The sequence below is a fragment of the Lactuca serriola genome, chromosome 9 (genome assembly GCF_051521515.1).
Source record: "Lactuca serriola cultivar US96UC23 chromosome 9, Lser_US96UC23_V15, whole genome shotgun sequence".
NCBI classification, from domain to species: Eukaryota; Viridiplantae; Streptophyta; class Magnoliopsida; order Asterales; family Asteraceae; genus Lactuca; species Lactuca serriola.
In genome coordinates, this window is record NC_136416.1 from 92,349,360 (window position 1) to 92,421,448 (window position 72,089).

The 72,089-nt window shown below is 38.6% G+C and overlaps 1 protein-coding gene across 1 annotated transcript; it reads left to right on the forward strand.

Annotated features, from left to right (window-relative positions):
- Positions 1-24,025: 24,025 nt before the first annotated feature.
- LOC145074254 (uncharacterized) lies at positions 24,026-30,359 on the forward strand. The gene is made up of 3 exons (XM_079020664.1): positions 24,026-25,003; positions 28,605-29,141; positions 29,998-30,359. The coding sequence occupies exons 1-3, from the start codon at positions 24,164-24,166 to the stop codon at positions 30,094-30,096; spliced, it is 1,476 nt and encodes a 491-aa protein (XP_078876790.1). The 5' UTR covers positions 24,026-24,163; the 3' UTR covers positions 30,097-30,359.
- The last annotated feature ends 41,730 nt before the right edge of the window (positions 30,360-72,089 follow it).

Genomic DNA, 72,089 nt, shown 5'->3' on the forward strand with positions numbered 1-72,089 from the left:
AACTTCATCTTACACATAGATATGAAGTATTTCTATAAATTACGTGCTGTGTGTGCTTATTATCTGTATACTTGCTATCTATGCTGGATGAACAATTTTATACACGTTTTAAATAATTTAAACTGTATACGGATTTTATATCTACAAAATGTGTTGGGTAGAACATGGGTAGATGTAAGAGTTGTTGTGTGATAAAATAAAATAATGAGAGGCCTCGTTATAGATGTCATTGATGATCCAGTCATCTAGCAGAGTATAGATGACGACCACAGACTATTCTAGACAGTCCAGTGGAACACTAGAAGGCTCGCAACCTGTAGGTGTTTATTTGAACTGTGTTTATTTGAACTGTGTGCTCACCAGGTGTACTCCATCCCCCACATGGTTGCCTTAAGGACATTTATTGCCTAGGAATCCCCTTATCAGTAGTGTACATCCCGATGATACTCCTTAGACTAGGTCCCTTGTGTTAGATGTATTAGGGACGTAAAGTGAGGATAACGGGAACGGGTAATCGGGTTTGTTTGGTTTGATAAAGCTAATAAACTTATTTATTGTGCTTTGAAAACCCTATGTGCTCACGAGGCTCCCAAGCCTTACCCACTCAGTTTCTGGTATTACAGGTAGTGGCGCATGAGCATAGATGTGATGTCTTGGGATGAGAGATTAAGGGATTTTAGGCCTGTAAATACAGAATAATGTAGTAAGGCCTATGATGTATTGTTTATGCTTATGATCTGTATCGAACATGACATCCCGAGTCTTTTTAATGAAATATATTTCTATGGAAATGCTTTTGATAAATCTTTATCATATTTTGTTTTGGGACAAATTCCGCAACACTTTTATTTAAAATGTTACTCTGATTTTTAAACAAAGCATAAACAAAATCGGTCTTTTCTGGCCATGAAAACGGGGATATCACATTATAGTAGCGAAGGTTTCCTCATAGTCTATTCCTTCCTCTTGGAAATATCCTTTTACTACCAACCGAGCCTTGTTTCTAATAGCATTCCCCTCTTTGTCCAATTTATTCCTGAAGACCCATTTCAAGCCAACCACTGAAGCATCCTTTGGTGTGGGAATCATTTTCCTAACTCGATTGCGTTAGAACTCATGGAGCTCATCTTGCATTGCTTGAACCCAATCAGAATGATCAGGTGCAACATTAACCGTTTTCGGCTCGACCTTGGAGTTAAACGAATTAAACATACAGAATTCAACTTTAGAGAATAATGCAGTTTGTTTCGCTTTCAACTGAGAACGAGTAAGAACTTTCTTACATGTTTCTCCAATAATTTGAGCTATGGGATGATCCTTGGTCCATGTCACTAAAGGAGGATAATTTGGGTCATAGGTTGGATCCAACTCTGCGTTTACTTCCTCTTCAAGTTCTGATTGATCACCTTCGTCAGTTGCATTCTCTTTCTCCCCCTCGACTGGCGAAGTGTAACCTTTGTCAAAATCAGATTTTTCATCCTCAGTGGGAGTCGGATCCTCCCCCTTGATTGGACTACTATTGGGTGGGTTTGGAGCTGTATGTTCCCCCTCTCCTGGACCTTTATGAGTTGGGGACGGAATTGGATTCTCCCCCTTGAAAGATATTTTAGTTGTCTTTGGTGCTGATAAAATCTCCCCCTTGAACAATGATTCGTTGTTTGGAGAGTCAGTGGAGGGTTGACCACCTGTCGGTTTAGGAGGTTTAATTTCTATTTCTTTGGCAGCTTCATCTATAATCTTTTTGAGATTATCGATTTTGTTGTCTATCGCTTTCGCTTCTGAGTGTTCTCCTTTCTCTAGTTCATCAAATAACCGAATGTACTCTTCAAACAAGTTGGGTATGGGAACCGAGATTTGTCCTGATGTAGGAAAAATTTCCCCCAAGTCATTTTAGCTCCTTTGAACTTTCTTCATGTAATTATCGTCAAAGGTTACATAATATGTTTCTTCAATTCGTTTGGAACGTTTGTTCAACACTCTGTATACTTTTGATGTTAGCGAGTAACCCAAAAAGATTCCCTCATCGGCTTTGATGTCAAACTTGTTTCGGTTCTCTTTAGAATTGAAAATAAAGCACCTTGAACCGAATATGTGGAAAAATTTGACATTGGGCTTTCGATTGTTTAAGATCTCATATGGAGTGATTGAGAATCTTTTGTTGAGCAAGGATCGATTCTGAGTGTAGCACGCGGTTGCAACAACATCAGCCCAGAAGTATAACGGAAGGGAAGCGAAGCATAACATGGTTCTGGCTGCCTCACATAAAGAACAGTTTCGTCTTTCAACAATCCCATTCTATTGTGGTGTATAAGGGGCTAAAAAGTTATGAGTTGTCCCCTTGTCAGCTAGAAAGTCCTCAAATTCTTTATTTTTGAATTCCAGCCCATTTTCGCTTCTAATATTTCTCACCGTCTTTCTCAGCTGCACTTCAACTTGTTTGATAAACACCTTCAACTTGGGAGTAGCATCTGATTTCTGTTTAAGAAAGAAAACCCAGGTGAAGTGTGAAAAATCATCTACAATGACAAGAATAAAGTTACTACCACCGATGCTTTCGATAGTCGAAGGTCCACATAAGTCAATGTGCAGAAGTTTGAGAGCTTCAACAATCTTTGTATTGATTCGTGTAGGATGGCTCTTTCTGCTCTATTTTCCCATCTCACATGCTGCACATAAATGTTCCTTATCAAACTTGAGAAGAGGAAGGCCTCGAACATGATCACCAAGCACCAACTTATTAACGTCTTTGAAGTTCAGGTGCGATAGGCGTCGATGCCATAACCAACTTTCATCAGTATTTGCCTTTGATAGCATACATATTGCTAGTTTACCTCGAATTGGGTTGAGATTTAAAGGATACATCTCTCCCTTGCATTCAGACTTCAACAAAACTTTTTTAGATTGTTTCTCAATTATCTCAGAGCCCTCATCATCAAATGAAACCTTCAAACCTGTGCCCACAACTAATTGTGACACACTAATGAGATTATGCTGCAATCCTTCCACATACGCAACTTTTCGGATTGAGAAGTCTCTATTGGTTATCATCCCATATCCTTTGATTGTTCCATACGAGTTATTGCCATACTTCACAGATCCACCATCCTTTAGGGACCGAAAGTCCCTCAGCTCTTCCTTCCTTCCTGTCATGTCACGCGAGCATCCACTGTCTATATACCATTCATCATCGAACTGCTCGTCACGTATCACCTGCAAAGTCAAGCAGATTTAGAAACCAAAAGTTTCTTGGGCCCTGGTGAGTTTTTCACAGAAAAAGGAATTGCAGTAGAAATATCAACCAAGTATGTTCGTTTTACTAGAGTGGATTGATCTTTTCTTTTGATGGTATACACCTTTATTTTAGTTTTATCTTGTTTAATCTTTGGTGTATTAGTTGGTGTGATGTTTAATGGTTTTGGTGTTTTCTTTTGAGCCCTAGCGTTAGCTGACTTTTTCTTATTATGAAACTCAGAATTGAGCTTTCCCTTTCCTTTGATATCATTTACTAATTTTGATTTGCTGGAATGACCGAAACTAGACTTGGGACCGAAGCTTAACTTTCGGTTCTGAGAGCCGGTTTGGGGACTGAAGCTTGACTTTCGGTTCTAAGAGCCGATGTGGGGACCGAAACTTGACTTTCGGTTCTGAGAACCAGTTTGGGGACCGAAACTTGACTTTCGGTTTGGTATGCAAGTTTTGGAACCGAAAGTAGATGTTCGGTTCTGAGATTTGGAATAATAGGAATTTGGGCTGAAATTTTCTTTCCTTTCAGTTTTTCCTTTTCTTTATCACTTGATTCTTTCTTTGGAGGAACATAGTTGGGATTTTGAGATTGCCAATGACGTTTTCGCTCATTCAGATTCTTCATGTATCTTTGATTTCTTAAGCATTTCTGTTCAGCTAACTCCTTCTGCGATTTGTGGATATTGAAGCTAGCCTTTGGCTTCTCCTTTTGAGTTTCGGTTGTCTTAGTTGGAACTCTCGGTTCTTTCATTGGTTCTTCAGGGATTTGTTTGGTTCCACTTGTGCTTGGTTTGTCGAAACTTGAGGGTTTGTTGATGGGTTCAGCAACGTATCTTCCTTTAACCCTCCATGAAGTTTGCTCAGATAAGCCTACAGTTTCGTTTGTGTTGTCAATAGGAGTTGACCAGAAGTAATCGTCACATCCTTCAGCGTTGTCTTTGTCGACCAGGATTTTTAACTCTGCCGTTTGTTTTGAAGTGACACCAGTAACTACATAGACCTGATTCGGCACTGTTTGAACCTTTTGATAGACCATAGCTTTTTCTTTGAGTTTCTGTGGCTTTTCTTTTGACAAGCGAGTGAATTCAACTGAATTTTTAGATATGAGAGGTTTCTCATTTTCGGTTTCACTCTTCATAAACTCAGAGCAATCGACTAAGTCTTCCACTGAGATTTCACTCATCTCACTTTCCTCATCAAATTCAGATGTATTATCTAAGTTCATTTTATTTTCTGAAATTAATTTGGCGTTTGACGTGTCAAAAGATTGAATAGTTTCAGACTTAATTTTTAACCTATCATTTTCATCCAAAAGATTTTTGAGCAAACATTTATGTTCCTTATAATCGATGAAGGTTTTTGTCTTGTCCAGTCCAATTTTCTAAGACATGGATGTCTCTTCTGACGACACTATTGATTCACACTCATCAATGACCTCATCCTCCTTAAATTCAAGGAAGGGTAAGATCATCTTATGAATCTTCTTCCGTATCTCACAACTTAAATGCAATTGAGCAATATTAGTATATAAGCGCTTAGCAATTAAACAAAAAACATTCCTTTGTTTTAAAAACTTTAAATTGTCTCTTTGCAAATAAATACTTTCATCCCTAGCTTTATTTAATTCCGCCTCCTTCAGCTCAATCCACATCCTTCTCTCCTCACTTTTTGAAGACACCCTGCTGAGTTGGTCAATTACGTTAGAATTCACTAAGCAGGTTTGCATTAGACTACCACTTAAGTTAGAAAATTTGAATTTTAATTCTTTTAATTCTTCTTCATAATCTGTTACTGGAACTTTAAGTGATTCAAGGATGGATTGTACCTTTTTGATCAGCCGATCACAGTCGTTGATCTTCTCACTCACAGGCTTGGATGCAAAACACTTGTCCTCAGTCAGGTTCGGTTCCTCACTTGCACTTTCGGTTGATGAACCAGCTGTGACCATTAAACACCTTCCAGCCGAACCTACTTCCTTTGCCACATAAGCCCTTCTGTGAGTGGGCTTTCTCACCTCTTCATCTTCAGAGTCAGTTGACCAAACTTCAATGCCACCGAACTCATCTTCATTTGCATTCTCCTGCACAATCAAGGCATTCATAGAACTGTTAGTCGCTTTCTTTTTCTTGATCTCTTCCAACTTGCGCATATAGTATGCCTCATCATCTTCACCATCTCTTTTCTCAACCATTTTCCTTAGCATGCAATCTTTGGCAAAGTGATTCTTGTCATGACAGTAACTGCAGTCAAACCCAGAGTCTCCCGCAAGCTTGCTCTCATCCTTGTCTTCATCCTTTTGAGAAGAATTTTTCACTTCATCCTTCACCTTCTCAGAGCTGTAACTTCCCTGCCAGTTTCGGTTCTTGTTGAAAGGAAATTTTCTTCATGAAAACTTCTTTGGATTGGTAACCATCAAAGCATACTCCTCGCTTGTAAGGTCACATTCAGACATATCAGACTCTTCCTCTTCTTCTGCAATGCTTTTTCCTTTTGAGACAAGGGCCAGCGATCCCATACCTGAAACTACCTTTGCTTCTTTGGTCACTACACTTTCATGGGACTTAAGTATTCCCACAAGTTTTGCTAGTGAGTAAAATTTAAACTGTTCACGTGCTTTCATGGTTGAGACCCCGACCATCCATTCTGGTCTGAGACCGTTCATGAAGGTCACCTTCTGCTCGATCAACTTTCTTTCTATTCCATGCTTGATCATCTTACTTAGGAGATGACTGAACCGATCAAAAGTTTGTATGAGTTTTTCTTCTGGTTTCTGTTCGAAAACTCCAAATTCTGACAGTAACAAGGTTTGAATGGAGTGTTCTAGATCTTCTACGGATGAATAAAGTTCTTTCAACCTATCCCAAATTTCTTTGGCTGTCGTGCATGAACCAACCAACCGAAAAGTGTCAGATTGCAAGGCGAATCTGATCATTCTCATGTCCTTCACATTACACAACAACTTGTCTTTCTCGTCCTGTGGCGTCTTCTCTACATCCGCCACTAGATCGTTATATTCCTTTTGGGACTTAACTGTTGTGTTCGTTCCTGAGTGAACAAACGGCCCAAGCGTGATAGCTTCCCAGATGAGATAGTCATTGTCTTCAGATTTAACCACGTAATCTTCAAAGTGATGCGCCCACACTTCATAGTCTTGAGTGTAAAGAATGGGAATTCTGGTAGTGGATCCAATGCTGTTTGAGATGTTGATGGGATTTGTTTGCGAATCTTCGTGAGACATGGTGAGCTGCTAGAAACAAACCTGTAAACTTGAGATTAGGGTTTTATCAGAAACAGAGTTACCGTCGACATGAAGAAGACGACTTCTATTTATACAATAAAAGCGGAAACCCTAAATATTTCTGAATACAGAAGGAATGTGTTTTGATCACACAGTCTCCTGCTCTGATACCAATTGTTGAAACAAAGTTCAATCAGGATCGTTAGATTCTATGTAGACAAAAAATTAAGAATGTAATTATGAACACGAGAATGACTTTGAATGTGTCGTATGATTAATGCTTCAACACCTCAGAAGAGCTCGATTAAGAACTTCGACTGTAGAGGTGTTTAGGGTTACAAAACAATAAACATAATAACCTCTACTCCGTCTAATGCATATATGCATGCATATTATTGTATAACCCTACTAGATAATCATGGATGGACAGGCCCAATCCGGATACAAAATACAAGCCCATGACGCAACACAATTAAACTCTACACAATTAATTAAATTAAGTTAAATCTCGTGTGGATTAAATAATTATTTACTATTAACTATTAATGAAATCATTTAAATTTAATCCTAATCCAACCCCTACTAAATTTTCGAAAATTAAGGGTACTGGGTTTATCCAGTTTTAATTATTATATTTTAACTAATTAAAACAATAATTATCAAATAAGGAAACCTAACTTGCCGTCTAAGTAATCGAAAATAAGGAGGAGGCTAGGATTTCTAAAACCGTTGTAAAAATAAAAAAAGCTAAGGGTGGAGGCTAGGGTTTCAAGAACCCTAACAATTTTCGAAAATGCCTTAATTAGGGTTTAGTTTCAATAAACCCTAATTTTGATCTATTCAACTTTGTGAAATATCAATGAGAACAATGTCTCTGATACCACTGATGGGTTTTTTATGTTACAAAAAATCTATTTTTGGCGGAAAAACATAAACCCTAAGTTCACATGCACCCTAAAGGATCTATGTTCTCACTATGATTTGCAAACAATTATTGAATATCAAGAACCCTGGAATTACATTGCTATTTTTGAAATTACTAAATGGTTATTAGAAAATATTTACCTTAGTTTATTATTGCAAATAAACTAATAATCCTTCCTCGTTGGTCTTCAGAAAGTGACCACCAGAAGTCTCGTGCTTCTAATAGCTCACACCCAAACCCTAGCAAGTTGGAGGCTAAATATGAGATGAGGAGAGGAGGAAGGCTTTACACTTCTACCTCTTGTAGAAGGGCCGAATGAAATTGTGAACCCTTAGGAGGGTTTCTATAGGTAATAAGGAGGCCAAGGATAAGACAGTTTCCTTAGATAAGCCTTATCCATTTTTACTTTCCCCCTAAGGTATCCGAGTTTCCTTGGAGCCCAAGAAAACTTCTAGAAAACCCTATAACCAACTAGAATTTCGTCCCTCCTCCTAGGGAGTATCTAGAATTGGTCAATGTTCACCTTTAGTCATTCCATTTTTAATTAATCCAAATAACCCCACAATTAATTCCAATTAATTTCTGATTAATTCTTAATTAAGCAATACTATTTCTAATTAATATATTATTCTCATAATATATTAATAAATCATTTATTTTGAATTGTAATTGATTTATTAACTATATAATAAATTAATAGTTCAGTCTTTCTCTCTCTCTCTCTCTCTCTCTCTCTCTTTCTCTCTCTCTCCAAATAACACTCTAGTCAATTACTAGGTTTGAGAGAAACCCAAAAGGACTTTGCTAATAATTCAAGATTATACTAATTTAGTTATTAGCTTAGACACCTAATCCAACACTAAAGAATTGGGCGAGTAAGAGAAGATTGAATGGAAGTCAAGGTTGAATTTTTGAAGGTCTTTGGCTCCATTTGTAATGTTGCTCCACACGCCAGTAACGGATTTTCTAGAAAGATGATCAACAGGTTTGCCATAAGTCTATGTATTCTAGCAATCACCTTGGCCCATAGAGAATCTCGGTGCAACTTTAACCACCACCACCATTTCACAATGAGCCCAATATTGAGAGCATATATCGATCCCACCCAAAGCCCACCTTTATCCTTTGGAGCGATAACATTATCCTAGGAAACCTAATTGAAAAATCCCAAAAATATAGTCCAAACATTTTGTTTTGAAAATAATTATAAAACCATAAAGCATCCATAATTATAAAGAAAACCATGTACCATGTATCTCAAAACACCATATCAAATACTGTAACAGAAACATATGATAAAAATATCAAAGTAATCTCCCAGGCCAAAAAGACTGTGGTGTGTGCCATGCTAGAGGAAGTACCTGAAACCAAATCTGAAAAGCCAGTGGGGCCCACCCGTGCTATGACCCTAAAGAGGCCGATGTACATGAGGCCCAGCTTGCCCCGCATCCGAAACTAGATAACACCCTTCCAGAGTGATACTTTCAGGAGGACCATGTCACTCACCTGAAACTCCAAATCTGAACGTCGTCTGTCGACGTAACTCATCTACCGACTATGAGCAGTCTGAAGCCTGCTCCGGACCTGCTCGATCTGCTCCGTGGTCTTGAGTACTACCTTCGTACTCCCCATGACCCTCTAACCGACCTCACCTCAATAGATTGGGGTCCTACACTTCCTCCCGTAAAGCATCTCAAAGGGAGGCCGATCTATTCTAGAGTGGTAATTGTTGTTATACGAAAATTACGCTAACAGAAGATACGTATCCCTACTGACACCGAAATCTAACACGCATGCCCGAAGCATGTCCTCGAGAGTCTAAATCGTCCTCTCTCTTTGTCCGTCCGTCTAAGGGTGGAAAGTGGTGCTAAAAAGGAGACGAGTACCCATCTCGTCGTGAAACTGCTTCCAAAATCTGGAAGTATAATGGACATCTCAGTCTGACACTATTGAGACAAGACTCCATATCGTGCCACCACCTCTCATACGTAGATCTCGGCCAACTTCTCGGCCGAGATGCTCTCCTGGATCGATATGAAGTGGTCGCTCTTGGTCAAACGATCGACGATAACCCATATCGAATCGACCCCACGTGCAGTCCTGGGAAGCTTAGTGATAAAATCCAAAGTAATGTCCTCCCACTTCCACATAGGGATGTCTAAAGGCTGCATCTTTCCATGCGGCCTATGGTGCTCTACCTTGACCTTCCTGCAGGTCAGGCATCTCTCTACGTACCAAGCAATATCCCGCTTCATGCAGGGTCACCAGTAATCGGATCGAAGATCTATGTAGATCTTCGCCGCCCCTGGATGGATGGAGAACCTAAACTTGTGGGCCTCTTCCATCAATATTTGTCGTACCCTACACTAGTACGGTACCCAGACCCTCCCATGCAGGGTCAACAATCCACGTTTGTCATAGTCAAAAGAGGCCACCAGGCCTATGATCCGCTCACACTTCTGGCGCTCCTCCTTCAGACCCTCAACCTGCGCCTCACAGATCTGCTCCAACAATGGAGTAATCACTGTTATTCTCAGGCAGATGTCTCAGATCGGTGTCGCTACCGCCTTGTGGCTCAGGGCATCAGCCACTACATTGGCCTTGCCCGGGTGGTAAAGGATCTCAAAATCGTAGTCCTTCACCACATCTAACCACCGACGTTGCCTCATATTTAGATTCAGCTGATCCATGAGATACCTCAAACTCCAGGGTTCGGTATGATACCAACTAGAAACATCCCAAAAATGCAGTCCAAAAATTTTGTTTTGGAAATTATTATAAAACCATAAACCATCCATATTTATAAATAAAACCATGTATCATGTATCTCAAAACACCATATCAAATATTGTAACAAAAACATATGATAAAAACATCAAAGTAATCTCCCAGGCCAAAAAGACTGTGGTGTGTGCCATGCTATCATCCCGAGCCCTTCCCTTTGCTAAAGGAAGTACCTGAAACCAAAACTGAAAACTGTAAGCACAAAGCTTAGTGAGTCTCCCCAAGCTACCACATATTATACACATAATCACATTTTGTACACATAATCATATACTGGGCCTAGCCTACTGCATCGGGCCCTGCTAGGTATCGGACGAATCTGACATCGGCCCCGCCCGACATCAGACCGAGGTCTGACATAACTTGGGCCTCGCCTCTTCATCGGGCCCCACCCGGTATCAGACCGAAGTCCAGTATACATATCCTGGCATAATATAATCATAAACATAGACATAAGCATAACAAGAAAGCTGACATTCCTCGGGATTGCCCCTGCATCGGACCAAAGTCCGGAGCACATAATCATACACATGCAAGAATTACGAAGACATCAAGCATACTAACTGCATCGGGCCCCGCCAGACATCAGACTGAATTCCAGAACATAAAACCTACATTGGGCTAACCCTGGCATATACAATCACACATAAACGGGCCGACCTTGGTGCCTTAGACCCGTTCCTATAGGAGAATACTCACCTCTGAAAACGAAATGTTGAACTCGGGTGTGAGGAATCTCTGCTAGTTGCTCCCACGACTCTCCGACTACTATGACCAAATACACACTTGGTCAAAAACTGAGAATCCTTCTAAGGGTAAAATAACTGTTTTACCCGTTTTTATATAATTTGGGCCATGTCCTAGGCCGAATCCTTTCTAGTCCTTTCAAACTCATTAAAGCCCAATAAGTCCTCAAATGGCCTAATTTTCCAAATTGGGCCCAACTCCTCAAATGAGCTTTCCTCTCAAGCCCAACTAGTCTTTAGGCCCTTGACTGACTTCTGAAGGCCCATCACGACCCAACTTCTGCTATGTCCAAATCTTGGCCCAAACCAAGGCCTAATAACATAAAGCCCACTGAGCGTACCTTTCTGTACGCTGTGCGTACTACTTAAATGGCTTGTACATTGCGCATACTGACGTATACGCCCAATGTACTCTCTTGTTAAGCCTTTTCTTCCAAAGCTGTTTAATCCCTTAAGACACAACATCTAAACTACAGATCTGAGTCCAATACTTCGTCATAACCCATAAAGACGATCACTTGGTGGCTTGAAACCCACCAAATGAGCCCAACACTTAAAATAACAATAAACTTTCATGGAAATGGCTAGATCTCTTACATGGCTGCATAAAGGCCTCAAAGCTTGCAACTTTACTGCTAAAGGAATACTTTGAGCTTCAAGGGTGGCAACTGTGACAACCTGAAATTTCAAGCCAATGTAACGAATTCCAGTCAAACCTTGTAACCTATTTTAAGTTAATAAAATATCTTCAAAAATAAAATGTTCGAAAAGTTTCAATTGCGTTGTCTAAATGATAGATATCGTTTCAAGGGTTTCAGAAATATAAAGAGCACTAAAAACCAAGTTATAACGAAGAAGTTATGACCAATCTAAGATTCACGGCAAAAAAACGGCAATGCTAGTAAACGTAAAATGCAAAGTTTCAATACAATAATTATTAGCCTTATGTGTCTAAACGAAAGTTGTAGATTACGTTAAACCGTGAACATGCATAAAAAGAACGCCCAAATCTGACTTCGTATTAGGAAGTTATGATTTTTCTAAATTCCGAAGTGGCGGTAGACAGCTAAAAACTCGAAACAGTGATCGAGTGATTTGTGGCCGACACAACCTAAAAAATAATCGAAGATCTCGTCAACGGTAGTACAATGGTAAAAAGTCTGACAGAAACGGACATCGGATGAAGAAGTTATGGATTTTAAACAGACTTTTCGTGTCCCGGCCTATTAAAAATATATAATTAAAAATAAACTCAAAATTTGCCAACGAAGTCTAAACGAGAGTTGTAGAGTACATTCTCACCTACGCGTGCATATAAAAAACTTCAAAAACGGAGCTCGTATGCGAAAGTTACGGATTTTACAAGTTCGAGGCACACACACCAAGACGATTTACGCCCAGCGTACCCTCGTACGCCCAACGTACTCGGGTGCTAGGCCTCGGTTCGTCCACGTCGCTCCAATGATCCGTTCGAGGATGCGGGTAAGCCATGATGCATGCGAATGCCCAGCGTAACGAGTACGCCCACCGTACTCCAAAATTACGCCCAGCGTAATCCCTCTTTCAGCACCCTATAAATATCATGCGAGGCTGCCCGGGTTTATTTGCTTCCTTACTCATTTCTTTCACCTTGGAACCCTTCTAAAGCCCCTCTAAACCACCCGAAATTCCCGGTACACCCCTAAGTACACGACGCAAGGCCCGACACCCCGAAGTTCCCGAGAAATAAATCAGCTTTTCTAGTCGAACTTTTGCTCGGTTTTCGTCTCACCTTGTTAAATCTATCAAGTGAGTTCATACCCCTACAAACACACTTTAAATACATTTTAAATGCTTTTTAAATACTTTTAAGGGGGGAATACAAGTAAAACCCGATTATTATCGTGTGAAAATATCTATCCCTTGCTATGTATTCTATATTGTTATTTAATCAACCTTATGTGATTTATAACTAGCATAGAAATGGATTTACTACACGTTTAGCTGTTTCACCAAACATATTACTTCAAAGGACTTTCTCAAAAGTTTTTACATGTTAAAACTCTTTATCAAACTGTCTTACATACTTTATGTTTCCTTTCACACCCTGTTACAATCATGTTTCAAACAAAGGTTTTCTTATACTTAAAACTGTTCTTATCAAACAAACTGATTTCAAATCATCATTTCTTAGTTATTAAACTTTTCAAAGGTTTTACCAAAATTTCTTCTATACTTTTATATTGTCAAATGCATTCCTATTTATGTATAGTTATATAAGTAATGTTTAAAGGACTTAGGACGACTAGCTCGCTTTATTTCCTTTTCCTCGTTGGGATGTGGCCTTAGGGCATCGGTTATTCGTCTGAATGTCGTCTAAATATTTAAATATCATGTATACATATATAGACATAAAAGTTCCATCAGTTGGTTCAGTACCTTTGGGTAGCAAAGGCATACTTCGGCTATACACGTACATTACTAGTAACTATAATAGGTATAGTTAGGAGATACTACTTACTATTCCAAGTACAAGGAATCATACAAGAGTCGGTTCATTCATGAGTCTATACTACTACATTACATACTATATGAAGAGATACGATTACATACAATTACAAGACATACAACTACATGGCATACAATTACAAGACATACAATTACAAGATATGCGATTACATAGATATGATTACATAAATACGATTACATAGATACGTTTACATAGATACCATTACATAGACTCTATTACATGCGTTTTGGGACTTACCATTCCACACCCAAGGCTGTTAGCTACAGTAGGGAAAATGCACATCGACAGGTGTCTACGGTTGTACTGTTCGGCGAATTACTACGCCGTGAATATCCTAGTGCAAAAGGACACAATTTTAGTTATTATATTATTTTTCCTTCTTACCTTTACGATGTGATACATACACATAAACGATGAGGTAGACGATAGTTTTATAATAGTAATAGTTATACAAGGGAAAAACCGTCACATTTACAGTAATGCATACTTTCAAAACAGGCGGGCCTTGGTAGAAGGCTACTTTTTATACTAGTAGGAAATATGGGATTTTCTAGGGTTTTCAAACGTTTACAATTACTTACAAACATGTTCATTGATACAAATTTTTCTCTAAACATTTACAGGTCATTCTTTACAGTTTTACAAATTAAAGTCACATAAATACTTATGAATTCACCATCTTTATTGCTGATACTCGCTTTCAAAATAACTTGTTTTCTCAGATTACAAATAGACATGTACGGCGACCAGCTTTTGTGAAGACGGAGCCGTCAAGACTCGTCTTTTATTTTGAATATTCATTACGTTGATTTACACTATGAAATAAGTCCCATGTAATTAAAACTATTCTATTAATGCAATGGATGATGTTGTTGCTTGTTTACTACCTTGCATTGTTATCATACATTACATGATGTCCTCCGCCCCAGAACGTTTCCGTCGTTCTCGGTTTTGGGGTGTGACAGCAACCCTAAGCTCAAAAACAAAGTTGCATGAACAAGATCCATTCTTTGGACCTAAAAAGGTCCAAATCTTGAAAACCCTATATCTAAACTTCTAAGAGGAAAGGTAGGATCTTTATACCTCCTTTGGGTGCCAAAAGATGAACTAGTTCCAGATCCTTAAGCTCAAGATACTAAAGTGCTTCTTCCTCCAACTTCTCTTCACTTCTTCCAAGCCTTTCTTCACCAAAATGGACTTAAAAAGGTCAATCACACAAAACAATGGAGTATGAGATGAACTAGGGTTTTCTGAGGGTGAAGGACTGGTGAGGAGGCCAAAGGGGAGGCTATAATGGGGTATTTATATGTCTTAAACCCTAAAAATTAGGATTTGACATATGCCCGCGTACGCTAGGCGCACCTCTTGGTATGCTGCACGTACACCCCCGAGTCCCTCGAATCCATTGTGGCCACTACGCCCCACGTACGCCAGGTTACACCCAGCGTACGGCTTATGGGCAGACCAACTTCTTGGCCCAATTTGCTAAGGTCCACTCCAAAGGGTCCATTGTCCAAAACCAATATTAATTTACATAATTTAAATAATACATCGAGAGACGGATGTTACACTAATGAATTCTTATTCTTCTCCTCAACACCTCCCCAAAGGAACTTTTTTCTAATTTTAACTAGAGAATCGATCACACCAATAGGAGATTTAAAAAGGGAGAGATAATAAGTAGGAGGGCTGCCCAAAATAGCCTTGAAAAGCAGGGGCAAATCCAATGTAGAGCCGGGTGTAGCCCGCGATGCGCCTAAATTTTTTTTAGTAGTGTTATTTTTTTCGAAAAACTTCGTTTTAAATGTAAAAATTATAAAAAAATTGAAGAAGTACATATAAAGGTGCAACCACGGTCGTATTTCCTTCGTTTGTTGTATGTGAATATGTGATTAGTGATACTATATCGAATGGGATCTCTTCGTCATTTGTTTTGTGTAGTCTGATGTATGCTTGACCATGTACTACTACAAAAAGGCACATAGGACCCGATATATAGGACCCGGTTTTTGAAAAAACGGGTTTTATGAAGGGAAGGATAATAAGGCTCGGTTTAAATTAAGAAACTGGGACATATGTTCAAATTAAATAGCCCAACTTTTTTGATATAAGCGGGTCTTTTTTTGGAAAGTTATATAAGTCGGTTTTCTAATTGTAACCGTGTTTTATGACATAAGGATGTGAATTTGAGATGGTTGTAGAACTTGATTTTTAACCAACGATTTTGAGAAATGAGTTATGGGAAGAGTGTATTGATATTTGAGGGTTGAGGCATTGAGTAATGACATTTTGATGGTTAGTTATGAGTACAAAAAAAACAGCCGAATTAATACACATAATATGTATTTGACCAGTTGCTGAATATTTACATATTTCCAAAGTAAAAAATGCAAGTGATGAGGGTTTTATTTGGGATTGTAAAACCCTCCAAACATGGAATTGTTTTAAACTGAATGTTTCTTTATTTATTTATTTACTCATTTAAACTACAACATTCTGGGAAAATTTGAAGGCCCTAATTTGTGAAACTTCATCAATTTCGAGATGGAATAAGAACATGAACAAAATTAATTACATTAACAAAATCAAAATACAAAGGGAATGAACTTGATAATAAGTTGATGATTTCAAGCTGGAATGGACGTATTTGAGAGGAGTCGTCCTATTGCTTGAGTCTGTGACCATGTAAGAGTTGTGAAACTAATTTCTAATTTTTTGGGATTAGCATGAATCGAAGTGAAGAGATGTGATTCAATGCTTGTGTATATATCGATTACCATAACTTTTGGCGGGAACTTAAAGCATGTATCCCGCCTTCCCTGAAAAAGTCAAAAGTAAATGGTATACTAGTATGTATATATTTATTAAATAACATGTTATCTAATATTTTATTAGTTTAAGGTTGTTGCTTCTTCTTAATATTTGCCTTAGTTATACATAATAAAACAAAATTTACTTACCATTACTAGTTATATTATGATATAGTTTGACTACATTTTTCGTTTGTATATTACAAGATTGTTTGTTGAAATCGATTCAATGAAAAAATACATAGCTCATTTTGAACGCTACTACAAAACATGTATTTTTATCGCCTTCAAGAACTCAATAATTTTTTTTTGTAAGGTTAATTTAGGTGTGTTTGGTTGGTAGGAAAGGAGTGAAATTCGAGAAAAAATGGTTCTAATTCCCTCAAATTCATGTGTTTGGTTGGATTTATGGAGAAAGGGGTCATAGCGGGTTAGAGGACAAAAATGATGTACGGGATGAAAGCGAGAGAGAAAGAGAGGGGTTTAGCAATTTGAGGAACCCGTTGGGGAGACAACTCAAATAAGGAAAGTTGGAGAAGATGGGGTCGGCGGTTTTGAGGTTGGACGGGTTCGATACCCTGCAATACCCTCCCTCCAACATCAGTACCACCACCACCACAACCATCGCTACTGCTACCACTGTCGAGATTTTGATTTTGTATAATTTATATAATCTGTCTTTACATATAAGTTACAAAATAAAGTAATATTAAGCAAAACAGACAAAAATGTAATTTTGTCATTTACATGGATTTCAATTCCATTTCATGCTAACCAAATAGAACCTGGAATCAATTCTAGTTCTATTTACTGTCATCCAAACATGATGTGGAATATGATTCAAATTCTTGACTAGTTCCTTTTCCAATTCTAATTCCAATTCATTCATAAACATTCTACGAATCAAATAGCACCTCAGTATTAGGTACACTTCATATGAGTTTCTATGCATTTGTTGTCCTGCATGCATGCTATGTAACGCCCCAATTCTCAGGTATTATTTTAAATTAAAACTTCTTGGTTTTGGCCCTACTCGATGAGTCGGTAGCCCTACTCGTCAAGTAGCAGCGGGTGGGATCGCGAATTAAGTGAGCTACTCGGCGAGTCCTTTGTGGGACTCGGAGAGTAGGAGCTGGAAAGGAGAACCCTAATTTCAGGGGTTTGCACCCCTATTTAAAGAAGCTCAAGCCTCTTTCAGTTCCTTGGCAGCCCCCTTTGCATCTCTAACTCATGTGTGTGCCTTTGTGTGTTGAAGCTTTGGGAGAAGATTTTGGTATAGGAGTTTGGGGAAAACAAGTGATTGAGGCAAGGAGCTGGGAGGAGATCCAAATTCTTTTGTTGTGGACATCTGTTGGGAAGGTATGAAACCATTAACCTCAGCTATTTCAGTCTAGACCTTATCTTTGAATGAATTTAGGGGTTCTATGAGGGTATCAAGTTGATATGACAATCTATGGGCTAGATCTGAAGTTGTAACTTAAGATCTGGACCCTCCTTGGAGCATACAAGCATAAAGTTCCAACTTTAGTCAAGATTAAGGTTCCCTTGGTCCATGAACACCCATTAAAAGTATGGTTTTGGCATTAGGAGCTTGTGAAGCAATGCATGGACGTAAAGTTTGCAACTTTACGTGATAAGCAGGCCTAAGGGGGTTGGATCTGCAATTTGGGGCCTTGCCATGGATTAAAGACGTCTGTATGTCTAAATGACTGAAACGACTCGGCTAGTCGCGAAGCCGACTCGGCGGGTCATTTGAAGATGTGCATCGAACTCGACGAGTTGGATAAACAACTCAGCGATCCAGATGAAGGAAGTCATGAACTCGACGAGTTGTTTGAACAACTCGGCGAGTTAGTTGAAGATGGCCATGAAACTCGACGAGTTGAAGAACAACTCGACGAGTTGGATGAGTTTAACCAATGTTATGGTTGCGTGTATACCCATCGAGTTGCAAGGAGGAAACTCGACGGGTGGCCTTAAGGATTGATCGGGATTCGAAGGAACTCGACGAGTCACTCCGATGACTCAGTGAGTTGGAATGTGCTCCATGGACTCGGCGAGTTGAGCTTAAAATGGACTGTTGACCTTGACCGAGGACTTTGACCTTGATCAGGAATTTACTAGGAGGATATGGAGTGCCTCATAAGGGTAAGGACTTATGAATATATTGTGCTATGGTTATAGGTGGTGGAGCATGTGTCAAGTGATCCGATAATTGGAGTTTACCTTTCGAATCGACATCTGCGAGGTGAGTTATCATCACTATATCGATAGGGTCTACGGCACCAAGTCGACCCTTTATGATTTACATCCTAGTTTAGGATGGTTGCTATGTTTTTGCCATGTTAGATTTCATCCTGGTTTAGGATGGTTGTTGTGCTATTGCTATGTTAGAATTCATCCTGGTTAGGATGGTTGCTATGCTAGAGATCGGTTAGATCGGTTGTTATGGTATGTTACATATGATTTTGATCTGTTAGATCGGAATCAGGATAGATAGTATGTTATGCTTTTATGATCCGTAAGGATTGGTATGTAGTGACCTGCTAGGTCGGTACTCTAGTTACGAGAGGATTTTACAGTTGATGATCAGTATGATAGATATGTGATGTTTGTATATGCCAGTATGTGATAGTTATGCGCACATGGTTAATTGCTTGTTGGTTGGGTTGAGGCGGTCCTGCTTTGTGCTGAAGGCCAACATACCCTACGAGCGGTCCGGGGAGACTGCAGGCCCTCGAGGCGAACCAGTCATGCCGAAGGCTTGGGATAGATTTAGATAGACTGCAGACCTAGTAGGGCGGTCCAGTCAAGCTGATGGCCCAGTATGCATGGTTGTTTGATTAGTTGTTACTTATATGGTATTGTCAGTGTGGTATTGGTATTTTGGTATTGGATCCATTATGGCCCAAAATGTTAAGTTTCATGAAAGTGGGTCCAATTAGAGCCCAATTAAAGGTTCTAAGCCTAAAATAGTCAAATTGGAAAGTTATTGGTCCATTAGGCCCAATAAGGAAATCCTAGTCCAAAACGGGCTTATGTTGGGATTCTTAGTGTTTCCAATCTTTTGTTGACCATTTGAAGTGTTTATATAGAGTTTTTTATGAAAGTTTGTTGTCATTGAATAAACATCAAGCATGTTTTCAAAATTTTGGTTACAATGGCTATTGCTATAGTTAAAAGGATATAGAATTTCCTAGTTGTGACAGATATTTGATGGGTCCAATTTTAATGATTGGATCCGCAACATTCACATGGTCACCCGTTACGAAGACAAAGAGTATGTTCTCGATAAGGAGCTGAAGGAGATTGACCACACCACTGCTACTTCCGAGAAAATTGTTGCTTTCGAAACTCATGAGCGAGATGCTACAAAGGTTCATTGCATCATGCTCGCAACAATGACTGCTAGACTCCAAAAGTCCTACGAGGACTACTATCCATACGAGATGCACCAATATTTGATGGATATAAGCAAGTTACAATGAAGAACAATGATTATCACAAAGATGGTTTTCACTAAGAAAAGTACTCACTAAGAGAACGGGTGCACAAAGCAAATGTCACAAAACCGTCATAAAGACCTCATTAGGGTTTTACCCTAATACAATATTATATATTAAACTATTAAATGTATATCCCAACATAAAAAGGATTGTATCTAAATTTAAATATAAACTGATTCTAATCACAAAGATATCGGATCAACTGGTTAACAATTATACTTTATATAATTACAACCTACCATACAAAATGTACAAATAGTTACACGTTGATGCTGGAACTTGGAGAACTTGCGTTGATGCTGGTAATCAACATGTGAGTATTTTGACTCATCAGATCATAAGGCTTGACATTACAATTACCACCACCGCCACCACCCACCATCGTCATTACCTCCAACACCATTGCTACCGTTGCCACCACTACTGTCACCACCACCCATAACATCCTCTGCCACTACCACAACTACTATCGTCATACACCCTACCACCACCACCAATACCATCATCTCCATCACCACCCGCCAGTTCCGCCACCACCACCACCTACAACCTTCGCAACGACCAACCAAGACCGCTAGATCCATTCGTCACTACCCATAACGACCATTTACTATTTTTATAATTTATATAATATATCTTATACATTTAAGATACAAAACAAAAGTAAAATTAAGCCAATTATATCATTTTATATTATTGAAATCAAAATTATATGACACGTTTGTCTAGGAACCAAATATAATATAAAATTAGACTCAAATTTATGATATATTATAGTTTTTGGACAAATTTTAGTTTATTCAAAAAATTTATGTGAACCAAATGTCACATATTTATTTTCAAAATGAAATAGTAATATAAAAAATAATCATTATATTCAAATAATATCAACATTAAAAATATTTAATTTTGTAATAATTTTATATGATGAAGATTATGGTCGAATGGAATCCTACTTAAAAAAATAACTATATTCAAATAGAAATTTAAAATTTATAATGTGAAATTATATTTTTTATTAATTGCATAACATCAATCAATTTACATAAAATGAATCCTTATACATTACCAATAAATTCAAATAATAGAGCCATCCGATTCCATTTGAAAGCTGAGTGGTTAAAAGGAGTTGAAATTCCATCCCGCCTAATTTTCAAGCAAAATTTATTGAAAAACTAGCGCCTTTTAAATACCGCCTTTTCACACCTCAAATTCTCTGGTATGGACCAAAAACGATTGCAAAGTGCAAAACCCTAGTTATCACTCATTATCGCCTCTCCTCCTTACCACCACCACCTGTGCAAAACAAAACAACCGTTGTTTGTCCTCTGTAGCCCTTTTTCTGCTGTAAGTCTTACCATTTAACTTTTTATCTAAATTGATTAACTTCTGTGTATTATGTGGTGTAGGTCTGTATAAAAGGACATATTTGCAACTTATTGCTCATCTTAGTGGTTCATCTTTGTTGTATGGTTATTAGTATTTTTTAAATTTGCATTATATGGTTGTTAGTAGTTTCAAATTTGCAATTGCGTTTTTATGTAGTCCTGATTTAATCTTCTCTGATGGACATCTTGGCCTCGTTTTCAAATATTCCACACATAATCTGAAGAAAATATTGAAGCAATAGGATTAACCAAAACCTTTTTCAAATAGATATCATTACTCATTCAACCACTTTATACACACATCACTAATGCCCTTTACCGATACATGACTAATGCACTTTACCTATACATGACTTAGTGAAATTACAAGTGTAAGTTTATGAACTTCTTTTTCACACTGTGACTATTTGCTGTACATTAGTGTAATCAATAGGATAAGAAGGTAAACAATATGGCTGATTTTGGAGAGTACACATATATGGTTTGTGTGTGGAGGCAGCTGCAATTGATGCATAACAAGGTACACTATATAAACATAACTTTTTTTCCTAGTAATGGTGGTTCATGTTGACTTGTTAAGTTCATTGTGATAATTCAGGAAAGAACATGTGAAGGGCACAAGAACTTGGTAGATGGAATATTGAAAAGGTACCAGAAAATTATAAGATTTTGATTGTTCATTGTAATTTTGTGATTATTGGTACGCAATATGTTTGAATTTATGAGTTTCCAAATCTGAAAAACAGGTGGGAGTGATGTAGCCGCACCCAAGAAGACCAGGTTTGAAGACTAAGGGTGGCAATGTATGTATTTATGATATTCTTGTTCATCTATAAAAGCCCGATTTTGTTTATTGGTATGCATTATGTTTGAATTTATAGTTTGCTTAATTGTAATCTGATTTCTTTCAACCAGGTGTCAAGAATCTTGATGGACATTTACCAACAAGAATCAAACGAGTCTTTTGGTGTACATGTGGTTTGCTTGGCTCTATACATACCGGTGTGTTCAAGTGAGCAACATTAATAATTGCATGCACATTGATGCTTATGGGAAGTGGCAGAGAAGTTGGTGCTAAATCCTTCAATATGGGTGCATATGGGAATCTCTCGTTAAAGTTGGATTGGAATTTATTTGGATTTAAAATGAGGATTTCTTCAATTAGTTCAATAAAATACAAAATTAGCAGCATAGCAATTATAACAATAAATTACTGACTACTCAGATTAAAATTTTGATAGAAAGTACCAAAAAAAAGTTAAAAGTAGTGAAAGGACCCGGTTGTATTCATAAGAACTGGGTTGTTTAGTTAATCAAAATATGGTTTTACTTGCATAAAAGAACCCAGTTGTATACTAAAGAACCGGGCTATATGATCACAAAAAGTGCTCCTATTTAACATGAAAGGGCCCAGTTTTGTTAATAGGAACCGGGATATATTACATTAATGTGTCCCGGTTGATAAACCGGGTTTTATTATATTTTTCACATAAGACTCGCCCCACAAAAGACCCAGTTGAAAACCGGGTTCTTTTAAGCTTTTAACCGGGTTCTTTTACTCATTTTGTAGTAGTGATGGAGTGAGCGACTGGGTGTTTAGGAAGATAGATTAAGATAGACCTAAATAACTATTTACATTAAAGGCTGTAAGTATTACATGAGCTATTTTGTTTGAGGTGTAAAAGAGTGTATACAGACAATAATGGTAAAAAGGTCATGGTTAATTCTATAGGTTTTAAAGCGTCATCTTTCAAAAAATTAGACTATTAAAAATCTATTTTTATTTATTTATTATAACTAGTTACAACCTAACGGCTAACTGCTTACAAATGAATGGCTAAAACTAAATATTATTATAACAACTGATAATTTTTTTAACGTAATGTATTGTTTTGGATTTTTTAAATATGTAACTCTTTAAACTATATAATTACAATTATTGTTTACTAGATATGATCTTACGATCTCAATTTGATCTTATGATTACGATTTTACAAAGCGAAAAATGATCAAGGTAAAATCTCGATCTTAACAGCCTTGAATGCAACAATTAAAAAAATATGTGCAACTAATAGTATATGTTGAGTGCAATTGGGATACACTTTACTTTGACTATGACTCCGCCATTATTGACAAGGGTGAGACAACCCCGAAAAGAGAGAGAATTAGCTTTCCGAAAAGAAAGTTCGGCATGAAATCTGTCAACAACCAGTTTCCATTTCTTAAAAAGTTCATGCCGGCTCCAACATGAACACTAAGATATTGAAAACAATACGCATCTAAAAAATCTAGCCTACTCCAATGCCAATAACCTTAGATTTGGAGAAACTAACTTTCACCGAAAGACGCTTTGAAACAGCAGAGAATAGGTGCAAGGTTTTTTATCTTGGGTTTACGGATTTGAAATCACTTGAATTAGCCGTTAAAATTTCTAATCATGCATCCATCTTCCATGTTGAAAAGTTGATACAGTGGGTTATATTGGAGCTTTTGGCCCCTAATGCGAGACTTATATTCTGAAATCTTAACAAAAAAACATATATATCAGTATATCACATACATTTTTTGTGCGCCCTTATCAGCTTAATGAAAAATCTTTGAAAAAATGTGAAAAATCGTGCTCCAAAAGCATTAACTATACAGTGAAAAGAGCCTGGTAACTTAATATAGTCATTTCAATAATTCATGAATAACTCCAATTTTATTTGCATTTGGTTTTTATATTTAAGCGACAGTGTCTGTGAGTTCAAAAAAGTGATTAAGTACGAAACCTACCCCAAATCATTCACACAAAGACACGTGTCCACCGTCACAATCTACTTCCCACTTTTTGTTGATCTTATTTTTAAGGTTTCCTGTTCTTCCACACGATTTCTAGACCTGCTTCCTACACTCATAAATCCTCCATAACGCCAAACTGATAACAACGAAATCCGAAAATCTTAAGAAATCTTAAACCACATCGTTGTTTGTTTCGATTGTACGAGGAACATCGGAGTTTTTCCAACGAGATTATGACCCATTTTCGAGAAATCACAAATGTATTCCATTACAAAAACAGTGAAGCCATAACCAAATCGTTAAAACTAACCCTCTTTGTTTTCGTGGTTACTTCGATCACCTTCGTCTCTCTCTCCGCCTTCCGCTTCCAACCATCACGGTGGTCCGCCGCTCCCGGCTGCCTACTCCGTCCTAAATACCATAACACCCCCGAAACAACCGCCGAATCACCAGATTCTTCTCCCCAAGATTCCGAACACCCTACAAAAATCTCACACATACTTTTCGGTATCGGTGGATCAGTTCGAACATGGAGCGACCGCCGGCACTACTCGGAGCTCTGGTGGCAACCGAACGTAACCCGAGGGTACGTCTGGTTAGACGAACAACCCGACCCGAAACTCTTCTCCAACCCCAGCTCTCCTCCTTATAAAGTCTCAGAACCCCTGATCCATTTGAACAATGCCGGGTCAAGCCCAGCCGTTCGGATAGCCCGGATCGTGTTGGAGTCGTTCAAGCTCCGGTTACCGGAGGTGAGGTGGTTCGTAATGGGCGACGATGATACGGTGTTTTTCGGCGAGAATTTAGTATCGGTGTTATCGAAGTACGATCACCGGCAGATGTATTATGTTGGCGGGAGTTCAGAGAGTGTAGAGCAGGACGTGATGCATTCGTACGATATGGCGTTTGGCGGTGGTGGGTTCGCCGTGAGTTATCCGTTGGCGGTGGAGCTGGCTCGGATTTTCGACGGGTGTCTTGATCGTTACCGATACTTCTATGGTTCTGATCAAAGGGTGTGGGCCTGTGTTAGCGAAATTGGTGTTTCACTCACCAAAGAACGAGGGTTTCACCAGGTAATTTTACTACTCATGGAGGTTATTTTGGTAATTGTCATTACTTGTTTGTTGTTACTTTTAGTCTTTTACTGTATGTTTGTACGAAAATTAAAATGACTCCCAATTTTAAAATTTAGGTAATGCTAAAAAAACCAAACGAATTACATAACTTACTTAAAAATTGCAATAAAATTTAAATTTTTTTTTATATATTAAAATTGTTATATTTTTTTGATTTTAGTTAATGAATATTGGGTAGCTGGTTAAACGAAAAAAATTCTAGTAGCTGGATAACTTAAGATGTGACAAATGACATAACATTATTGGATGTAACATATATAATTTAAATTAATAATGATATGTATATTTTTTTTTAATTCCATGTAGGCTATACAAGTAGTTTGTTAGGTTATCGAAACTTTAATTTAACCAAATCATTAAATATAACAAAGTTTAATATATATAAAAAAGATAATGGTTCTTTTTTGAACACTAGCCGGACTTTTTTTTAGCATTACACTAAATTTACATAAAAATCTTAAAAGAACATCCAAATATGAAAAATATTAATTTTTTATTATGTGCTGGCGAAGACAAAGTAGACATGAGAACATAAATGATATTAAAAAAAAGGTTAAAGTGATTTGGTGTCCATTGAAGAGGTATACGTGTCATGAATGTTGCTAAGATCATTGTTTTTGTCAAAGGAACCTTTACCTTACCCTCGAAGGAAATTTTAATATTTGTAACACGATTTAGAATAAGACAAAATTACATAAACGGTCCCTGTGGTCGTCAGGAAATACCACTTCAAATTCTTTTAAGACGTTTTTATCATTGTTGTTTTTTTTTTCAAGTTTAAAACACACCCGATGTGTCATTTTAATGAACATGGTTGGTTATTTTTAGGTTTAAAAGACACGCCATAAGTCATTGTGGTTGGCAGAATCGTACACATTGTTTGCATTTCAAACTAAAAATGACTAGTCATGTTAAAAATTTCTTAAAATGACTTGTAGTGGTATTTTCTATCAACCATGATGACTATTTATGTAATTTTGTGTTAAAATAATCGTTTGTTCTTATGTTTTCTGAAAATAGAAATTTAAAAGCATCTTGACAAGGTAATATTACCTCGTCAAAAATACATTTTAAAGTATTTAGTACATCATGTGATTCTATAGATCTTTAGTTTATAATAATCAAGTAAAGTCTTAATACTATTATAATAGTTTGTTATTTAAACTAATGAAATAATTATTAAAAAACTTTCTCTAATTTCAAAGTATTATTGTATGAAAAAGTAGCCATAAAGTTCATGGAAATGGACCCTTAAGAATGAAAATTGTACGAAAACAAGTCGTATGTGTTTTTTAGAGGAATAACAATGTAGCTTTATTTGTATATTTTATTGTTACTCGTACTAGGGCTATGATAGTAGCTTTACATGTGTTGGGTTTCTAATATTAATTTAAAAATACGTTTTCCTATCGTTTAGGTATCAATAATTTAAGTATGCGATTTAACAATATCAACATTTTAATTATGAAACTTAACAATCAAAATATGATTAATAAAAATTTATTAATGTAAAATTTATGATTTTGAATTAATATTAAAATAAGTACTTATGATATAAAAACATATTTTTATAATAATAACTTTATGTAATGAATCAATTTTATAAAAGAAAAATGACTTTGTACGGCTGTGAAATATCTTTTTTTGTATACTTTTGATTACAATTTCCATTAAATTTACATTTGGTGTTTAAGAAATACTCTCTTCGTCTCAAAATTATTGAAAGAGACAAAAAACACAGATTAAAAAATTATTAATTATCCTTAACTTTATTAACTTAAATAACAATTTTATCTTTTTGTTGCATTTAATTTCATGGTAGATTATTTAATAACGATGAATATTTTAGTAAAATGGATATTTATTTTTAGAAATAGGTTATTATTTTAGGACAAACCAAAAAGAAAACATAAACAATTAATATGGGACCGGGGAGGAGGGGGTTATCATTATGAATAACAGGTCTAGCCTGGTTTTCATGTTCATGTAACATTATTAAACTCACATTTGTGTTGAAAACACCATCAAACATGCATTTTTATATACGATTTAACCATTAAACTAAGTTTTGTACAGATTTAGTCACTTTAATCTTCTCCGGCCATCATCAATTTTTCGATAGTTTCTCCATCTAACAATTTCAAAAGAAGAAAGAAAACACTATTTTGCTCCCATCAACATCCATCTTGTCATTGATTATATGTTTCTATGCTAGAATCTAAGTCTGAGTTTGAATTGATTGGAGGTTTGAATCGATTTCTTTGGTTTGAATGTGATTTAGAATCGATCAGAGGTTTGATTAGACTTTATTACTCGTTGAAATTTATATTAGATATGTTAATTGGTGATGGTGGTGGCGAATGGTCGAGATGGGTGGTTGTGGCGGCGAATGGTGGTAAGAGAAGGTAGTGTTGTTGCATGGTGTGGATGGTGGCATGGCAGTGAGAGGTGGACGGTGGTGGTGGGAGTGAATGATGTTTGCAGAAAAGATAAATCGTATAAAAAAAAGATTAAAGGTAAATTGTGTACAGAACAAACATCATCTTGAAATACCACGTCAAAACAGTAGGTTTTGAATAGCTCGCTTGAGTTTAATAGTTAATCGTGTAAAATAAGGAATTAAATATACACAAGAATGATATTTCATATCCGACAAATTCAGTTTCCATTTTATAAATAACATAATTACATAAAATAATATTTTTATTTTATGATGGGATATATATTTGTTCTTTTCATTCTTTTTAATATAATGATTTGTTTTAAAAAGAAAGACATTAAATATGTGAGGTTGAAATAGAACGTGGTTCTCAACTGCTTTGCAGGCACATTCATTTCATGCTTACACGTGTCTTCTAGTTTCTATGCTCACAACATTCCACCGACTCCTCTTTTCCAATGCATTTGCCAAATATAACAAGTTCCTTAAAAAAATGAAAGAACTATACCAATAGAGCGTAAATTCATGAAAGAATAGTATTTAATAGAAAATATCTTTTTCCTTGACTTTTTTTCTTTATTATATCTTTATTTTTGAATTAAATAAATAGGATACATATATACGTCATCTTCAGTTAAAAAATAAAAGAACAACACTTTAGGATGATGATACCATATATACCATAATATATATAGGGTCATGAAAAAAGATGTTATGTTACCAATTCTAATGTCTATTTTTGTTCACTAGTTCTGAAATGATGATATGCTCTTGTTGATGAAAATGGTCTATTTTTTTCTTCACTAGTTGTCAAAATGACGACTGGTTTTTAGAACGACAGGTCATCCCAAAGTTGAAACTCTTGGATTCCAATTCGAAATCAGGGAACTCCTTTTGAAGTGCTTAATTCCCAAGTGATCACCACTCACCACTAATCCACATTGGTGGTGGTATCAAAATGTGATTACACCCTTATATATCGTCAAAGATGGACGATAAAGATGTCCCTAATTTGTGAAATGACAGTTGTAGCCTCATTAGATATTAGACGTTACACGTATTGCGACATGACGATTATACCCTTATTGATTGTTGCAGATGGATATTAGAGGAGACGCATACGGTCTACTCGCAGCACATCCCATGACACCATTGTTATCTCTCCACCACCTTGACTACATCAAACCACTCTTACCCAACCGAACAAAATTCGACTCCTTAAAGACCCTCATTCAGACATATCAGTTCGACCCACCGCGACTCATGCAACAATCTTATTGCTACTACAACAATTGGTGGCACCGATGGTCTATATCCATCGCATGGGGCTACACAGTACAAATATACCCCTCCATACTGACTTCCCACGAGCTCCAAATGCCATTACAAACATTCCTCACATGGCGGAGCTTTAAAGATGGGCCTTTCACATTCAATACCCGACCCGTTTCATCCAACCCATGTGAACTTCCTGCTATTTACTATATTGCCAATGTGCAAAATTATGGAAATGACACGGTGACTACGTATGAGAGAGATGGATCATTAAAAAAATGTAAAAAGGGAAATTATCCTCATGCGATTGAGACGGTTGTAGTTTTGGCATCGAAGATGGATCCTAGTTATTGGATCAAGGTAAACGGTTATATATTTAAAAAATTATTGCGAGAAATAGCACTGTACTTTTATTTATTTGTTTATTATAACATCATGCTTTCATTTCTTTCTATTCTTACGTCGTACTTTGAAATTTATATCCAATTATAGCAATATCATCCGGATATAAATAGATTTCCACTGCTATAATGGTAGGTTTTAAGTATAGTGCTCCACCTATGTCATCCATTCAAAGTAGAATGTTTAAACCAAGTCATTTTTCAAAGTACAACACTTTAATAAAAAAATGCAATTATATAATAAAAAGGAAAGTAGGATGTTATAAAACATGAATAAATGAAAGTGTCTTGTTATTTCACGCATTTAGACTTCAAATTTTGATGGGAAAAAGTCACTAAATTGTAATAAAGTTTCACACTTCTTTCACCTATTAACTCGCATGTTTTTAAGAGGTTTTAACTATTCAAGTTTACATATGATGTGGCAGGGTTTTGAATTAATTTTGTCAAAATGTTAACCAAGTTTTAGGTTTTTTCTCATCAAAAGGACAATGTCGCTAAAAAGTAATCAAGTTTTGCAATTGTTCCATTAGTGTTTTTAATATTTCCGCAACATTTAAACAAAGTTGAAATTTTGTTACTGCTTAATATGAAATACATTTTTTTATAAGAATGGAACAAAAGAATACAAAATTTCTCCATAATAAAACAAAATTGAAAGTTTAGCGATATCAGTGTGAAATGTTGTTGGTTTTTTCGTGATATAGCCTCAGTAGATTTTTCTTACAACAACAACCGAATAGGATATTTTGGATGTTTGGTTTAATGACATTCGTTTTAGAGGGACTAATAATGGTAATTGGTATGATGTGCAGGGACCAAGGAGACAATGCTGTGAAATCATGGGTTGGAAGTATAATAGCATGAAAGTACAAATTAGAAATTGTAAAGATGGAGAGACTATCACTAACTAAAAGGTCAACACTTTATATACGTGTCTCTTTTTCCATTTATTGGAATGGTTAAATATGTGATTCATGCAGTGATGTACAAGTTGTTATAGCACGATTATAGAAGCTTTTAACCTATTTTAGTAGTTGTTGAGTAACATGATGATGGTGTCCACTATGCATATCGCGTTAGTTTCTACTTAAAATTTTGAAGTGTTGTTTATGATATGTGTTGCATATATCTATTTATAACGTGTGTGAATAAATGTAAGTGAGGATGTTCTTCCCATGATGATGTTTTGAAAGAATGATCTGTAGATTGTTGATATTGACTGATTTTGAAATAAAATTGGTCATTGAAGACCTCAAAGGAAGAAAAGTCAGAAAGCGAAGTATAAAGGACATCCATTAAAAAGGATACTGCTAAACAAACATCTCATAAGCATCTTATTTTTTTAAGTTAATCATTTTCTGCTGAAAAAAACATTTTATTTAAACAGTTAAATCTTAAAAAGGCTATAAAAAGATGTGAAACATCGTAGACTGTGTAATTCGTAATATTGTAAATTGTGTTCTCAGATTTTTTCTGAAAAATCAAGCATATTTCAAGAAATCAAATTAAGAACAAATGAGTTCAACTCCATAAAATCGATCAACATTAAGACGGTCAAACTTAGGACTTTTGACTTTCTTTTACAAACAGGTAATATATTTATTGGTTAAAATTGTATTGTTTTTTGAAAAAACTGATTATAAGTAGTTAATTTTAGGTTAACTTTTTATAAAATGGTCAATGGGGGTGTTTAAAGGTATCTTAGGGTTGGCTAAAAATACATCTTATTTTATCATATATACACCCTAATTAAATTTTAAAATATTTTTATTGGTTAAAATTACATTGTTTTCCGAAAAAACTGATTATAAATAGTTAATTGTAGGTTGACTTTTTATAAAAAGATCAATGGGGTGTCTAAGAGGTGTCTTATTAGCATCACCGGGTTGGCTAAAAAGACAGCCCATTTTACCATATAAACACCCTAATTAAATTTTAAAATATTTTTATTGGTTAAAATTGCATTGTTTTTTGAAAAAGTTGATTATAAGTAGTTAATTATATGTTGACTTTTTATAAAGTGGTCAATGGGGTGTCTAAGACGTATATTAGGGTTGGCTAAAATGAAACTTCATTTTACCATATAGACGTTGAAATCCGAGGTTTAACGAAGAAGTTATGACTCGTCGAAGTTTTGCGACAAAACCGATACGACGTTGTGTGTCGTAAAAATGAGTTTTCGATAAAATAAATTTTAGCCTTAAGGATCTAAACGTAAGTCTTAGTATATATGTTAAACCGAGAACGTACATGAAAATAACATCCAAATCTGACTTCGTATGAGGAAGTTATGGTTTTTCTAAAATTTAGTATAGTAGTGCACAGTCTGGAATTCGAATTTTAGATCGATCAATTTTAGCCGAAACAATCTAATCGAGAATCGAAGATCTCGTTAATAGGAGTTCAACGATATAAAGACAGATGAAAACAGACGTCAGATGACAAAGTTATGAATTTTTAACAAACTTTATCTGTCTCAGCTGTTAAAAAATAACTTTAAAAATAATTCAAAGTTAACCGACGGAGTCTAAGCAAAAGTTGTATATCACGTTGCTACCTACATGTGGATATAAAGAACGTAAAAAATGGAGCTCATATGTGAAAATTACGGAATTTAGAAGTTTATAGGTTTAGGATGCGAGGGGACATGTGGCCAAATCCTAACCTTCACTTTCTCCCCACGGCCTCGCATGCGATTCTAACACCTGCCCCATCGTATGCACAACGTAGCACTTCGGACGCCCCGCATACTCCGAAGTACGCCCCGTGTATATGCAGCCTCCTAACCTATAAGTAGAAGTGTTTTTGTTCATTTCTCTTCACACCTTTCCCATTCTTTCTCTCAAACATCCTTCTTAACCCTTCCCATTCCCTAGCACTTCCCAAGTGTTAGAGGCGAGTTCCGGGGCGCCAGAAGGCTCCAAGAAGAAGAGCTTTTGGCTCAGAGGTTATGCTTGCGCAAAGCCCGGTTCTTCACTAAACTTCATTGTAAGTGAGTTATGCTTACCCTTATTTAAGTATAACTTACATTTAAGTTCACTATCGTTATTATGAACCTAAAAACAATATATGAGCTAAGTATTATAAATTATACAAGTGTTATTATAATACCATTTAACTGCTCACTGTAGGGGAATCTGGTTTGAAAGGCCGCATAGGGTTGTTGTATTTCAGAATAGCTTAAAATGGTCCTGCCCTCTGGTGTTTCATGTCTGACCCCTGTCTGTACATAGTAGTTGAAAAGTATTGTTTAACATTTATAAAACAATATAGCTCGTAGACCGTGAGTTAATAATTAGTGACAATAAATATTAGACAAAATTTTAGTGATAATGATACTAGGTTTCGTCAAAGGAAAATAAAATTATTAGAAGCGAAGCGGTGCCCGAGTTTGGAGTCGTCACTTTAACAAGTGAGTGCATAGTTACTTTCATCTTACACATAGATATGAAGTATTAATACATGTTATATGTGCTTATTATGTGTGTTCTTGATATTTATGCTAGATGAACGATTTATGCATGTTTTACGTGATTTAAATTGTATATATATTTTATACCTATAAATATATTGGGTAAAGATGGGTACGGGTGATGAGAGATAAGTGATGATAGATAAATATATTGGTGTTCGGTGAGCTTGGAGCTTGTAGATCCACAGTCTTCTTTGCATTTGCCAACTTTTGGAGGTATAAAGCTTATGCCTTTGTGGTTATTTGGTTTAGAATTAGACTAGGATTTAGTTGTGCATAACTGTTGGTCCCATGGGTTGGTTCTTGTGAATAAAAGGTACACCAGAACTCAAGTTTGCTACTTTATGATGTTTTAAAGGATTTTGATTCATAAAAAGGAAGTCCTTGTTGTTATTTCTCACTCATGCAAGAGTTGGAGATTATTTAAGGGTGTTATGGACTCAGGTTTTGGTGTTGGGATCTATTAAGTTGCGCAAAAGCTTGAAGTTGTAAACTTTATCATTTAAGACCTTCCCAAGATTAAGATCTGTGAGTTGGAAATTTAGTCTATAAGCATTACGAGCTAAAATTGGTTTTTAGACAACATGGAATTACGCAAGGCGTAACCCCTGAGTACGCATGGCGTAGTGGGCTTTTGCCCGATAACCTCTCCGAGATCTCGCAGTACACGGGGCGTAAGGCGGAGTATGCATGGTGTACTCCCAAAAACCTATTTGGGCCATTTTTGGGGCTTGGGTCATTATGGGTTTTGGGCCTTAAATAATTGGGTAATGTATGGGAAAGGGAAAAATGGTCTTTTACCCTCAGTAAGTTAGAAGATGATTTGGACCATTGATTATGGGTTATCACCTAGATTATTAATTTGGGTTGATTTTGAGTTATGTTTAGTGTGAGTAGCCGTGGTAGCAGCAGCTCGAGCGTGTGTGATTCATTTATCTTCAGTTGGATGTGAGTCTTCTGACTGCGCTTGTGGTCGAAGACACCAATGCTGACCTACTGAATTCTATATGTAGGATTGTAGTTGTCTTTTGTGACTCTTGCATGTTTGTATGATCGGGTTGAAAGAAACCCCATGGCCGGGCCCGTTGTTGTATGATTGGGTTGAAATAAACCCTAGTGTTGGGCCCATATTTGTATGAACTGGTTGAAATAGACCATAATGCTGGGCCCATGAGTATATGATGGTTGAAAGAAACCCCGGTTGTGTCCATGATTGTATATTGGGTTGGAATATACCCTAGGTCTAGGCCCAATTGTATGTTTGGTATGTGGACTTTGGGGAACTCACTAAGCTTTGTGCTTACAATTTATATTTATGATTTCAGGTACTTCCAGTACGAAAGGGAAGGGTCCGACGTGATGGCACTGCATCCCCTCATGATTCCGCACATATGGTTATTCACACTCTGATGTTTTTTGACATTTTGAACTGTGGTTGACCTTGAGACATCTAATGTATGAAACTAATGGTTTTTAAAACAAAAAAATTTATCACTGTTTTTGGGTCATTACAAATAGCACTACACCAAATATGGGTTGCTCTAATTGCTTTATAGATAATATGAAATTTAAATTGGACATTAAGATTTAAGCAAACAATATCATGAGATTCAGTTACATTATATATGAAAAACCATAATGTTAAATTATCAACTTTTCTTTTATCAAGAAAAGCATTTTACATAGAAATTTTGATCTCGTATTTTGATAAGTTCGATTAGAACGACATATAGGATGTCACGATTTTGTTTTGCTATGCTATTTGTAAAACCATATTTCTGTAATTTCTATAACTAAGAAATAGGAGAATGAACTTTATTGTAGTATTTGCAATGGTTTTCTATTTCACCAAGTACTTATACTGTCAAAGTTAGATTCATTAAAGTAAAGGTCCATCAAAGTAACTAACTGCTAATTCACCAAGTATTTATGTTTCAAATTTCCTTTTTTCACATTAATACTTTCACAGAGGAAAGAAGATTTATGAAACTTATCGTCGTTTTAAAAAACTCTAGTTTATATAATTTAAATTGTCACACCTTACAAGCTAAGTGCCTTTTTTTGCGCTTCGTCTTGGGCATCTGAATCCTCAGGACCGACCTTGAATTTAAGTCTGGTTTCCGAACATGAGATTCAACAAATTAAGTTATGCTTGAATTTCAAGGATCATGTTTATAAGTATTTAAACATATGGTCATTTATGTGTAAGGTAATAACCATATATTATCTTGGTGTTCAAGTATTAAGCCGAGTAACAAGGTAAGGAAAAAATAGGGGAAAATAAGAATATAAAGAAACATTGATTACATGTTGAACAATGTCTAATTGCTAAAACAAAACTTGATAAAATTAACTTAATCATAACCTTAGTTATGTAAATGGAAAAAAGTCCTAATTTAACATAAAATTTGCATAAATGGAATATTTTCTATAAATGCCCCTCGATAATATTTTATGAATTAAGCTAATAGTTTCCCTTCTAATTCAGAAACTGAGATATCTTTCACTCCAACTAAGTTCCTTATTTCTTCAAACTTCACTATAACCGTATATTTAGTAAGTATATAAGCCCTTTGCTCATTTGTTCACAAATGTTGCACGATGACATCTCATTTTTCAGTTAGTTCATATATGAAATGGAGTATTATGGCTATATGCTTGATTCTCCTGTAGAATAACATGTTCTTCATCAGCTCCAAAGCTGATTTTTTGTCTACATACAACACTCTCTGATTGATTCTTCTTCCATTAACTCTCCAAGTAGTCTTCGTATCCAAACTGCTTGACATATGGCACTTATAGACTTGTAGCTTCCATAAATTTAACTTCACAAGATGAAATGTAGTATTCTTTTGTATTTGTGAGGCCCATGTAACAAGGTTCTTATTTAGATAAAATACAATACTTACTATGTTATGCCTATCATTCATGTCTCTAGCTAGATCACTATCTATGTAGCCTATTAGATTGTTTTCTTCACCACTTCTGATGTACTCCATACTATATAAGGTTCCACCCTTTATGTACCTTAAAATATGTTTTATAGCTTGTAGGTGTATGATGTTTTCCTCTCCATGAAGTGACTCACCATTCTAATTGAGTATGTAATGTATGGGCATGTTTGTGCGTGTCTAATACCTCAGTCCACCAATAATACTTATGTATAAAGTGGGATCAAAAGATTCTCCTCGGTCTTGTTTAGTAACCTCTAATATTGGTTCCATTGGGTACTTGAATGGATTACACCTGCCACACCTGCCTTCTAAAGTAAGGATTTTGCATAAGTTGTTTGCTTTGAAGTAATTCCCTCCTTATGTTGACTTAACTCAATCTTAAAGCTAATAAGATAATAAGCCAAATGTAATTTATGTTGAATTTATTGAACATTTTTATTTGAACTACTTTACGTCATCACCACAATTTTCCGTAACAACCAATCATCCATATATGTTCCAAATAATAGCAAATTTCCATTCTTGATTGTGTAAATCATATATTCTTATGGACATCTTATAAAGAGCAATTATTTTTAACACTGTCCAGTCGTGAGTTCCAAGCTCTAGAAGTTTGTTACAATCCATACAAGGCTTCTGACAACTTGTACACCATTTTAGTTTTTTTTCTTTGTAAAACCGTTTGGTTGAGTTACATATGTAACGACCCAAAAATCATTGTGTTAACAATGTTAGTCTTCCATTACATGAATATTAGTGGTTTTAAAGTAACTTCGATTCTAAAAGTATCAAAATAAATAAATTAAACAAAAATGTTGTTAGTTAATATCTAAAAGAATTAATCGATATGTTTAAGAGGAATATAGTGTAATTAAATTTAATTTGGTGATGTTTAGCATAATTAGTAGTAAGTAAAAGGTTTAAAAGAAATAGAGGGTCTTAAGTGTGCATAATAGATGTAATGCCTGGTTCTTGGTATGTATTGAACTTATAAATTATTCTTTTTATAAAAGAAAATTGACGAGTTGGAAGCCCCAGACTCGTCGAGTAGAGATTATCAGGGCCGCACATTTAAAATGACATACTCGACAACTTGGGAGGCCTCAACTCGACGAGTACGCTGAGGGAATGAAACCCTAATTTCTAGGGTTTTGCACCCTATTTAAAGAACATAAACTCCCCTAACCAGCCTCTCATCCGCCTCCCTAAACCCTAAATCGTATTGTGAGCTCCTTTTTGGGAAACTAGAGGTTTTGAGTGGATTTTTGTGTGTTCTTGTGCTTGGTGAAGAACTTGGAAGAGCTTGAATGTCATTGAGCTTGAGGAGAGGCACTAGATCTAAGATCTCACCTGTCTTTGGCAACTTTATGAGGTATAAAGTCTCAAACTTGGTGCTTAATATCTTAGATCTCTCTTGGTTTTGTTTTATGGATCTTTTAGACCCCATTGTTGGAACATGATAAACCCTCATAGTTGTGATGCTGGAAATTGCCATTCTCAGTGTTAATTGGTCCCCAGATTCATAAAAAGGGGTCATAAACCCTTTCATGCTTAAGAAAAGACCATGTCTATAAAAATAGGTTGCTATATCTCGAGTTTAGATCCATTTGAGGCATGCAAAGCCATCAAGTTGTCGACTTTACGAATTTATACAATGGAAACAACGTAGATCTATATTTTGGAACCTTAGATCTGAGGAAAGGGCTTAATAGATTAGGAACTATGAAGAAATTGGTGTGTTCGTAATAGAACTTGATAAGTTGGTGATGGGTTTTTGAGCAATACATCACTCCTATGGCGTACATGCAAACCCTAATAGCTTTGGATCTAGTTTTTCTCATGAATATGCAATTGATTATCCAAAGCCATAAAACCAAGATCTAATAAACTATAACTGAAATTAGGGTTTAGATCTTACCTTCGATTGTTATATAGCAATAACAATCAATCCTTGGCTTCAGAAAGCTTAATGCCTCAAGTGTTGCACCTCTAATGGAGTCACAAACACCACTAAGCAACTTGGATGAAGGGGGAGGAGAGAGGAGGCACCAAAAACGGCTGGAAACCCTAAAGGATGTATTCCCCCCATTTTTGGGGCCATAAGGGTTCCTTATATATGCTGGCTATTAGGGTTTATAGCTAGGAAACCCTAATCTGACTGCTTAAGCCCTAATCAGCCCATGAACTCCCTCTTTAGAAGCCTTGGACGATTTCTAATGGGTTTCCCCATATAATTTGTCCACTCCAACTTCTATAGAGTCCATTAGCCCATCTATGTAATTATCTTATAATTACACAATAAGTCCCTTAAGTATAATTAATCTCTTTTAGCCACAGAATTAATTCTTGACTAATATTACTTAGACAATATGATTTCTCCTTTAATATATTATTCTCATAATATATTAATAAATCATAATTAAACCTTTCTCTCCTTAATTCATCCTACATATTGCTATGGTGAAGGAAGCCCAAAATGACCATGCTCATAATCGGGTCAAGTACATACCAAAATAGTTATGGACTTAGACACTAATCCAACAGTCTCCCACTTGGATAAGTCTAATAACTATTTTGCATAACTTCGAAACCTGATCAGCAATCGTAGCTTTCAAAAGCCGTTGTCAACTCTGATCTTATCAGATAGCGCGTCCTTTAGATAAGAGATCATATATTTCTCCATTCTCAAGATATTGTATAGACACAAGACATGAATTTCGATCATTCTCTCTATACTGTTTCCCGATTTCCGATTTATTACGACTAACAACAGACTACAATTGACCACATCAACTTAGTCCTGGCTTGTCCAAGCGCTTAGGGTGTCATCACTAAATTATCGAGGGGCCCACATATATCACTATAATCCCACTTTGGGTAAAAGGAATGGATAAAATTTGACTCAAATGCTTGCTTGCACCTATTGATCGAATCACACATAACTATAAGTTTTATAACACCAAGTTACTGGTGCGTTTACTTATCATCAATGTGCAACCGCCCAGCAAATAACAACTCGCACGTCTCGGTTTCAAGAATATACAATATTATCGTCTCACAATCACTCGTGATAAAATCCATGATGTGATTCAACTGAGTGTGGGTTTAATCCAATACTTTAATCTTATCAAAGCACTCATGAACTTTGTAGCAAACTTATGCTATGTCTAAACACTTTAGACAATCTACAGACAAATTCATGACAGTCTTCCTTCATACCTACTCCCAACGTATGACCGACTGTGGATGTTTGAATAACCTAGTTATTCTGGAAGTCAAAACATGCAGAGTGAAACGCAATAATAATATTAATCCTATATGGCCCCAAAACTTTTGAGCGTAAAAACACCATATTGATTACTCATTATTCATTGCTTACTGTTTCAGAAAATCAACTTATTACTTGAATTACAACAATAGTTGTCCCATGCTTTGAGCATGCACACTATGTTTCCTATGGTTCAAGCTTTGTGAAATAGATCTATTGAAAACTTTTCCAATGATGCTCATTTCACAATTCCTAATCCTCAACGATAGTATAAGAATACAAGGTTCTTGCCACTACTAGAATATCTTAGATTCTAGCATTTTATGCAACAATCCTTTCGCAAAGTCATAGCACAAAAGTCACCAAGACTTGGCCAATGAAATTACAAGGTCTCTACAAGAAATTGTTATAAACAATTCTATAGATGTGATGTCTCTCACTCAAAGTACATTCATTTGAACTTCCTTTTGCATAAAAGTTTCTAATCTAGACATAAATTCTTAATTTCCAACTCCCAATATTGAAACATTTCCATATTTTCCATACGACAACTCATTATTAATAGAATCTTATCTATTCATAATAATGTCGATATGGTGCATCAAACATAATAATTTCGATTTGATCGTTCTTTGATAGTTGTTTAATTATTTTAGTCAAAAACCGTTCTAGTCCCTTTTCCTTCTTAATGCGCTAAGCGTTTGGAAAATTTTAGAATGATCAAACATTATAGCATATGCAATCGATCCTATACCCGAAGCGTATGGGAAACGATTCATAATGACTTACATAAAGATGTGATACTTTACCAGTCTTTTGCTATAATATTTCTAATTTCCATGTTCTCACAAATTCGATTATGAAAAGGGATGCCGTAATCATAACCAAATTTTTGAGAATGCAATTATCCTTTCTATATATAGAATTTCCTCCTTTTGAACCATTCCAACACAACATTCATATATATATTTGATTAAAATTCCATCATCTAAGCCTTTAGATTTGAAATGAAGTATAATATTCTCTCCCTTAATTATAGAAAAACAACTTTTCAACCCCTACAACTCTGCAAAGTGAATCTTTGTTTTCTATAATTAATATTGCTATTTTGCAATACTTGACATAATAATCATGTTCCCACTAACACGATGATTATTACCATACAATCATAACACTTATGCTCCTATTAGCTTTGACATATATCTAGAAAACATCTGAACTTTCAGAAAACAATGCTTATTGAATTCCTTAAGTTCATATTTCTAAATACTTGATGCTTTGATAAGCCTTTATCTAAGCTTCTTAAACTCATACACCTTTGTCTTAGAAAGCTCACATGTGTGTCTAAACAACTTCAGAGCTTATGTTACTAAGTCCCAAATGTTCAGACTAATTGCCAAATCTCATAATTCGAACTATGAAGAGGGATGCCGTAATCATAATCGAATTTGAGAATACAATTTTCACAATTGCAATCTTCTTAAAATCTCTCTTAGTGAAAGCAATTCCTTACAATCATTTTCATGAAGGAGGGAAACCTTATCACACTTAGATTTTAAAGTGTATGCATTCCTATCCATGTGAATTTGTCATAACAACAATCATAGGACAATGTTTCTGACAAATCCAACTCATATGGATTGAACTTATTCAATCTTGATTTATCGCTTTATGGCAGCATGAATGCCCACCATTTCTTCCAGGTTGTTAAGTAGCTCACCCTTACCTTATCAATGTACTTTCCATTGATTAGGGTGTCTTGCCTTTATGCAATCCTATTGAGAACTCATAAAACTCATATTTCATAGTTGACTTAATCTGGAATGGCACAGAGACAAAATTATGTCAACACGATAGGTCGCCAACCTCAAGTCGTGTGCTAGTGATTAACTATTGGTTTATTCTTGATTAGCTCTTGAAATTTTCAAGACAATTGAGACTCCCACTGACCTCTTGACATATATGATTCTCTTATCAAGGAACGTTCCTTGACAAAACAAATATTCAAGAGTTAGTGCGAAATCTTATCAAGACTAACACTTCACATAACTGGTCCTAGTTGGTCTTTGTCTTATCCAAGACATCACAACTTAACAATTTCAAATGTACAAGAATAAGAAAAATTTTCACAATTCCATATTTGTTGAGTGTTATAAACCTACTAAAGACGTGTCACTCAATTCACAATCTTGGAGTATGACTCTAAGATTCGATATTGGAACGATGTATGATTGACTTCTTGATTTAACCATTTCCACAATTCCCGATTCCTCTTCTTAGACATACAAATTTACTAAGACTCACTTAGAGGATCAATTGAGATATGGTTCTTAATCATTAAGACTTATCTTAAAACACAATAAAAGGTACTCTCCCTTCTTCTTAGAATGGAACAACTTTTATCTTTCTGCCTTCTTGATTCTTCTTATTCGTTTTCCCATTAATTGAAACCTTTTCAATCAACTCAGAATTACACTTAATCTTATAAGTATAATCATATTTACTAAACTTTAGTAAATCATGAAGAATATCTTTATCACTCTTGTGGTGGACTTGATCAACGCACAACCTAGTGTACTTGATCTCCTAGTCCTTCACTTGACACTTTGTCAAAGAATTAATCTAATTTTCAAATATGAAGTTTCTCATTCATCACACAACCAAGTTGTATGATTCCAAGTTTCTGTTCAATTGAGACTTGGGCGATGAGAAACTCTCCCTATTTGGTAAATTCTTGACATTTCCATAAATAACATAATTAAGAATCAAATCCTTATTGCTAATAGTAGAAACATTTAAACACCAATTTTTCATACATGCCATTGCAAGGATAAATAAATAAGACAAAAACAAATTTAATTTTATTGTGGAAAAACTTTGTCGTTACAATGCAACTCAAATGAAAAACTATGCTATTACATATTCCTAAGCAATCTATTATAACTCCAAGTAGTAGCTCAAAAATCCAATCTTCAAACAATGCGATCGAAATCCACTTTCTTCACGATTAGATTCAGCTCACTTCTTCCCTTAAGCTTCCTCTCTTTTCTTCGATCCTACAATACATCAAAATGAAATCTTATCACATCATGAGTTAAGAATCTAGAATAGGAATTCAAAAGAGTTAGATAATGGGTTTTACCTGAAGCAGAGCCATGGGCCTTGACTCTTCCATCTCTTAGATCTCTCAGGTAGTTTGGGCAGCTTCGTCTCTAATGCCCATTTTCTTGGCAATAAAAGCAAATGGACTCCTTTGGCACAGCCAATGGGACAATCTCATACTTAGTCCTTTCTGGACTTCCAATGTTGCCAATGTTAATTGAAGTTTGGGAGTTGATTCACCAGACAAATTTGCTTGACCAGCACGCCAAATCATTGTTGATTCAGCATATAATACTCTCTAACGAACTCGCTATAAGCAAATAAGTGTGATCAATGAGGGTTACATCGTGGTCCATCATATAGTACTCTCTAACGAACTCACTATATGATTCAGGAAGTGACTAAAGAGCCCAGTCAATTGCCAACTCACCTAAAATCTCGACACCCAACATCCTTAACCTGTCAATGTTTGACTTCATCTCTAAGATGTGGGCACACACAGATTTCCCAACTTCGTGTTTACTTGCCAAAAGGGCTTGAGTTAGCTTGAACTTTTCAAGCCTTCGAACTTATGGGTCAGGGAGAATAACTGGAGGAGGTGGAGGAAGTGAAGCATGATCTCTGGTTCCTCGATCATATCGTGGAATATCATCTTCATTTGGAAAAATTGTTCCATGGGATTTGGGAAGACCATTGTTAGATTCAGACATCTACAAAATGGGAGAATTTCAAGTCAAGTTGATTAGAATCCTTGATGTAACAACCAAATGAAACATCAAGGCTAGGATCCAACACAATACTCTAACCTAGAAGAGGGATGCTGTAATCTAGTTGCAGAATATTTGAAGGTAGGTAAATGACGATTTACCAATTTACACCATGAAAACAAAAAAGAAATTTAAGTTTTAAATGAAATGAAACTCCTAGATCTTTTGAGATTCATTGAACTTTTCAATGGCATGTATAATCTCGATTATGCCCTACTATTTGCGACTGGGATGCCGAGGATCACAAACAAGGTGTGAATAACCATGCGAATCACGTGGTGCACTCAATGCTACTATCACCTAATCAATGTAATGGTTAGCGACACACGCTCCATTGATCAATGATAAACATCGAGTCACCCTTCGCTACCAATTCCAAACCCAAATTACTGTTTCGGTTAACCACACACGCTCCACTAACGTCTCGGCAAGGGTACAAAGTGTCATTCCATAGATTAGCATACAATTTCACATTTTTCCTAAAGTAACTATGATTTGGGAACTTGAAAAACATTTAGTTACTTTGTACTTCATTATACTTATAATGGAAGATTTTTGTCCTATCCTACCCATTCGGCTAACGACCCTCCACTAGTCAAGAGTGCGGTGGGTAAGAGTGGATACCCATTCAATCGCCATTTTATAGGCAATTTCCTTAAACACCCCTTATAGACCAGCTTCGTGAATGAGTCCTACTAACAGTAAGAGTGACTCTTTACTCATATATATATATATACATATATATATATATATATATATATATATATATATATATATATATATATATATATATAATATTAGACTTTTAATATTACATATATATAGTATAGGGTGTATTCTACACTTTTAAAATACTAGGTGGTTTTATAAACTTTCTCTTTTAATTAAACATTTAATTAACTTAACAAAACCAAGTGGGTGTAATTTGAACTTTTCAAAATACTAGGGTTTTAGAATTTAAATATTACACAATTAAACCATTAATCAAAATTTTAAATTCAAAAACTTGAGGGCAAGTTTTGAAACTTTTCAAAACATTAGGGTATAACTATTTAAATTTCAAAAACAAAACTTTTAAGTTCAAATTTAAACTATAAAACCTAAAGGGGAAAATTGAAACTTTTTCACAAGATAATTCAAATTTAAATTACAAATAATCAATCTTTATCTAATAAAACAAAAGATTATCTAAATTTTGACAATTATCTTCTATTTTGGCAAGGATAATCTCCAAATAATGATAAAAATCATTTTTTATTAATAAAATTTGTTTTAGGTAATTATCCATAGCCAAAACAGGTCAAAATCCCGAAATCAGCTTCATCTGACTCTCTGACTCGTCGAGTCAGGCTTGGACGCATCGAGTTCATTATGGACTCGGCGAGTCACCCAGTTGACTCGGCGATTCAAGTCGAAAAACCTCATAAATTTCGATTTTCAGCCAATTTTTGATCAAATAAGCATCAAATTCTCTAACAAACAACCCTAGGCTCTGATACCACTGATGGGTTTTTGAGCAATACATCACTCCTATGGTGTATATGTAAACCCTAATAGCTTTGGATCTAGTTTGTCTAATAAACATGCAATTGATTATCCAAAGCCATAAAACCTAGATCTAATAAACTATAACTGAAATTAGGGTTTAGATCTTACCTTTGATTGTTATATAACAATAAAAATCAATCCTTAGCTTCAGAAAGCTTAGTGCATCAAGTGTTGCACCTCTAATGGAGTCACAAACACCACTAAGCAACTTGGATGAAGCGGGAGGAGAGAGGAGGCACCAAAAATTGCTGGAAACCCTAAAGGAAGTTTCCACCCGTTTTTGGGGCCATAAGGGTTCCTTATATATGCTGGCTATTAGGGTTTATAGCTAGGAAACCCTAATCTGACTGTTTAAGCCCTAAGCAGCCCATGGATTCCCTCTTTAGAAGCATTGGATGATTTCTAATGGGTTTCCCCATTGGATTCGTCCACTCCAACTTCTATGGAGTCCATTAGCCCATTTATGTAATTATCTTATAATTACACAATAAGTCCCTTAAGTATAATTAATCCCTTTTAGCCACAAAATTAATTCTTAATTAATTCTTGACTAATATTAATTAAACAATATGATTTCTCCTTTAATATATTATTCTCATATTATATTAATAAATCATAATTAAACCTTTCTCTCCTTAATTCATCCTACATATTGCTATAGTGAAGGCAACCCTAAAGGACCATGCTCATAATCGGGTCAAGGACATACCAAAATGTTATGGACTTAGACACTAATCCAACAGTTGGTTCGTTGGTGTACCGATTTGGTGAAAAAAAGAAACTCGGCGAGTTAAAGTGGTACTCGATGAGTTAAAGGGGAACTCAACAAGTTGGATTGCGATTTCACGATTATTGTGATTCATGGGAACTCAACGAGGTGAAGGGAAAACTCGATGAGTTGAATCAACTTGGAGCGTTGACTTTGACTTTGACTTTGACCTTGACCTTGACCAAAGTTGACCCTTAAGGGGTTCTGAGTATGAAAGGATACTTAAAGGAAATCTTTTATGTTTAGGAGTTTGAGTTGGGTTGATATTTGAAGTCGGGGACTGTTCAACTACTTTTCAGTATTTGAGGTGAGTTACCTTCCTTGTATAAGTGGGTCAAAGGCTCCAATACCGGCCCACTAGTTGTTGTTTATAGTAGAGATGATTGTCTTTGTGATAATTGTATGGTATGAAACTATCTGTTGAGATTTATGTGCTTGTATGCTATGTTATTATGTGGTAGTGGTAGGGGTGAAATAGACCCAGTAACCGGTTGAAATACACCAAAGGGTAGGTCGGTGTCACACCCCAAAACCGGAATGGCGGAAACGTTCTGGGGTGGATGACGTCATGTCAAGTATCACAACATATGCAATATAGTAATCAAAGTACAACAACCATTGCATTAATAGTAATAATTTTACATTGGTTACATGTTATAGTAATATCAAAGTAATTACAGAACATAACATAGATGCAGCTCGGTACTAGGCTGTCTCCACAAAAGCTCCTGGGATATACTTGTCTATCGCTGACCTGAGCATACAAGTTATTTTGAAAGCGAGTATCAACATTTTATAATGCTGGTGAGTCCATAAGTATTTAGTGTCATTTGTGTAAGTAAGCATTTTTATTCAAAATAACTTTATGAAAGATAGTAGTTTAGAATCTACGGTGTATTAGCATCCTTTCCAGAAAATCCTATATTTTCTAAATAAAAGCAGTCTTTTACCAAGACCCGATAGAGTTATGTTTTAAGGAGAAATTTTCTTCAAAATACTATCGTTACCAAAATACGGTATTGACTTGAAAGAAAATATGAAAATATCACTAGTAAAAATACTAGGGGAAAAATAATATATGCGTTAGCAGTAATACTGCTGACTAAGGAAAAACAAATCATAGACTCCAGGAGAGTATCAAATGAATGATACGCCTGGCTTAGTCTAACAAAAGGAAGCACAGACTCCAGACAATATCGAATGAACGACACAGCTACCAAAGTCTAAAACAAGGAAATACAGACTCCATACTGTATCGAACGAACGACACAGCTAGCAAAGTCTAAAACAAGGAAATACAGACTCCAGATAGTATCGAATGAACGAAACAGCTAGCAAAGTCTAAAACAAGGAAATACAGACTCCAGACAGTATCGAATGAATGATACAGCTAGCAAAGTCTAAAACATCCGGTAATCCTAAGTGGGTTGTTTCAAAAATACCGTGTTTCCTTAAGGCCTTAAATTATAAGGTAAACATAGAGATACTCGTAACCATACTGATCGACACTAGAGTACTTGACGCCCTGCAAGCGTCGGAATAAATGTGACATTTGTCACCCTTTGGCTTGGTAGGCCGGGGACTGTAGCTAGCAGTCGGGGTGTGGGAGTGTCAGTCTCATATAGATCTATACACACAATTCCCGCTCTCCCTCCAGGAGAATCTGGTTACCAACTTGACGATAGGGAGATCCGTGTCTTGAAGATGCATCTCGTATTTTGAATTCTATTGTAAGTACTGGAATAACGATATTGACTCATGAATGAACTGACTCCTTTGGAATTCTCTTTACTAGAAAGAGTAACCAAAATCTTCTAACTATTCGTATAATAGTTACTAGTGTTTCTGGTCTATGAATGGTGAATGGAAGGATGCCCTTGCTACCCAAGGGAAATGAACTGGTCGATGTAAACCTTTATGTCTATACATGTATACATGATATATAACTAATGTTTAAACGACCTTCGGACAGATATCCGATACCCAGCAGACCACATCCAAACGAGGAAAAGGAAATAGGGCGAACTAGCCTTCCTAAGTCCTTTAAACATTATTTATATAACTATACAAATATAGACATGCATTTAACGAAATAGAAGCATAGAAGAAAAGTTTGGTAAAACCTTTGGAAAACCTTTAAAAATAAGAATTTACGACTTGATGTCATTTTGTAAAACATGCTTTGAAAATCTTTGGAAATCCTTTGAAAAACCTTTCATAAACAACTTTGAAAAATGATTTGTATAAAACGGTTTAAGTGAAGAAAACCTTTGATAAGAAATCATGACTGGATGTCTCTTTAGTAAACAAACTTTGAAAAACCTTGGATAACCTTTAATGATCTAAAAGGGATATTCATACTTTAACAAGATTCGAAAACATGATTTGGAAACCTTTAATCTGGATAAACAGTTTAACATGAAAAATCTATTTTGCTATACAGTTATTAATCACATGTGATTTATCTAATAACTGTACAGTTCAACTTGTATTCCCCCCTATAAAAGCAGTTAAAATCATTTAAAAGGTTAATTCAGGGGTATGAACTCACCTAACGTGGGCGATTCGGATGAAAGGACGGTATAGGATGCTAAGTGTCAAGTGAGGACTTGACCACACACGCGAATCCTATTTCACATGTAATGATACATTTAAGTATCCAATTAGTCATTTAATAACTAATTAAGCAAGTAAAAATGTCCTACTACATGAAAACATTTTGCTACAAGTGCTAGGAGTACCAAGGGTTGAATATAAGGTGTGTATGGACTCACATTGGAGTTTACTCTTCAAATGATGGCCCTTATGGGTGTTTACGGTTTCAAGACCACTTCCCCCATGAGTTTACGGCCGTAAACTCATGGTAGTGGTGTCTTGGGATGTTTAAAGGTCTTATCTCACTCATAGAATCATGCTAGAGTCGAATCAAGGGCTAAGGAAGTGATTGGGGCTCAAAATGGACACAATAGGGAGTTTGCGGTCCTTGGACCACTACCTTGGGAGTTTACGGCCGTAAACATATGAGTTTACGGTCGTAAATGTAACACCGTAAATTTTCAAACAAATTTTTCATTTCAAAATATAGTATTTTTGATTCAAAACAAGGCATAAACATTTCAAGTATCATGTCAAAGTACAAATCATCTAAATCCCAAGATCACAAAACATCTCTTAGTGTGTACAGATCACGCCGGCGCCTTCCCACGGTCCTCGCTAGTACCTGAAACACATACATAACAACTGTAAGCATAAATGCTTAGTGAGTTCCCCAATATACAACTTACGCACATACGCCTTTCCAGGCCCTGACCTTCCGGTCCATGTGTCTTAGGGGACTTCCGTCCCTGCTGGGTAAACCTTCCGGTCCTACCCACGCCAACCTTACGGTCCACAACACAACGCCTTCCGGCCCATAACATATTCGCCTTCCGGCCCATAACATAATGCCTTCCGGCCCATATCAAACATATCATACATAGCACATATAACAATTAACTTATCACATAAAACACATATACCACATATCATATCTGACCTTCCGGTCACACAGTCAAACCCTTCCGGGTATAGTATAGTGAGAAGACTCACCTCGTTAATATCGAAAGCTAGCAAATCCCGAAGTCACTCGTACTCGATCCGCCGAGCTACAATCTCCCTATAACATCATATATCTCTTATTAACACTTTTATCTTCTAAGCTTGACTATCCCTAAGAAGTCAGACATAGGTTAACTCTGGTCAACAGTCAACGGTCAACGGTCAACTTGACCGGACTCGACGAGTGCTAGGGCGACTCGGCGAGTCTAGACGTCCTCACCAATTCTCTAAGATTCCCTTTCTACTCATCGAGTATCCTCCTTGACTCGACGAGTTCCTCCTGGAAGAATCGTGGGGCCACCCCGACTCAACTCGCCGAGTCTGAAGAACAACTCAGCGAGTCCCAATTAATCTTCAAGCTACTCGCCGAGTCTGTTCATCGGACTCGGCGAGTCCATGCCATGCAACCGCTCAAACTGCTTTCTAAGGTCAGATCTGCTCCGACCCTTCATAGGTCTGGCCTTCCTAGACTGATTCATCACATAAGGTCCTCATTTCGGTGCTCATAATACACCCCATGACTCATAATTTACATTTTGACCTAAGGCATAAGGATTCCAATCCAAAACCTCCATTGACTCCCGAAATGCTCAGGCATGGGACATTTTGGACTTCCAAAGGTCCCAATACAGGGTCCCAATCGCTTGGGGGACTAAGGTAACACTCAATCTAGCCACAAGAGGGTTCAATAAACCCTAAATCCATATACACATCAAAATAGAAGAATGCAACTCGAGATATTACCTGAATAACGTGCTCTCTGTGTCCCCAATCCTCAGAATGTGGCTTCTCTTGTTGTTCCCTTAGCCAAGCCTCCTTTTCCTTGCAAAACAACACTTCCAAAATCAACAATGGTCTTCTACCTTGCTCCAGATGCTCACAATCGAATTAGGGTTTCTCTCAGAAGGCTAGGATGAACAATGACGGCCATAAGGTCCCTCATATACGTCCCAAACCTGAACGGTTAGGGTTTTCGCTAAACAGCGCAGACTCGCCGAGTCCATATCCGGACTCGTCGAGTCCAGTCGCGAACCCGCGACCAGTTCCGCGATCCTACTCGGCGAGTCTAGGCTCCAACTCGCCGAGTCCCCTCTTAAAACACCCAAAATCATAAATATAACAATACCTGGAATTCCGGGCTGTTACAACTCTCCCCCACTAGGACTAGACTTCGCCCTCGAAGTCTCACTCTGAAAATAGCTCCGGATGATGCTCCCGCATCTTACGCTCCGGCTCCCAAGTCATTTCCGATCCCTTCCGGTGTTGCCACTGAACCAACACCAGAGGTACCTCCTTGTTCCTCAGAACCTTGATCTTCCGATCCCTGATGGCCACTGGTCTCTCGGCATAATTCAGGCTCGCATCCACCTGAATATCCTCTAATGGAACCACTGCCGACTCATCGGCTATACACTTCCTCAATTGCGACACATGAAAAGTGTCGTGGATTTGCCCCAACTCTGCTGGCAACTCCAAACGATAGGCTACCCGGCCTATCCTTGCAATCACACGAAATGGCCCAATATACCGGGGTCCCAACTTGCCCCTCTTCCTGAATCGAATCACTCCTTTCCAAGGAGAGACCTTCAGGAGAACGAAGTCGCCGACTTGAAACTCAAGCTCGGATCGGCGTCTGTCTGCATAACTCTTCTGTCGGCTCTGGGCGGTCAATAACCTCTGTCTAACCTGTTGAATCTGCTCTGTCGTCTGAAGCACGATCTCTGTACTGCCCATCACTCTCTGTCCCACCTCTCCGCAGCAAATGGGGGTCCGACACCTCCTACTATACAACAGCTCAAAGGGTGGCATACCAATGCTCGAATGATGGCTGTTGTTGTAGGAAAACTCTGCCAAGGGTAAATACGCATCCTAGCTACCCCCAAAATCTAACACACACGCTCGAAGCATGTCCTCCAGCGTCTGAATCGTTCGCTCGCTCTGACCGTCTGTCTGGGGATGGTATGCGGTACTAAAATGCAATTTAGTACCCAGCTCCTCATGGAATTTCTTCCAGAATCTGGAAGTGAAGCGCACATCACGGTCTGAAACAATCGAGATCGGCACCCCATGCCGAGATACCACTTCTCTCACATATATTTCCACCAACTTCTCCGCTGAAGAACTCTCACTGATGGCAAGGAAGTGTGCACTCTTCGTCAACCTATCCACAATCACCCAAATTGCATCGACTCCTATGGCAGTCCTCGGCAATTTGGTGATGAAATCCATAGTGATCTGTTCCCAATTCCACTCGGGAACCTCCAATGGCTGCAACTTGCCATGCGGTCTCTGGTGTTCGGCCTTAACCCTACAGCAGGTCAAGCACCTCTCAACAAACCATGCGACGTCCCTCTTCATACAGGGCCACCAATACTCTTTCCTCAAATCCAAATACATCTTCGTAGCCCCGGGATGGATCGAGAATTTTGATCGATGAGCCTCTTCCATCAAAGTAATACGCGTACCGCCCACGAACGGTACCCAAATCCGACCCTGAAACGTCATAAGCCCTCGTCCATCCTTAACGAACTCTGAGACCAACCCAACGACCCGCTCTCTCTTCTGCATCTCTGGTCGCACAGCCTCGGCCTGTGCCCCACGAATAGCATCCAATACTGGAGCTATCACAGTCAATCTCAAACATACATCTCGCAGTGGAGTGCTCTCCGCCCTGCGGCTCAATGCATCGGCTACCACATTAGCCTTGCCTGGGTGGTACAGGATCTCACAATCATAATCCTTGACCACATCCAACCACCTCCTCTGACGCATATTTAGGTTGGGCTGATCCATCAAATACTTCAAGCTCTTATGGTCCGTGTATATCGTACATCGAACCCCATACAAGTAGTGACGCCAAATCTTGAGAGCGAACACTACTGCCCCCAACTCTAAATCATGCGTGGGATATCTCGCCTCATGAGGCTTGAGCTGCCTCGACGCATAAGCTATCACATGACCCCTCTGCATCAACACTGCGCCTAGCCCCGAAATCGATGCATCGCAATATACTACAAAATCCTCCATTCCTTCCGGGAGAGCTAATACCGGGGCTTCGCACAACCTTTGGCGAAGTGTCTCAAAGAAGGTCTGTTGCTCGGGTCCCCATGAGAATGCAACACCCTTCCGGGTCAATCTGGTGAGCGGCACTGCGATCTTGGAGAAATCCTTAATAAATCTCCGATAATACCCTGCCAACCCAAGGAAGCTCCTGATCTCAGAGGGTGACTTCGGCACCTCCCAACTCATCACCGCCTCAACCTTGGCCGGATCGACCAATATCCCTTCCTGATTAACAACATGTCCTAGGAATTAGACCTCCCGCAACCAGAAGTCACATTTGGAGAACTTTTCATAAAGCTTCTCCGATCTCAATACCTCAAGGACCTCCCTCAAATGCTCCTCATGCTGCTCTCTAGATCTCGAATACACTAGAATATCATCGATAAACACAATCACTGACCGATCCAACATCGGCCTGCATACCCTGTTCATGAGATCCATGAACACAGCCGGGGCATTAGTGAGCCCGAAAGGCATCACCACAAACTCATAATGCCCATATCGCGTCCTAAACGCTGTCTTCTGGACGTCCTCATCCAGCACTCTCACCTGATGGTACCCCGATCTCAGATCGATCTTGGAAAACCAAGATGCTCCCTGCAACTGATCGAATAAATCATCGATCCTCGGTAATGGGTAACGGTTCTTGACCGTCAACTTGTTCAATTCCTGGTAATCAATGCACATCCGGTGTGAACCATCCTTCTTCTTAACGAACAGAATAGGTGCTCCCCACGGCGAGCTGCTCGGTCGAATGAATCCCTTCCCCAACAACTCCTGAAGCTGCGAGGACAACTCTTGCATCTCTGGAGGTGCAAGACGATAAGGCACCTTAGCGATAGGCGCGACCCCCGGAACCAGATCGATACCAAACTCTACTTGCCTCATAGGAGGTACTCCCGGCAGCTCCTCGGGGAAAACATCTGGAAACTCACGCACCCCTGGGACCTCCTCAACTGATCTCGGTCTCTCGGAAACCTCCCGCGTATCCATCACATACGCCACAAAACCCTTACAGCCCTGCTGTAGACACTGCCTCGCCCTAGCGGCCGAACAAAAAGCTGATCCCGAACGGGTACCCTCGCCATACACTAAAAGAACTCCCCCACTAGGGTCTCGTATAGTCACCAGCTGACGCTCACAGTCGATGACGGCGCCGAACCGGCTCAACCAGTCCATGCCCACAATGACACAGACATCACCCATCGCGATAGGAATCAGGTCAATCGGAAACTCAACCCCGAAAATCTCTAACACACATCCCCGGAGAACCTCCGTGGCACAAATCACTTTCTCGTCAGCTATAGAAACTCTCAAAGGCCGACTCAATGACTCACGACTAACGCTGATATGCTGACTAAAAGCGAAAGATACAAAGGACCTACTCGCACCCGAGTCAAATAACACTAAAGCAGGCACAGAGTTCACAAGGAAAGTACCTACGCATATCATAACATAAGCATAACATCTCGACATCAAAATAAATACATGAAATAAAGCATACCTGCCACAACATCGGGTGCAGCGCGGACCTCCTCCGCAGTCAGCTGAAAGGCTCTCCCACAAGCCCTTGGGGCCTCGGCCTTCACCGGTCGAGTCGCAGTAGCCCTGGCAGTAGGTGCAGATCCCTGAAGAAGCTGAGGGCACTCGGCCTTCCGATGGCCTGTCTGGTTGCAATGAAAGCAAACCGTAAACCCCTTGGGGCAATCCCTAGCAATGTGCCCCTCCTTGCCACACTTGTAGCAAGCACCAGATCGACATGCCCCATGATGACCCTTGCCGCACTTTCCGCAAGTGCGGCCCTTCGGACCCCCCGTCCTCGAATCGGCGGACTTAGTCCGCTTGGCTGCCGGCTGAGACTCGGCCTCCTCCCTGGCCTGGGTCTCCAACTCAATCTCGCGCTTCCTGGTATTCGCCTGAAGCTCAGCAAAGGTATGATAAGTGGAGTTTGACACAAACTCCCGGATATCCCTCCTCAAAACACCCAAGTACCAGCTCATCCGAGCCTGCTCTGTGGACACCAGCTCGGGGCAGAACATCGCCCTCTCATGAAACTTCCGCGTGATCACCGCAACCGAATCAGTACCCTGTTTGAGGGTCAAGAACTCCTGAACCAATCGTTCCCTCTCCACCGGGGGAACGTACTCGTATCTGAACATAGAGGTAAACCCCTCCCATGTCACTGCTGAGATCTCTGCCAAAGTGAAGTTCGCCGTCACGAACATCCACCAATCCTTCGCTCCCAGACGGAGCTGGTTCAAAGCGAACCGTACCCTCAGATGCTCCGGACATGAACAAGTGTAGAAGCACCCCTCAATATCAGCGATCCACCTCATCGCATCAATCGGATCCTGCGTCCCATCAAACTCAGGTGGCTTCGTGTTGCTGAATTCCCGAAACAGCAACGAGTCACCCCCCTGTGGCCTGGCAGCGGCCACAGCTGCGGTAGCTGCAGCGGCTGCAGCCTCCGTCAATGCGACGTACCGCTCCTCAAAAGTCTCCATTAAGGTGGTCTTAATAGACCCAAACATCTCCGGAATCTCAGCCCGGATCGCTGCAGCCACCTCCTCATGAATCATCTGACGAATCTCCTCGTCACTCACCCCGCTCGTACTCGCTCCGTGGCATGGTCTAACCATGATGTCTCTGAAATACAACATAAAACTATCAGAGACTCCATCGAGTATAAATGCACTCGATAACGCAACCCTACTCAGTCTCTGATATCCAGGGATTCTTACTTGGGTCTCCCACTGACCCGGTGTCTTCGGTAGTACGGGCCCAATACTACCGATCACACCGCATCAGCATTCATCCCAAATCTTCCTCCCCAAACCCCGGATAGTGAGTACTCTACTTCTGATATGCACTATCTATCTGCACGCTATCAAGCATCTCATGTCGGCAAACTTCCCAAGACTAAGGCATCACAAATCAGGCCACTCTAGTCCTATCATGAATACCTAGTCTTCTAGCATGCATAACAATTCATATCATATCTTATCTCTTAACATAATATTGTAAGGTATTTTGGGGATCTTTACCATTCGGGCACTGACTGATCGTACACACTGCTTCTTTCTTGTTTACCACAAAATCATTTACAAAAGTTTATGCCTTTATTTTAAAAGTTTTCCTCAAATCCTCGGTTTGAGTTCAGTTACGCCCGAAGGTGCACCCGAATCCCTCAAACCAAGGCTCTGATACCAATTTGTAACTCCGTAAATTTTCAAACAAAATTTTCATTTGAAAATATAGTATTTTTGATTCAAAACAAGGCATAAACATTTCAAGTATCATGTCAAAGTACAAATCATCTAAATCCCAAGATCACAAAACATCTCTCAGTGTGTACAGATCACGCCGGTGCCTTCCCACGGTCCTCGCTAGTACCTGAAACACATACATAACAACTGTAAGCATAAATGCTTAGTGAGTTCCCCAATATACAACTTACGCACATACGCCTTTCCAGGCCCTGACCTTCCGGTCCATGTGTCTCAGGGGACTTCCATCCCTGCTGGGTAAACCTTCCGGTCCTACCCACGCCAACCTTACGGTCCACAACACAACGCCTTCCGGCCCATAACATATTCGCCTTCCGGCCCATAACATATTCGCCTTCCGGCCCATAACATAATGCCTTCCGGCCCATATCAAACATATCATACATAGCACATATAACAATTAACTTATCACATAAAACACATATACCACATATCATATCTGACCTTCCGGTCACACAGTCAAACCCTTCCGGGTACAGTATAGTGAGAAGACTCACCTCGTGAATATCAAAAGCTAGCAAATCCCGAAGTCACTCATACTCGATCCGCCGAGCTACAATCTCCCTATAACATCATATATCTCTTATTAACACTTTTATCTTCTAAGCTTGACTATCCCTAAGAAGTCAGACATAGGTCAACTCTGGTCAACGGTCGACGGTCAACGGTCAACTTGACCGGACTCGACGAGTGCTAGGGCGACTCGGCGAGTCTAGACGTCCTCACCAATTCTCTAAGATTCCCTTTCTACTCGTCGAGTATCCTCCTTGACTCGACGAGTTCCTCCTGGAAGAATCGCGGGGCCACCCCGACTCAACTCGCCGAGTCTGAAGAAGAACTCGGCGAGTCCCAGTTAATCTTCAAGCTACTCGCCGAGTCTGTTCATCGGACTCGGCGAGTCCATGCCATGCAACCGCTCAAACTGCTTTCTAAGGTCAGATCTGCTCCGACCCTTCATAGGTCTGGCCTTCCTAGACTGATTCATCACGTAAGGTCCTCATTTCGGTGCTCATAATACACCCCATGACTCATAATTTACATTTTGACCTAAGGCATAAGGATTCCAATCCAAAACCTCCATTGACTCCCGAAATGCTCAGGCATGGGACATTCTGGACTTCCAAAGGTCCCAATACAGGGTCCCAATCGCTTGGGGGACTAAGGTAACACTCAATCTAGCCACAAGAGGGTTCAATAAACCCTAAATCCATATACACATCAACATAGAAGAATGCAACTCGAGATATTACCTGAATAACGTGCTCTCTGTGTCCCCAATCCTCAGAACGTGGCTTCTCTTGTTGTTCCCTTAGCCAAGCCTCCTCTTCCTTGCAAAACAACACTTCCAAAATCAACAATGGTCTTCTACCTTGCTCCAGATGCTCACAATCGAATTAGGGTTTCTCTCAGAAGGCTAGGATGAACAATGACGGCCATAAGGTCCCTCATATACGTCCCAAACCTGAACGGTTAGGGTTTTCGCTAAACAGCACAGACTCGCCGAGTCCATATCCGGACTCGTCGAGTCCAGTCGCGAACCCGCGACCAGTTCCGCGATCCTACTCGGCGAGTCTAGGCTCCAACTCGCCGAGTCCCCTCTTAAAACACCCAAAATCATAAATATAACAATACCTGGAATTCCGGGCTGTTACAGTAAACTCATGTTTGTCCATTTCACTTGTGCTTAGGTGGTTCTAGGCTATGCTTGCAAGGTTCTAGTCCAATGTACAAGCCATAGAAGGAAGTTAGGGCACCATTTGACCAGTTTAGAGGATTTTACAACCCAGGAACCATTCCTTGGGGGGTTTACGGTCGTAATCTCCTAAGGAGGTGGTTTCTCTCATGTTTAAGGTCCCTAACACAATGGAGGTTGGTTCTAGACATTATTTCAAGGCATAGGAGATGTTTAAGGAGCATTTTAACACTTTAAAAGGTGTTTATGGTCCTTGGAGGTGTGTTTACGGTCCAAGAATGTTCTTGGGCCTTAAACTCATGTTTACTCCCCATATGTTAAGATTTTGGTGTTCTAAGTCCTTTCATGTAAGCCCCTAAGTCATAACTAAGCAGTAGAAGTGGTTTGGAAGGGTTTTTGGGCATCAAAACCCTCTTTCAAGGTGTTTTACGGTTTTGGGATGTTCCCAAACCGTAAAATCTTGTTCTTGGGATTTTTGGATGTTTAAGCCTCGAATTTTCAAGTGTGATAAGCTAAACAACAAGCTAGGAAGGTTAACTTACCGTTTTGAAGCTCGAAGGGGCGATTTTGGACCAAAACCCGATTTGTAGAGAGAGAAAGTAGAGAGAGGAGGTGCCTAAGGTGTGAAAAAGGTTGGGATGAAACCCACTCAACCCTTATATAGGGTTGAGTTTACAGCCTGGGTGGGGGTCCACCCAACACAAACCGCAAACGGGGTTTTTCGCGACTTCCGTTAAACACGACAAAATTTAAATTATACCTCCTTATTTTTGGTTCGCTTGACGAATATTATTTAAAATATTCCAACGGGTTTAAATCCGTTCAAAAATATATTTGGGATAAATTTGGCTAATTTTTGACGTGCTTAATTACGACGTTAAAACTAACGGAAATTTTGGGTTGTCACAGTCGGGAACCCAGATATGCCTGACAGGGTAGGTCGAGCACCAAGATATGCTTGACAAGGTAGGTTGGGCACCCAGATATGTGTGACAATATGCTTATGCTATGTTATTATATGGTAGTGGTAGGGGATGAAATAGACCCTGTAACCGGTTGCAATACATCGGAGGGTAGGTCGGGCACCCAGATATGCCTGACAAGGTAGGTTGAGCACCTAGATATGCTTGACAGGGTAGGCCGGGATGATGGCAAAGCACCCAGATATGGGGGAACTCACTAAGCTTCGTGCTTATGATTTTCAGTTTTGGTTTCAGTTACTTCTTCTTCAAAAGGAAAGGAGCCGGCATGATCGCAGCACACAACACTATGATTTTTCCGCATGATGAGATTCTCGGGGGATTGTACTATGATATTATTTTCGTATGACATGTTGTGGTTTTTGACACTTGGGTTTGACTATGACTTGGATTAAACTATTGATGTTTTCAGACTATCGTCTTTATAAACTACTTAATTAAAAATGAAACTTTTGGGTTTGACTATGACTTGGATTAAACTATTGATGTTTTCAGACTATCACAGCCTTGGTTTGAGGGATTTGTATACACTTCCGGGGTGTATGGATTCAAACCGAGGGTTTGAGAAATTTTTACAAAAAAAAATAATTTTTCCAAAATTAAAATTAAGGGTTTTTATAAAGAACAAGGAGTGTGATTCGTGCAATCGGTCGGGCTCAAGTAAGTTTTCCCCAAGATACCTATATATGTTATGTTATGATATGAAGTATGAATATGTGAACTGCATGCTAGATTAGGGATAAGGATCTAGGAAGGATGCCTTGTATGCCTACTGTCTGTGTTCATTGAACTGCATGCTAGTACTGATTAGCCAGTGATATGATGGCCTGATTAGGATATGCTTGGTTACTCAATGCTCGAATGTTGCTTGCTTTGTGCTTTTAGGACTCCTAGTTATCTTTGATTGACTAGTAAATGAACAGGTTAAGTTACATGTTACGAGGACTAAATAATTTTAGAAGGTTAGGTCTAGCCTTATTTCGCAGCTCTTGTCTGAGTCTAACTGTACAAGGCTAGGACCTCTCATTTTGAAGAATTATCTGGTCTTAGTAATATGTAATGCTATTCGTGGGCTAGTTAGGGAAAGATAGCAGCGACTTCTTATGCAGCTGATGGCGGAGAGTGGACTGGAGATTACCCTAGGGCAAGCCTAGGATGAGATTAGTATAAGAAATTATTTGATTGCGAATCGTATACATGGATAGGAAGAGGCTTTGGTAAACCAAGGAAAACCAAAGGGAAAGTACGGATAAATGTGGAAGGTAGTATGGGCCCGTACTACTGAAAGCATAGGATCCGTACTTGACTCTTGGGGAACTGCGGGGAACCAAGAGTAGCAGAGTGTGAGACTTCTCGATGCTATGTATTACCCTGGCGATTGTGTGTTTTGTTTCAGAATGGTGGTGACACGTCATGGAGTGGGAGGTTCAGGGTCTGGGTCACGTTCGAGTATGGGTTCCGATCGAGTTGATTATGGATTGCGCGAGTTTTTTGTATCCGAGATTACGAGAGGCATCCTTGAGGCGACCCCAATGATTTTCGAGTCAATCAAGGAGGGTATCATTGAGCTGATGGAGGATCGCTTTAGGGCATTCAGGAGTGACATGGCCCCTGGCCAGTTAGGGACTCCTACGCTCTCCTTCAAGGATTTCAGGGGATGCGGAGCACCAGACTTCTATCGGGTTAAAGACCCCGTTATGGAGAGATGATGGATTGCAGACATTGAGTCTGCACAGATGATGAGCTTCTGCCCTGAGGGGTTGAAAGTCAGATTTGCTGCTGGTTGTCTGAGGGAGCAAGCGAGAGACTGGTGGGAGGCAGTTAGTGATACGTTGGGAGCCCCAACCATTGAGGCCATGATTTGGTCATATTTTGTGTCAAGGTTTCGGGCGGAGTTTACGCCAGCTGTGGAGGTTCAACAGCTGGCCAGGGAGGATTTGGATATGAGGCAGACTATTGAGATTGTGGCGGAGATTACCGCCAACTTTAGGGAGAGGGCCTTCTTGGTGCCCTAGTACGCAGGTGATGAGGAGATGAAGAAAACCCGGTACCATGATATGTTGAGAGCTGACTTTCGGAAATATGTCAGTTATTCGGCGTGCCAGACTTTGGATGATATGATTGCCATGACACGAGAGAGGGAGATTGATATAGAGCACATATAGAAGAGGAAGGTGGAGGCTGGGCAGACAACTGGGGTGTCGGTGAAGAAACCCAAGGGATTCGAATCGTGTTCGAAGGGATAGCAAGGCCGAAGCTACTGTAGGAAATATGGCAAGCCACACGAGGGAGTTTGCAGAGCTGGGGGATCGGGCTGGTACAAGTGCCGCAAGACTGGGCACTTTAGCAAAGATTGTAATGCCCCTACCCCCACCATTCAGACATTAGATCTGATTTGCTTCCATTGCAATCAACGGGGCCATAAAAAGGCCAACGACCCGAGATTGGTATCAAGAGCGTTAGTGGCGGTGCCAGCTCCAGGGATCCTGCGGATCACAGATGGATGCTAGGGTAAGTTAGATGCTCATGTGGTGAGGAGCCGAGCTTTCTAGCTGACCGCCGAGGAGGCGCGTGTTGCACTAGATGTGGTGATAGGTATGTTTCATCTCCCTAACTTCCATTATAGGTCAGTTTTGATATTTATTTTTCATGGAATTTGTTTTAGGATCGTTCCATGTGAACAGTATCCCAGTGTTGGTATTATTTGACTCAGGGGCTACTCGATTGTTCGTATCTATTGCACTCAGCAAGAGGTTTGCGAAGTCTACGAGTATGTTGGATTGTCCTTTAGAGGTCGAGATCGCGGATGATCGATTTGTTCTGGCACCAGAGGTTTATAGAGACTGTGTCCTGAGGATGTATGGTGAGTGTTATCTCGTGGATCAGGTTCCCATTCCTTTGCGTGGGAACAAGGTCATCATAGGCATGGATTGGTTGACTCCTAATGGTCCGGTGATCGACTATTAGCAACAGTTGGTTCGGTTTAGGATCCCAAGTGGGGGAGAGCTGGTGATTCAGGGTGAGAAGCCACAACATGGACTGGTTATGTGTTTTGCAGCGAGAACCAGACTCTACCTTCAGCAGGGATGTGCAGGTTTTGTCGCCTATGTTATGGATACTCGGGAGAAAGGTAAGGCGATCGTAGAGGATGTGCCAGTTGTGCAGGGAGTATCCAGACGTATTCCTGAAGGATTTGCCCAGGGTAACCCCAGAGAGACAAGTTTAGTTCAGGATTGACCTAGTTCCAGGTGCGGCTCCGATAGCCAAGGCACCGTATCGGTTGGCTCCTCCCGAGATGTAGGAGTTGTCTACACAGCTGCAGGAGCTGTTAGACAAGCGATTTATCAGGCCGAGCAGTTCGCCATGGGGAGCCCCGATCCTGTTTGTGAAGAAGAAGAAGTACGGGTCACATCGGATGTGTATAGATTACCGGGAGTTGAATAAGGTAACAAAGAAGAACCGTTACCCACTCCCGAGGATTGACGATCTCTTCGACCAACTTTAGGGATCATCTTGGTTTTCCAAGATTGGTCTGCGATTAGGCTACCATTAGATGAGATTCAGAGATAAGGATGTACAGAAGATAGCTTCAGACTCGATATAGTCATTACGAGCTCGTGGTGATGCCATTTAGGCTCATCAATGCTCCTGCCGGATTCATGGATCTAATAAACCACAGATGCAAAGCGATGCTGGATCGGGCTGTGATAGTCTTTGTTCATGACATCTTGGTGTACTCCAAGACACAAGAGCAGCATGAGGAGCACCTGAGGGAGGTGCTGGAGACGTTGAGGATGGAGAGACTTTTCGCAAAGTTATCCAAGTGTGAGTTTTGGTTGCATGAGCTGTAGTTTATGGGAGACCTCGTCAACAAGTACAATATACTGGTCGATCCGACCAAGGTAGATGTCGTGATGAGATGGGAGGTTTCGAGGTCTCCATCCAAGATTCGAAGTTTTCTTGGTCTGGCGGGTTATTATCAGAGATTCATCCAAAATTTCTCCATGATTTATGTTCCACCGACCCGACTGACCAAGAAGTTAGTGACATTTCACTGGGGGCCTGAGCAACATGCACCATTCAAGATTTTGAGGCAGAAGTTATGCGAGGAACCGATATTGACCTTGCTAGAGGGTGTTGAGGATTTTGTAATATATTGTGACGCGTCTATCATGGGCTTAGGTGTAGTGTTGATGCAGAGAGGGCACATCATCGCTTAGACCTCGAAGCTGCTGAAGCCTCACGAGGTGAAGTACCCGGCACACGACCTGGAGTTGGGGGTAGTTGTTTTTGCCTTCAAAATTTGGCGACACTACCTCTATGGGGTCCGCTGTACTATCTACACGGACCACAAGAGCCTGAGGTACTTGATGGATCAACCAAATTTAAACATGAGGCAGTGACGTTGGTTGGATGTGGTGAAGGATTGCGACTGTGAGATCCTTTATCACCTGGGGTAGGCCAATGTGGTGGTCGATGCTCTTAGCCGTAAGGCGGCCGCAACTCCGATTCTGGATATATGCCTGAGTATGATAGTTACTATGCTACTGGAGCGGATTTGGGAGGCTCAGGTTGAGGGTATGAAGGAGGAGCACCGAAAGTGTGAGCGGCTTCATTTGACTATGATAGCCGTGGATTGTTGGCCCTACATCGTAGGGTCTTGGTTCCATACTGGGGTGGTGTGCACCAGGTACTGATGGAGGAGGCTCACAAGTTGAGATTCTCCATTCATCCCGCGGCGACGAAGATGTATCGGGATCATCGCCCTGACTATTAGTGGCCCTGCATGAAGTGGGACATAGCTTAGTATGTGGAGTGGTGCTTGGCTTGCAAGAAAGTCAAGGCCTAGCATCAGCGACCTCACAGAAAGACACATCCGTTAGAGATTCCCATGTGGAAATGGGGAGACATCACTATGGATTTCATCACGAAGCTTCCCAGGAGCGCATGTGTGGTAGATTCTATCTGGGTCATTGTGGATCGGTTGACCAAGAGTGGACATTTCATACTGATCCAGGAGAGTATTTCGGCTGAGAAGTTGGCAGACATCTACATCAGGGAGGTAGTAGCTTGACATGGGGTGCTGGTTTCGGTAATTTTTCACAGGGATATGCGGTTCACTTCCAGATTCTGGAAGAAGTTTCATGATGAATTAGGCACTTGTCTGCACTTCAACACGACCTTCCACCGACAAACGGATGGTTAGAGCGAGCAGACCATTCATACTTTGGAGGATATGCTATGGGCATGCGTTCTAGACTTCGGTGGTAGATGGGATACCTACCTTCCATTGGAAGAGTTCTCTTATAACAATAGCTACCATGCAAGTATTGATCAACCTCCCTTTAAGATGCTTTATGGGAGGAAATGCAGGACCCCGATATGTTAGGGTGAGGTGGGACAGAGAGTCTTGGGGATTACCTAAGTGATACTCACGATGACGGAGAAGATCTAGCAGGTCCGGAGTAGACTCTAGATGGCCCAGAGTTGACAGAAGAGCTACGCCGACAGACACCGATCGAACTTGGAGTTTCAGGTGGGGGATATGGTCCTTCTGAAGGTGTCACCTTGGAAAGGTGTCATCCACTTCAGAAAACGGGTCAAGCTGGGCCCCAGGTATATTGGACCTTTCAGGGTTATAGCTCGGGTGGGCAAGGTGGCGTATCGATTGGATCTTCCAGAAGAGCTTAGACAAATCCTTAACATTTTTCATGTTTTGCAGTTGTGGAAGTGCATAGTCGATGATACTGTGGTGGTTGCTTTGGAGGATATTCAGGTGGATGACAGCCTGAACTACATCGAGAGACCGGTAGCTATTCTCGACAGGAAGACGAAGGATCTGAGGAACAAGAGGGTAGAGTTGGTGAAGCTGCAGTGGCAACACCAAAAGGGCTTGGAATGGACGTGGAAGCCGGAAGATGAGATGAGGGAGCACTACACAAAGCTATTTCTAGCCGCAGCAGACTTCGAGGACGAAATCTAAGACAAGTGGAGGAGAATTGTAACGCCTGATTCCTGGTATGTATTTAACTTAAAAATTATTCTTTTTTATAGAAGAATCTCGAAGATTTGGAAGCCCCAGACTCGTCGAGTAGAGATTATAAGAGTCGCACATTTAAAGTGACCTACTCGACGAGCAGGCTGAGGGAAATGAAACCCTAATTTCTAGGGTTTTGCACCCTATTTAAAGAACACAAAATCCCCTAACCAACCCCTTATTAGCCTCCCTAAACCCTAAATCGTATTGTGAGCTCCTTGTTGGAAAACTAGAGGTTTTAAGTGGATTTTTGTGTGTTCTTGTGATTGGTGAAGGACTTGGAAGAGCTTGAAGGTCATTGAGCTTGAGGAGAGGCACTAGATCTGGGATCTCATCTGTCTTTGGCAACTTTCTGAGGTATATAGTATCGAACTTGGTGCTTAACAGCTTAGATCTGTCTTGGTTTTGTTTTATGGATCTTTTTGACCCCATTGTTGGAACATGATAAACCCTCATAGTTGTGATGCTGGAAATTGCAATTCTCAGTGTTAATTGGTCCCAAGACTCATAAAAAGGGGTCATAAACCCTTTCATGCTTAATAAATGACCATGTCCATAGAATTAGGTTGCTATATCTCGAGTTTAGATCCATTTGAGGTATGCAAAGCCAACAAGTTGTCGACTTTACAGATGTATACAATGGAAACAATGTAGATCTATATTTTGGAACCTTAGATCTACGGAAAGGGCTTAATAGATTAGGAACTATGAAGAAATTGTTGGATTAGTGTCTAAGCCGTTAACTATATTTGGTATGTAATTGACCCGGTTGTGCATGGTCCTTTTGGGTTGCCTTCACCAAAGCAACTTGACTGGATGAATAATAGAGAAAGCAGCTATTATGGTTTATTAATATATTATAAGAATAATATATTAAAAAGAGAAATCTTATTTATTTAATTAAAATTGGTCAAGAATTAATTAAGATTTAATTTTGTGATCAAAAGAGGTTAATTGAATTAAGGGGACTGAACTTGTAATTGTGTGATAGTTGTAGAGTTGGGTAAGGAAACCCTAAAGTATAAGGTGGACGAATTCTAAGGATAAGGCTTTAGAAATTCGTCCAAGGGGGGCTTCTAGAATTGTCCGTGGGATACTTGGTTGCTAAGTAACCAGATAAGGATAATCACTGAAAATCTAAGTTCCACACCTATATAAAGACCCCTAGGGCTAGGGATTTCGGCTTCACTTGAAACCGATAAGTCTTGGGGGCGATTTTCCCTCTCCATTCTCTCTCTTGCTTCATCCAATTGCTTTTGGTGTTTGTGATTCATTAGAGGCACAACATTTGGGGTGCTAAGGTTCTCAAAGCTTCAAGATCTACAATCAACAATCAAGGTATTCATCTAACTTGTTTATTTGATATTCAACAAGTTTTGTTGTATGATAGATTATGGTATATATGCTTTGGATAAAATTGCATGTACAATAGAGAAACCTAGATCCAAAGCTTTAGGGTTTTGCATGTGCACATAGGATGTTCTTTTGCTCAAAACCCATCAGAAATCGGCATGTTCGTAAGAGAACTAGACAAGTTGGTTCGAGGGTGTCCTAATTTTGTGAAAAAAAGAAACTCGGTGAGTTAAAGAGGAACTCGACAAGTTGGATTGCGACTTCATTATTACTGCGATTCATTTAAACTCGGCGAGTTGAAGGGAAAACTCGACGAGTTGAGTCAACTCGGTGCCTTGACTTTGACTTTGACTTTGACCTTGACCAATGTTGACCCTTAAGGGGTTATGAGTATGAAAGGATACTGTTCAACTACTTTCCAATATTCGAGGTGATTTACCTTTTTTGTATAAGTGGATCGAAGGCACCGATGCCAGCCTACTAGTAGTTGTTTATAGTAAAGATGATTGTCTTTGTGATAAATATCTGGCATGCCACTCTCTGTTGAGATTTATGTGCTTGTATACTATGTTATTATGTAGTAGTGGGAGGGGCTGAAATAGACCTTGTAACCAGTTGAAATACACTGGAGGTGAGGTTAGGCACCCAAATATGCCTGACAGTATGTTTATGCTATGTTATTATGTGGTTGTGGTAGGGGGTGAAATAGACCCTGTAACTGGTTGAAATACACCAGATAGTAGGTCGGGCAACCAAAATATGCCTGATAGGGTAGGTCAAGCACCCAGATATGCATGACAGGGTAGGCCGGGCACCCAAATATGCCTGACAGTATGTGATATATTGGTATGATCGGGGAACTCACTAAGCTTCGTGCTTATAATTTTTAGTTTTGGTTTCAGGTACTTCTTGTTCAAAAGGAAAGGAGCCGACACGATCGTAACACATTACACTGTGACTTTTCCGCATTATGAGATTCTGGGGGGATTGTACTCTGATATTATTTTCCTATGACATGTTGTGGTTTTTGACACTTGGGGTTTGATTATGATTTGGATGACACTATTGCTGTTTTCAGACTACCGTCTTTATAATCTACTTAATTCAAATTGAAACTTTTGGCTCTAAATTTTGGGATGTTAAAATAGAAACTTATGATGTCATGTATTTAAGGTAAGGGTGAAGGTAACACATAGCGGAAAAGATACGGGTGTTAATTGCAAAAATTCTCATTAAAACTCCCCATGAAGGTGTGAACGGGTTAAGAACCTTAATAGGTATCATGTGTTTCTTTTCTCATTGGATAGTATGTAGACATCAAAAGCATCTTCAATTTGTGTGTGGATTGTTGGGTCGTCGATCAGAAAGGAACGAGCTTGAGTTGTGCGAGTTTTGATGAGTATAAGACGACAGGAACATACGACTTTTGTTGTGGGTGCCAGTTGCATTGGGAACAAAATTGAAGGTGATAGAATTGATCAATTCTTTGGTAAGTCTTTGATCTTCTTCCTTATATGATTCTACTTCTATTGTTAGCATTTTGGAAGGAATTATGAAGTTAAATTATTCGATTAATCTTGTATTTTCACTTATATTCGTGTGGTTTTTTGAATGGTCAAATTCCAACCACATTGGGTGTGTTCTAGATTAGTTATTTTTTTTGTAAAATCCTCCCAAAACACTCTCTTAAATGTTGGTATTGATGGTTAAGAGTTTGTTGGAATTGTAAAGTCAATTTCTTTCCTTTTAGGTGCCATTGTTAATGTCTTCATTCACTCCCATTCATGTGGTTTATTGTCTATAATTTTCTATATATAAGACCATGTTTTGAATCATTCTCAAGGTTCTCAAAACAACCCTAAGTTTTTTGATGTGTGGTTTATTATGTGGTTGTTTGATAGTAAAAAGATGTCAACATCTAGCTTGAAAAATCTTGAAATTCTTGGTTGTTTTGTCTTATGTTTTTTACCCTAAAAGCACATCATAGGGATGAAATAACTATATTATTTTTCATGTAATTCATTTATAAAATTCCACCCAAAATATATCCTATATGTGTCTTAAGTCGGATCTTAATGATCTCTTGAATGGTGGGTGTATGATTGTGTTGTTGGTGTGCTAAGGGCATTATACTTTCAACATGGTTGTGTTATCTCTTCGGTCTTTCCATTAAGTACTCAATTGGTGTCTTAATACCCTTCTTAAAGACTAATTGAGTGCAAGATTGTTTGGTTTTAATTCCTTGTCTTAGTTCTTGGTATATATGGTGATGTTTATCATAGTTAGAAATCTTGACATATTCGCTGACCTGTCTTGCAAGGGCTGTAGAGGCTATTTTGGTCCAAATTAGAAAAAATCACCAAAACAAAAAAGCTATGGGAAATTGAGTTTTGTTTCTAGAAACTCCGATATCAGACAATTTGGAGTTTTAGATTAAGTTTTATATTCAAAACACTGAACAAGGGCAGGCTGAAACATCCTAAAACTTAGGAACGTAGCATGAGTTGTATTCAAGGTTTTGTAATTAGTATTAAATTGATAATTGGTAGTTATTTGTTTAATTTTAGGGGAGGTTTTGAAAACTTCAAATGAGTGCAACACTTCAAGAGAATGGAGGCATCCATTAGGGTTAGGGTGAGTCATGTCATGTTGTAAATTTAGTAATTTGTTGGAGAATTTCATATCCTAGAATATGTAGAATGAACCTAGATTGTTGTAGGGTACATGTATCCTGATTATGAATGGTATGTATGATAGAAATGTTGATACCTTTTTGTGATAAACTCTAGGATGTCTTGAATGTTAGAATCTTAATATAATGCTTTAGTGAGAAATGCGTGGGTAGATTCAGGATACAAAACGGGATATGTGTTTATTGTGTGTGATGTTTTATGCAATCTAAGCTTCTAAGAACATGTTTGTGTAAGAAGTAGGTAAATTACATGCTAGTGATGTAAAATGACTTACCATAGTGAGGAACTTTCAAGTAACATGCCTTGAAATATTATATAATAATTAAGCATGGTTACTTAGGAAAGATTGAGAAGAATGTTGTGTAACCCTTGTGTGATGAATTAATAATACATTAATTAAAATGGGGAATACACTTAGCAGGGCGAAGGGTGTATCAACCTAGACTTAGGTGTGTACATGGTTTCTCGAGTGCCTTTTCTGGACAATTCATAAATGGTTTCTTGAGGAAGGGCTGGAGTATACAAGTTCTTCTTCACTAACTTCTTCTTTCTCCTTCCAAGCTCTAAACCACCAAAATGGGCTTCACAAGATCAAAATCACACAAGGATGATGAATGTTAGGCTTTCTAGAGTTTCTAAGGTTGAGAGGCAGGTAAGGAGGCTAGGGTTTGGTACATAATGATGTATTTATATGACTTAAACCCTAAAAATTAGGGTTTTGAGTCTTCTAGCATATGTTGCGCGTACCCCTTGGTACGTTATGCGTATACACATCAACCCCCCTCCCTCGCGCATCCAATGATGTCAGTAAGCCTCGCGTATGCCAAGCATACGACCAATGTGTTGGATTAGTGTCTAAGGTTGTAACTATATTTGGTAAGTATTTGACCCGGTTGTGCATGGTCCTTTTGGGTTGCCTTCACCATAGCAATTTGACAGGGTGATTTAGAGAGAAGAGATATTATTATTAATATATTATAAGAATAATATATTAGAAAATAATTATATTATTTGATTAATATAAGTCATAAATTAATAAGGAATTAATTTGGTGACTTAAAGAGATTAATTGAACAAAGGGGTATAAACTGTCAAATGTATGAAAGTTGTATTTTGAGCGGATAATCCTTATGGATATAGGGTTGGACGATTTTAGGGATATGGATCACCTAGAAATCGTCCAAGGCCTTATCTAGCAAGGGATTTGGATTGCTTTGAGGCTAAGTTATCCAATTAGGGTTTAAGGGTGAAACCCTAGGAGCTCACAGTATAAATAGACCCATAGGGTTGAGGAAATCGGCCATCATTGTATTTAGAGAAACCCTAGAGCTGATTTCCCTCTTCCTCATCTCTCTCAAATCATGTTCTTGCTAGTTGGTGTTTGTAAACCATTAGAGGATTGACATTTGTGACTCTTAGCTCCAAGAAGAAGAAGGTATCAAGCAAGTAACTCAAGGTATTATTCTAGATCCCTTTTCATATGTTTTGTTCTTAGATCTAGCCATGAAAGTCTTGGAATTATGGCATGTTCAATTAGTGAAACCTAGATCCAAGCTATAGGGTTGTATGTGCACATTGGTAATGTTTTTATGTCCAAAACCAATCAGTGGTATCAAAGCGTGATTGGTTTCAATTGAATATGATGCTTAACTATTTTACTTGCTGAAAATAGTTTTTCTTGCTCTCTGTCGACCCAACTCGGCAAGTCAGTTTTTGGACTCGGCGAGTTGGCCCTACTCGGCGAGTCCCAAAGCTTGACTCGGCGAGTCCGAGCGTCAGACAGAGGATAATTCGGGATTTTGTTGCTGTTTTGTCTTGGATTGATACCTAAATCATTTTATTATGTAAAAATCCGAATTTTAACTTAATTTAATGATTATCCTTGACATAAATAAAGCTAATTTCAAATCTTTTAAATATTGATTATTTATATGATAAATATTGGACTATTTAAGATTATTTGGTAATTATCTAATGACTAAAATTGGATTAGGTCAAATATAGATAATTATGAAATTAATTGTTTAATTTGAATTACTTGTTATTTGATCCCTATTGTTTGAAAAGTTCAATTCCTACCCCGAAGTTTTGAAATTTGAATTTTGTGATTAATAGTTTAATTTAGAAGAATTTAAATTTCAACCCCTAGAGTTTTACAAGTTTAAAATTCAACCCTATACTATTATATTATTAAAAGCTTAATAAATATATATGTAAAATTGAAATGCTAGTCTTACCGTTAGTAGGCCTAATTTATGAAGCCGGTCTATAAGGTGGGTATAAGGTTGCTGCCTATAAAATGGCGCTTAATGGGTGTACACTCACACCCACCGCTTGCTTGACCGGTGGAGGGTCGTTAGCCGAACGGGTATGATAGGGCAACTCTCTCTCCTCATTAATAAGTATAATGAACCTATAAAAGTAACTAAACTATTTTATAAAATTCCCAATCTTAGTTACTTTAGGAAAAGTGAATTGATGCAATCCCATGAAATTGCACTTTGCACCCTTGCTGAGAAGTTAGTGGAGCGTGTTCGGTTTACCGGCACACTAATTGGTTCTAAGCAAAGGTGGCAAAGGGTGATTCATTGTTTATCATAGTTCGATGGAGCGTGTGTGGTTTACCGACACATCGAATAGATGATTGTAACAATGAAGGAACCATGTAAATTTGCATGGTAATTCACACCCGCTTTGTGATCCTCGGTATCCCAGTCACAAACTAGAGGGGCATTTCGAGATTTAAACATGCCATTGAATAGTTCAATGAATCTCTAAAATCTAGGAATTCTCAATAAAACTTAAGGTTATGTTTTCGTGGTGAAGAATTAGTGAATCGTCATTCACTTACCTCCAAATTATTTTCATGATTGGATTACGACATCCCTTTTCTAATATGTAAATAATGTTGTTGGGTCCTAGCCCAAATTTTTCATTTTGGGTGTTTAATTAGGGATCCAAATTCTAATCAAACTTTGTCCTTTCTATTTGTAGATGTCGAACGCAAACAATGCTGCTGCTAACTCATTCACGTTAATGAGTCTTTGTCAAAAGGTGACCTTCGATGGTACAAACTTTAGCGAATGGATAAGATATATTCGCACCATTTCACGCTACAAGGACAAAGAGTATGTCCTCGACGAAAAGATCGAGAAGGTCAACCCGAAAATCGCTACTCCCGAAGAGATGGCTGTCTTTGAGACACACGAACGTGATGCAACGAAAGTTCATTGCATTATGATAGCCACTATGAACCAAGAATTCAAAAAGTCCTATGAGGACATGTATCCGTATGAAATGCATCAAGACTTGATGGAGAGGTACCACCAAAGCACGAGGCAAGAGCGCTACTAGATCATCACTAATATGATCATTGCTAAGATGGGAAATGGAGAATCGTTGACTGTGCACTTGCAAAAGATGCAACGATGTGTTGATCGTTTTAGCAAGTTAAATGTTAACTTTGGAGAGGATTTGGCCATCGACATTGTTCTTCATTCCTTTCCTTCATGCTACAACCAATTTAGGATGACCTACCACATGAACAAAGATGAGGTCACCCTAAGCAAACTCCAAGGACTCGTAAGGACTGCTGAGAGTAACCTAAAGGACAAGTCTGTTGCACCAACTCTCGCACCTACCGCTGCTCCTGTTTTGGCTATAGGGCGGGGAAGGGGCAAGAAGAGGAAGGCTCCCTCAAAGACCCACCACAAAGGAAAGTCCCAAGATGGTTCCTCTTCTAGTGGGACCATAGTTGATCCCGCTAAGCCCAACCCTAACCCGAAGGAGGCAGAGTGCCATCACTGCCACAAGATAAGGAATTGGAAGAGAAGCTGCCCGTAATATCTGCAAGCCATCAAGGATGGAAAGATCAAGCCATCTTTTGCAGGTATATACACAATTAAATCTAGTAATTCATCTCACACTATTTCTTGGGTTCTTGACACAGGATGTGGTTACCACATTTGTTCTAACTTGTAGGGACTAAGAAGAGATAGAGATGTGGAGCAAGGAAGAATAAATCTAATCATGGGAAATAGAAGATCGTCGCCTGTCACCAAGATTGGAGTGTATTCTTTAGTGCTAAGTAATGGATTAGGTCTAGATTTAAATAATTGTTGCTACTCGCAAGAAATGGCAAGAAACATCATTTCATTTCATGGTTTGTTTAGACAAGGATTTAGATATTCGTTTAATAATATGAATGGTTCTATTTATGCTTATCTAAATGGTGTTTTATACTTTGAAGCTATGCCTTGTAATGAAATTTATGAAACTGTTATGGTTGTAGATAACCTAGGAAATGATGTGTTGTGTATAG

Excerpts from the sequence above, each read along its gene's own strand:
- LOC145074254 (XM_079020664.1), top strand. The coding sequence starts at position 24,164 with ATGACCCATTTTCGAGAAATCACAAATGTATTCCATTACAAAAACAGT. Across the intron at positions 25,004-28,604 it reads AAGAACGAGGGTTTCACCAG|ATGGATATTAGAGGAGACGC; the intron begins GTAATTTTACTA and ends TGATTGTTGCAG. Across the intron at positions 29,142-29,997 it reads ATCCTAGTTATTGGATCAAG|GGACCAAGGAGACAATGCTG; the intron begins GTAAACGGTTAT and ends TATGATGTGCAG.